At 38.0% G+C, this 72,089-nt stretch overlaps 2 protein-coding genes across 4 annotated transcripts in view; both read right to left on the bottom strand.

Moving 5' to 3' along the window:
• Positions 1-36,108: 36,108 nt before the first annotated feature.
• On the bottom strand, positions 36,109-52,036 carry MEPE (matrix extracellular phosphoglycoprotein). Its single transcript, XM_027597359.2, has 6 exons — positions 51,927-52,036; positions 50,773-50,839; positions 48,968-49,033; positions 44,607-44,660; positions 43,570-43,662; positions 36,109-37,581 (listed from the first exon to the last, which is right to left on the bottom strand). Exons 3-6 carry the CDS (start codon positions 49,019-49,021, stop codon positions 36,109-36,111), a joined length of 1,674 nt encoding a protein of 557 aa, XP_027453160.2. The 5' UTR covers positions 49,022-49,033; positions 50,773-50,839; positions 51,927-52,036.
• A 10,391-nt stretch (positions 52,037-62,427) lies between these two features.
• Positions 62,428-72,089, bottom strand: part of LOC113924083 (integrin binding sialoprotein) — a 13,320-nt gene continuing 3,658 nt past the window's right edge. For 2 of the 3 annotated variants that reach the window (XM_027597363.2, XM_027597365.2), the window contains exons 5-7: positions 69,464-69,523; positions 63,967-64,137; positions 62,428-63,415 (exon numbers count right to left, since the gene is read on the bottom strand). In XM_027597363.2, the coding sequence (XP_027453164.1) occupies positions 62,882-63,415; positions 63,967-64,137; positions 69,464-69,523 (765 nt within the window). In that variant the 3' untranslated portion in view covers positions 62,428-62,881. The remainder of the gene's footprint in view (positions 63,416-63,966; positions 64,138-69,463; positions 69,524-72,089) is intronic. The other variant, XM_027597366.2, reaches the window with a different exon arrangement.

The following is a 72,089-nucleotide window of genomic DNA, read 5'->3' as shown; positions in this document are numbered from 1 at the left end:
TTTGTTCATTTCTAAGTTAAATCAAAATTTTCTGTCACTTAATGTACATTACTTGATTTCATCCCAACAACCACATAAAATTTGGTATGAAGATATTCATTATATTGTTAATGAAATTGAGGTTCAGAAAGGCTAAATAATGGATGGAACCGGGATTTGAACCCAGGGATTTCTAATTCTTTTTTTTTTTTTTAAGATTTTATTTGTTTATCTGACAGAGAGAGACACACAGAGAGGGAGAGGGAACACAAGCAGGGGAAGCAGGAGAGGGAGAAGCAGGCTTCTAAGAGAACTAACGTTCCAGTCTTCTCCTCTTCTCTTCTTATGGATTTTCCCAAATGTGGCTGTGAGCCACTTCCTTACTTCCCCAAAGCATAAGTACCGCCAGGTTGTAGCACTTGGAAAGCTTTTCAAAAGTCTCATGAATTACAGGGGAAATTATAATGCAGAAAAGGAAGAAAACCATGAAACTCTGTATTAGATTAAATAGCAATAGATACAAGTCCAAGATATTTGTAACATTTACTAGCCTCATGCCTTTGCTGAGGGTCATCTATCTGTATGCCCCATGTGCAGCTGGTGGTGGGCCAGGTACCATTCATAGGGTGTGTTTCTATTCATGTGTTCCAGATTCACCATTCCCAAGGGAAATCAACTGTCCATGACCACCCTCAAGTTAACATTTGCCGAGTCACAGAGTCCACATGTGGGAGGTGTTCACCTTCCACATGAACACTTAGAGTTGTTTGACTCTCCATCCCCTCTCTTCTCCCTCACGCAGAATGCTTACATTTACTTTTGCATAACCAAAGACCCATGGACTTTTGTGCCAAACCCACACTTTCCCCAAAGAAGGTCTGTCACCCACCTAGAGCGACAGAAAACTACTGGTACATTTAAGCACTTCTCCTGCTTTCTTTAAAAGTATAGAAATATTCACAGATCTGTACCCCTGAAACAAATAATACATTATATGTTAATAAAAAAAAGAAAAAAAGTATAGAAATATTGAGGTCCAGCTCTGAGAACCTCAGTACCCAAACACAGTTTAAAGTCTGTTTTCCTTTGTTACTCCTTTAGGCAAGACTGACACCTTTGCTGTAAGACATTATGAAATATCCAGGTTATTTTTTATTTGCCTATGAACAGATGAGATGGCTTTCTAATATTTTTAAGTAAAAGAGCAAATTATGGTGTGGAATACAAAGTGCATAGGGAAAAATGTGCAAAATTTGTCATCAGTGGGTACTTTGTAAAGGTCTTGGAACTTGGCCACATTTGGAACACTGAAATTTTCCAGTTGACATGTCTCATAAGTGATCGCAATTAGATTTGTCTTCAGGATTTGTCAAGAACTAGTTCACGTAGCTGGTTTAGAACATAATACCCTCAATACAAACATTTGTATTTGATGCTTCTTGAATGGGTAAGCTTGATTCTGTTAAGTGACCATAGATTCGCCTTTGAAAATTTTATTATTTTTAAAAAATTTGATAGTACTATAATTATACTTCCTGGATTAAACCAATTGTTGGCTGTGTAACCTTCAGCAAATTACTTCATTTCTCTGCTTCTCAGTTTTCTTGTTTGCTAATTGACTGTACTAATAATAGCTGCCTCATAGAATTGTTGTAAGGATTATATGGAATGATAGGTGTAAGGTCTTCACCCAGTGCTTGGCACACAAGTGCTCACTCAGTGTTAATTATGATTATTAGTATTAGTAATACTAGGAGTAGTTGCACCTGATAGGGGCCATTAGTTGTTCACTCTCTCAAGAAGACTGTACCTTCTGGGTGACCAAAGGATGTCCCACCCAGCAGAGCTGGTATTTTGAGTCTCTGGAGTCAGAAAACCTGGCTTCAAATCTGCATTCTGCCACTTGCAGGCTTTGTGACTTTAAGCAAAATGCCCAGCCTCTCTAAGCCGCAGTTTCCTTGTCTGCAAAATGACAATAATGGCACCTACCTCATGGGTGTTGTGAGAATTAAATACCCATGTAAGGAACTTGGCATAATGCCTGGCAGAGAGTAAGCCCTCAAATGTTAGTTCCTTCTCAGTTCATATTCTTCATTTTTATCTTTCTTATATTATTATTCTTATTACCTGACCTTTATCCTATAAATAGTGTCAACATCCTGGAAGGATTTCCTCCTCCAGGGTGCACAGGGGCATCTCAAAATGTGAGGGCTGAGAAACACTTGCAGGTCAAGAAGTCAAGGAAAGGCTATCTAGTTAAAATTCTCAGAAAGGTATTTTGTTGCAACCAAAAATGACAAGTTTAGGCCAAAGAAAAATTCCTCAGGAAGGTAGTAGGGGAACTCTTCTAAATGCTCACACAAATAGTCAAGGATGTGGCTTATTGCCTCACCTGAAGGGTGGGTTTCCCTGCCCTCCAGGCTCCAGTCAGTTCTGAGTCATAACTGTGTCACCCCCTCTTCCCTGCCCAATGCCACTTCCTGAGGCTGGTGAAGATTTTCCTCCAACTCCTTAGGCTGTGATGACCTTGTTGTTTTATAGGGACACCAGAGGGAGTCTGGTATTGTGAAACATAGGGATTTGGCTTGGACCCTGATTTCAGCCTCAATTTGTCAGTTCACCTTAGGCAAGTCATTAACTTTTTGCCATTTTAGTTTCTTTAAGTGCAAAGTAGAAAGACTAATGTCTGCCCTTCGGAGCTCATAGGATCATTTCAAAGATTCCGTAACACAACATATGCAGAAGCCATTTAAAATTTTCAAATGTCTTTACACATTTAAAACATTATTTGCCTGTGTACTATGGTTTGGTGTGATGAAGAATGCAGGGACTTGGAGAGGGGAAGATCTCATTTCAGCTCCATACTTCTAATTTTGTGACTTGAGATAAATCCCTTACTTTCTTCAAGTCTCAATTTCCTCATGAACCCACTTTTGCGTGTTCTTTTTATTGTTTAATTATATATTCTAATATTTTGTTAAAGATTTTTGGATCTCTATTCATGAGGGATTATGACCTGTAGTTTTCCTTTTTTGTACTATCTTTGTCTGCTTTTGATATCAGGGTAATACCAGTTTTGTACAATGAATTAGGAAATGTTTTCTCTTCTACTTTCTGGAAGAGACTGTGTAGAATTGGTGTTAGTTTTTTTTTTAAATGTTGGGTAGAAATCTTCAGTGAAACCATAATTTTTGCTTCAATCATTAAACATTACTTAGAAATTATGAGGGGAGCATAAGTCAATTATATTTACCCATATTTTTGTTTACTGTACTCATTCTTCCTTCTTGATATCCCCAGATTTCTTCTTTTACTGTTCCCTTTCTGTTTAGAGATCTTTCTTCAGTCATTATTTTAGGGTATGTCTTCTGGTAACAAATCCTCTTAGTTTTCCTTCATGTGGGAGTACCTTGATTTCCTCTTTACACCTCAAGGATCTTTTCACTGGATATAGGAATCTGGGTTGACAGTTACTTTCTTTTAAGCCTTGAAAAATATTGTGTCCATCAATTCTGGTGAGAAATCATCTACCATTAGAGTTGTTTTTCCCATACAAAGAAATGATGGGTTTTTTCCTCTGGATGCTTTTAATATTTCCTCTTTGTCTTTTCTTTAGTTTCCAGAAGTTCTTTTTAAGTTTTTATTTTAATTCCAGTTGGTTAACAGATAGTGTAATATTAGAATCTGGTGTACAATGTGGTGATTCAGCACTTCCATACAAGACCCAGTGCTCATCACAAGTGCACCCCTTCATTCCCATCCCTGTTTCACCCATGCCCCACCCACCTCCCCCCCTCTCGGAATGCATTCTCTATAGTTCTCTATTTTTTTTTCTTTTTTTCAAGTAAGTGATGAATCACTAAATTCTACACCTGAAATTAATACTACACTGTATGATAACTGGTGAACTCTACATATACTTAATGGAATAGAGAAGTAGAGGGGAGTAATATGATGATCGAATGGAAATTAAGGGCACATTTGAAGGCCACCTGGTGTTGAGATTCACTTGAAAAATAAGCCAAGGGGCACCTGGGTGGCTCAGTCGTTAAGCGGCTGCCTTCGGCTCAGGTCATGATCCCGGGGCCCTGGGATTGAGCCCCGCATCGGGCTCTCTGCTCAGCAGGAAGCCTGATTCTCCCTCTCCCACTCCCCCTGCTTGTGTTCCCTCTCTCGTTGTGTCTCTCTCTGTCAAATAAATAAATGAAATCTTAAAAAAAAAAAAGAGAGAGAGAGAGAAAGAAGCCAAGAAACTGTGGAAACAAGGTTACTCCTAGTAACTGTGTAGAGAGGCACTATTTTCAGTCTCTTGATAAACTAGCCAGCCTGGGCTTTGACTGCTATAAAGATTTCATTAATAAGACTGGTCAGAAGCAATCCAATGTATTATGTATTTAAAAAGTGATTTCTTGCAGGGATATGTTTGAATAGCTAGGCAAAGAAAATAGTATGTTTTCTTTCCCTTGGTACAGGTTGGAGGGGGGTGGAGAATGCATAAAGTGGAAGAGGAAAAAGAGGATCCCCTAAGGAAGGATGTGGTGAGATGGTGCAACTGAAGAAATTCCATGTGAAGGAGATGACAAATTCTACATTGTCATTGTCTACAAGAGCATCCATTTGTCTGGGCCAAAGATTACACGTTTGTGTTGGAGTGCTATACATGCCCCTTTCTGAGTTCAAAAACATTTTTAAAGCTAAAGAGGACTGTTGGTTCCTTCCCTTAAATTATAGCTTTCATTTGCCTCATGAACCCACTTGTAAGTATGTTTTCCATACCATGTGGCTCCTCTTCTTACTCTTGTCTAAAATCACAGGCAGAAGACTTGGAAGCAAGCCTCTGGGTGTTCAATGAGCTTGTGGCCATTATGTAGGAGCCTTCAAATTTCCTAAAGCTATTCTCTTTAAAGGGATATTTCAAAAGAAACATTTACAAAGGAACGTTTCAAAACATCTTAATGAAAACCTTTTCGATTTTTGAATGTTTGATTGTGGAGAATTTCAAACATAGAAAATACACAGGGTAATGCAATGAACTTCCATGTACATCTCAACCAGCTTCAACAATTAACTTTTAGCCAATCTTATTTTTTCTATACCTCAGTCCACTTCTCTTCCCACCCAGACTATTTTGAAGCATATCTTGAAAATCATATAATTTCATTTTTAAATATTTCACTATGTATTTCTAAAAAAAAAAAAGACTAAAAAATAACCACAATACCACTATAGTACCTGAAAATAACAATACTTTTTTAATTTCATGAATTATCTAGTCAATATTAGGGGCACCTGGGTGGTTTAGTCAGTTAAGTGCCCATCTCTTGATTTCAGCTCAGGTTATGATCTCAGGATAGTGAGATCAAGTCCGGCGTCAAGCTCCAAGTCCTGTGTCAGGCTCCAAGCCCAGGGTGGAGACTGCTTGGGATGCTCTCCCTCTGTCCCTCCCCCTGCTTGAGTGCTCTCTCTCTCTCTCTCTCTAATAAACAAATAAAATCTTTAAAAAATCATCTCGTCAATATTAAAATTTCCCAGTTATCTTATATTTTATTTTTACAGTTTGTTTGAATCAGGATCCAAATGCTGCCCATACATCTCTGTAAGTCTGTTTCAATATGTTTGTTCTTTCTCTCTTCTCTCCCTCTATGTAGTTTGTTTTAAAAAATGGGTCATTTTTCTGATTTTTGCTGATTGCATCTTTGTGTTATTGTCTAATATGTTTCTGTATTTTCTGTGAATTGGTGATCAGATCTAGACTTTAAATCTTGGTCAGATACAGATTTGACTTTTTGATCAAAAGTATTTCATAGGTGGTTTTGTGTATTTTAATCAAGAGATAAATGCTATAGTGTCTTTTTTGAGGTTAACAGGGATTGATAAACATTGTTTAGATCTAGGGGCGCCTGGGTGGCTCAGTCGTTAAGCGTCTGCCTTCGGCTCGGGTCATGATCCCAGGGGCCTGGGATCGAGCCCCGCATCGGGCTCCCTTCTCGGCGGGAAGCCTGCTTCTCCCTCTCCCACTCCCCCTGCTTGTGTTCCCTCTCTCACTGTCTCTCTCTCTGTCAAATAAATAAATCTTTAAAAAAAAACATTGTCTAGATCTATTCATTAGGGTTGTAGGATGGTAATTATATTTATTTCATTGACTTTTGATCTCCCTTTGACAATAGAAAGACTTACATCCTATTCTTCCTTCTCCTAACAAGAACCAAGCCCTATTCATATTTCCTTAGTTACTAAGAAGTTCTCAGTTTTTTCACAAACCTTCAAATACAACTCAAATTAATGTTCATAGACTTTTACCAACAAGTTCCTTGACTCTTCTACATGGGTGTAGAATGAATGTCATGTATTCCTAGACTGTAAGAACCAAAGTAATATCTTCTTCTTAATAAAGTGGTGCATTAAAAAAATGTGGTGCATTGGGCACCTTGGTGGCTCAGTCGGTTAAGCGGCTGCCTTCGGCTCAGGTCATGATCCCAGGGTCCTGGGATCGAGCCCCACATCTGGCTCCCTGCTCAGCGGAGAGACGGCTTCTCCCTCTCTCTCTGCCTGCCTCACTGCCTACGTGTGCTCTCTATCTCTCTGTCAAATAAATAAAAAAAAAATCTTTTTTAAAAATGTGGTGCATTAATATTTTTAAGTCATAAGAAAAGTTTATGAATTAATCATTTCAACTAGTAAGTACCAAAACAACTTATAAGTTATTGGTTGCAGAGTTTGTTAGCTTTGTTTTTAAAGTATAATTTGGCAAGATCTCTCTAAATTAAAAATGCAGAAAACCCTATGAGCCAGTAATTCCACTTCTAGCAATTTATCCCAGAGATAATTTCCAAGGATATATGAACAAATTGCTCGTTAAAGTACTACTTACAATAAAAAAGCTGGGGGAAAAAACTCTATATTTCCTTTAGCAGAAGATTGATCAAATAATTTTATATTCATATGATGAACTACTATGCAATTTTTACAAAGTATTAAGTAAATCTCTGTGTATTGAAATAGAGACTTTATAACCTGTGAACTCAGCTTTTGTGGCTAGGCAGGGAATGGGATTCTGGTATAACGAACTGTACATGATTCTACAATTTAAAAAAATGAGAAAGCATTATTTTTTAAATAGAAATCAAATCTAATAAAGTAATCCATAGCTTTAGATCAGATGGGGAAAAAATAATTTGATGCAAATTCAATATTTCTGTGAGGACATTTAATTTACATGCCGGATCTTATGGTTGGCAATTGTTAAATCATGAGGGATACTTTCACTTTTCACCCTGAACATAACTAACCAATGATAGTGGACAGCAATTATGAACTTCAGCTCGTTTGATCAATGATCCATGTCAGTCGGAAGGAGCTCAGGATACTGGGTTAGGGCATGACATGTAAGTGATAGAGGGACCACTGAATTCTAGCTGGAGGATAATCAGAGATGAGATGGAGAGATTTGAGCCAGAGTTTGGTACACTGGGAAAGAGGGACAGATGAGATTAGCATTCCAGACCAAAGATGACAAAGATGTAAAGGTGTGTTGGGGCAAAGATGTGCAGAATACTTTGGTTGGAGTAAAGGGTTAACGTAAGGGAGAAATGCAGGTATGGTCAGAAAGATATATCTGGACCTTGAAGTCTGGGTTGGGGCTGTGGGCTTTATTCTACAGGCAACAAGAAGTCCCTGAAAATTTGCAGAGTTGATCTGTAGAGGCGAGGCTCACTGAACTTCATTCATAGAGTCAGGGAAGAGTGATAGCTAATCATATTTTATAAGGCTCCAGGCATGAAATCAGCCTTGAGGCCAGGTTTGAGCTAGAGAAGACCATGCCCTTTCAAACTCTCACCTAGAGCTTTTAACACCTGCCTGATAAGGGAAAACAGTGGGAGGGAGGCTGTCACCTTTTGCCTTTTGCTTATTGCACTAATTGGCCATTTTAATGAAACTCCATCCTGTCTCTCAGCACCTCGAGTCGTTGTAAATTTTTCCACTGGAGCAAGGAGAGATATCAGCTGACCGCTTTATTCATCAGAGTGACAGTGTTAGCTTTCCACCTTCCTAATGAAATTCTCCAGTCAGCTGTGAAAAGAGCAGGAAGCCAGCTATATTTAGCAAAGGAAAGCAACAAGTCTAAACAGTGTGCAGAGAAGGGGAAAAATAGAAGCACTAAGTCTTATGATTAGCGCAACCAACAGTGCTGCTTACAATTTTCCATATTTTGAAACTGGCAAAAGCAGTGTGTTTTGTTTTTTAAACCAAAGTGCAGCCTACAGGTTCCTTCACTATTGTGTCTAAATAAAATATTTTATTGATTCAAGGAGCTGGGTGCTTTTAGATTTCAAAAGAATGACAGAATAATGTACTTTTTGAAATAAGCCAACTAGTAAATATAATCATGCTCATATTCAGCACTTACTTTTTGATTAGAAACATTTCAAATCCAGGAACTGGCAGAAAAAGTATTTTAAATTTCCTATAAGACTTCTACTCTCCCATAATCCTGTATTAAATTTTGTCCAATTCTGTGAGTTCTAGCAACTTCACTTTAGCTAAGAGTTTTAGATTGTGTTCATAGGATTCAACGAGACTTGGAATATAAAATTTTTTTCATGCTTAGAATTTCAGATCCTTAGCACTTCTGATGTAATTTTCCATCAGCACTCTGGTATTTCCTGAGAGGCATGCATTCTTAGCTTAAACCTATAGAGTTGTGTTGGAATTCACTATTATGAGATCATTTCTACTCTATTTTAAAAGTTCTTTCTTTGAGCTGAAATCTTTCTTCTAATTTCCACTTACAAGGGCTGCCCTCTACATAAAATAGACAATGTCTACTCCTAATACATATTAGCTCTTAAAATTTTTGAAGTCACTGCCACTGGTCCTACGATGATCTTTTCTTTTAAAAAGAGAGCAAACACATCGCTTTCATTCTTCTTCATGCAATTGGCTTTCCAGCCCATCAAGATACAAGTATTATCTGACTAGAGGATATATTTAATGGAGTAAGATAATTCCTAGCCTTTTAACACATGTCCAACCTTTGGTTCATATTGAGTTTACAGTCAACTCATCTTCCTAGGTTTTAAATTAAAGAGCACAGTTGTGATAGCTGTGTGTTCAATTAGAGGAAAATATTTCTGCTATCTTCCTAGGGCATCTGCTGTGTGAATACAAGACCTGTTGCCCAGAGCGCCTGGTTGATTCTCTCATGTGGACTCACATTAGGCACATACAGAAAGTGTTTGCTTAAACCTTCAAAGGGTTGATGTTTTTTCTTCATCTGTGGTTGTACTCTGAGTCTCCAAAGTAAATAACTAAATTAAAAAGAAAATTGAAAGGCTCTTTATTTACTCCAAGGCCAACAAATTGTTAGTTGATTGGTTGATAGTTTGTCTAGCTATTAATATTTTTAAGTATGTTTCAGGGTAATTTTAGATATATACATACTATATTTAACTGCAAATTATCCTCCCCAGCATTGGGTTTGTTATTTTTCCAAATCATTTCCTCTTTTGTGGGCTGCTGTGGTTGTCAACTTCAGGAAGTCCCCTGAAAACCTGAACAAAAGAGGATACATTGAAAAATCAATATACTAATGCTTAGTCACTAGTCCCGTTGTCCTCATTACTCTTGTCAAGGCTCCAGATGTCACCAGGGGACAATTATTAATAGAAATCACCTTCTTGGATAACATAAAACACAAATCTTACTTTAAGACATTTCTACTCTTCACAAATTCCAGCCCAAAGTGAGACCAAAGTTTGGCAGAAACGATTGGAACAAATCTTGAACTTTTACTTAGAATAGATTTAAATTGTATTTGCGTACCATTGGTAATGCTAGTGTTCATTTTAATATGTAAACCTCTCACTTCCTCTGTAACATTTTTTCAGTGTTTACATAATTATAACTGGGTGTTCTGAGCTATCCAGCAGGAAAGACTGTGTCATATTTTAACATGTGTCTAACCTCAAATTCTAAATACACAACTACTATATTTAAAAAGGGAGGGAGTTGTGTGGATCCTAAATGGATGCCAGGGTGGCATCCACGGATGACAAAATATGTAATTCCTCTCCAATTTGTAAACAACAGAAGTCATGAGAATTTTCAAACATTTCATTGCTCTCTTATGTCCTAGGTCTAGTCAAGGGTTGAGTTCATAGCGAACCTAACATACCCAGTAATCCTTTAACTAACTCCTTCCAGCAGGGGTTTAGACAGATGGTGCTAGTCCTTTTCCACAAGGACAATTGGGGAGAGCAGTTGGTGTCAAGTCTTAAACTTCACTCTCCCCTAGCATCTTGACCCACAGTGGTCTTTCCCTCTCTTGTTCAATCAGCCATGCATTCCTCTGTGATGTCTCTCATTCTTTAACTCAATTTGCTAATGAAGTTTACATGTATTCATCTTAGTTGCCCAAGGACTTGTTAATTTCTTGAGCACTTGACTCTTTAATTCTCCACAGTTTTTAGTTGAGGTGTTCAATGAGTAATTATTGATTTTACTCTTTCTGGCATTATTTAGATCAGCTTTATTTTACTGTTTTATTATTATTATTATTTGTATAAAATGCCTTCATAAAAATGCATTTTTGGTATAATACAGTATCATATTCTTCCCTTAGGGTGTAATCTTGTTATACCTTTGAGCATAGCAATATAGGGTTTTGTAATCTTCAGAAACTGGTTTTCACTGTTTTCCTACATCAGTTTGGAATACCGCTTCCTGATTTATGAGGGCAAAGCAAGTGGAGAGTACTTGTTTTCATAAGACATTTGCACTCTAAGTGGCACTTCTCAAAAATACCATGATTCTATGACTTGGGGTTCTCATATTTATTTTAAGTTACTGTTTGGGAAAAGTTCCATATTACAGTAATGAAAGCTATCCTTTTTTAAGATAAATTTCAGCCATTGTTGGAGGTATTAACGCAAAGTTGCAAGTAATTTACCCTTTCCCTACTCCCTAATCTATTTTACATTATCATTTTCCTTTACATGTTATAAAAATCATTTGCAAAAAAAGCAACTGGATGAGAACTTTAATAGTACTTGAATCTCAGCTGTGGGCTAAGGCTACATGTAGTAGAAGAAAAACTTTATGAGGAGTTCCAACATAGTTGTAATAGCTGAGAAGACAAGATTTATGGGCACATAAAATTATTGAATGAAATTAAAGACATAAAATTATAGGACAGGGGCACCTGGGTGGCTCAATCAGTTGAGCATCTGACTCTTGGTTTTGGCTCAAGTCACGATCTCAGGATCCTGGGATCAAGCCCCATGTTGCTGTCCTTGCTCAGCAGGACGTCTGCTTGAGGATTCTCTCCCTCTTCCTCTGCCCCTCCCCCCATTCATGTGTGCTTTCTCTAAAATAAATAAATAAATCTTTAAAAAAATTATTGAACATAGTTAAGCACATAGTGAGTGAAATATAAGTATTATATTTTACATTTACATAACTCCTTTGTCCAAGTTTCTCAAAAGAATTCAAAGAGTGAATAACAAGAGCTAAAAATTATTAACATTTACTGTATGTCTTATGCTGAACAAAAGGCCTTGGATGCATTATTTAATCTCCCACAACAGTTTTTCTAGGTAAGTACTATTGTTACTTCTATCTTAAAGGAGAGAACACCAAAGCCTAGAGAGGCTAAATCATTTGTTCAATATCAAAGTGCCCAAGTTCGGACCCATTTCAGATTCTGACTCAAAACCCTGAGATGCCCTCAACCTCTAACCTCTGTTCTTCAAACTTCAGGTCACAGCCAACTCTAGGTCTTGAGAATGGATTTAGTGGGTCACAACTATGGTGTTAAGAAATAAAATAGAAATTAGCAGGGTACATCCCACATAACATTGTTTTGTGAAACTTGTGTGTGTGTGTGTGTGTGTGTGTGTGTGTGTTTGGAAGTGGATTGGGTCATGATGTGAAATGTAATGCTTACTATGTGTTGGAGGCAAAAATAAGTTTGAAAAGTACAGCCACCACACTGCTGTCTCTCATAGAAATCTTAATTAGGCATATGGAGAAGATAGAAATAGGGATTATTTTTTTTAGCTGAGGGATGAGGCGGTTGAGGACCAGAAGTCAGGCAGGACTACTTCTTAAAATGAGAAATATATGGAATTGGGAATTCACGTTGGCTTCATTGAGTGACAGCAAAATGCAACGTACTGCGCTAGATAGTATAATGGCTACAAAGCTATTAATGATGCTCCTTCTTCCTTCACAAGCTTCCAGTCTAGAAGACTAGGTAATATTATCAGGGAGAGCGGTGATGGGTAAGAGAGTCATCCTGAGCAGTGTGAAGAGGCAGAGTAGGGGTCACCTCAGTGATTTATTCTTTTATGATTTTAGGGATAGTTAGAGAATACTTTTGTTCCAAATCATCTCCCTGCCTGCTTTCTATGGTGTCTGAACTACCAGCAAAACTTAATGCCTGTGGGGGAGATAGTTTCCTTTTCGAGGGAAATGCGGAATGATTTCCAGAGGAGCAGTATATCGACTTTGAGGGATTAGTCTATAACATGCAAAAATTACCCCAAGGATAGCTAGGAGGTGAGATTCCAAATGCCTAGGCATTTATTGGGTGCAGGAGTAAGAATGATTTTGTTTTTATTTATTTGACAGAGAGAGAGAGAGAGAGACAGCGAGAAAGGGAACACAAGCAGGGGCAGAGGGAGAGGGAGAAGCAGGCTTCCCGCCGAGCAGGGAGCCCGATGCGGGGCTCGATCCCAGGACCCTGAGATCATGACCCGAGCCGAAGGCAGACGCTTAACGACTGAGCCACCCAGGGACCCAAGATTGATTTTTGAATGAAGTATCACAGAAGCTAAGAAGGGAGGCCAGATTATACAGTTTTGCTTAGGACAGGCATGGGCTAGACTGGTACACCCAAGTGACTGAAAAATAGGCGGAAAGGGAGTCGAATTGGGATTCTCACAGAAGAAACTGCAGTCGGCTGGCACTGCTGGCCCACCAGTTCCCGCTCCCCTTTGCTGTCCCATCTGTGTTGTAGCCATGCAGTCTCAGCTGAGATGATGTTGATATCGCTCCCAAGAGGGAGGATTGGTTCTTGGAGGGGTGATAAAAAATCATGCTTTATGCGCAAAGCCTCCCCTATAGACATTTATTTTACATATACATATATATGTGGATGTGTGGATCATATGTATACATGCACACACACACACACATATATATAAAAGCACAGATATTATTGTATTATATATACATGTATACAACATGTAAGCAAATTTATGGTATATCTGTGACTTTAAAATTTCATGGGAGGGAGTTAAGAAAAAGTATGTCTAGAAAGTCTCCTTGGGGGCGGCAATACTAAAAAGAAGGTTGAGAAACACTAATGTAGACCAGAGTAATTAGGAAGGCAGAAAACAGGAGAAAGTATGAATGAGGAGAGTTTGTGCATTAAAAGTTCAGATTTACTACGTATAGAAGAAAATGAGAAGAGATAGAATAAAAGGGTCTAGTAAGTCAGTGGGCTTCAGGGAAAACATTCAGAGGAGTGTGGCAAGAACAACTGGGGGTGTGGGGGGGCAGCTGTGAGAGAGAAGAAACGAATGAAAGAGAAATGGGAAAAGGGAATTTTAAAAATAATCTGGATTATGAATTGAATTCCCTTTGATGCTGGTCTAAAGAAGCAAGTAAGGATTAGAATTACACCTACCTAGTTTTGACTTTTGAACTTCAGTGGTGTCATCAAGAAAATCAATTCTCTGAGACGAATAATCTGCTTTTTTTCAATCTTGTGTAAAATGCTACAGAGATGTGGCTATCATAGGCTCTCTAGCACCCTTCCAACAATACAATTCCTTAAGCTCGTATTATTTACAAGCCACGACAATTGATTGTGTTTTTTTTGAAAGCAGCACCTGAAGAGACTGGGCCTCATGAACCCTGGACTTTGTTTGGGTTATGGCGTTCATTTGATTACCCCAGAATCCCTTTAGGCTGCATGGTCTGGAGGCAGTGTGTTCCTTCCAGCTGCTTCAAAGGCATTAAATTGTGTTTTGTGCAACCTTAAACACCTATCTGCGTGAATGCCACCAGTCCAGGAAGTCCAAAGATCTAGTATCTACAAAGGAACCAGGCATCCTAAGTGTTTTCTTGGCCTTAGGAAGGAGTTATGTCTTCTAATGGTAAAGAAATGATTCTTCAGAGATCTTGCTGCAAATCAATGTTATTCTTGGGAAATGAGTAGAATTCCACCTTGTTCCATTTACTATCTTAAAACAATAGGATCCTCCCTCAATGAACAGTAGTACAGGCCATTTCCCACTGTCAGTGATGGACTCAAAATCATTCATTGTATTGTGAATAAAATCTTTTGCTTGTCAGGGAAGGTTTACCGCATTGAACTATAGTGTGAGGATGTGTGTTAAGCAGTTACAGTACAAATACCCAGTTGGACTTCTCAAAAATAATGCCAAAGATCAGAAAGTCATGGGGGTTTTGCATTAAATTAGGAGCACAGATGTTCCAATTCATTTAATAAGGAATGCCTTACCAATGATGAATATCTGAATCACCTGAATCAATTATACCAGTTAAAGGAGCAAAATATGGCTAGAATTAAATGCAACTGAGTGCTTCCTTACTACCGTTAAAACACTTGTAGTAAGAACATTTAATATGAGATCTACGCTTTTAGACAAATTTTAAGCGTACAATATAGTGTTGATAACTATAGGCACGATGTTGTAGGCAGATCTCTAGAACTTACCTTGCATCACTCAAACTTTATATCCATCAAAGAGCAACTGCCCATTGCCCCCAGCCCCGGCCTCTGGCAAACCACCATTCTACTTTGTTCCTATGAGTCTTTTACTATGTTAGGTACCTCATGTCAGTGAACTCCTTACTACCCTTAAGGTGGCATGAGTGTGGTAAATGAGATATAAGAGGGAAAATTGAGCAATATACTGGTCAAGGGCAGGCAGGCATTTCCCAGATGTAGCTTGGAAACATTCCAAATTTGTAGTTAAAGATAAATAATGCTTTTTGTAAATTCCTTGTTCCCAGTTGCGAGCTGTCTGATGTGATCATGACCTTGTCAGCAAATTCTATTTTCATTGTGACTGGAAAATCTTTTACCTCATGCTCACTTTGGGGAAATTTTTGTCCGTACTGTTCTAATTTCTTCCTTCACTAATCTGCCTTCTTCTCTTTTGTCTGAGAAACTTCATGGAAAGTTCAACTCATTGGTCTAAGAGTTTCTTCCTCAAGGTCATTCTAAAATGTTATCGTATTATACAAATTTTATTTTAGCAATTGCTATCTCCCTCACACAAAAATTCTTGTTCTTTATTGCTTAGACCTAAGTTGTGAGGTGATAGAGCTGGCACAACCTGAGGTCAGTACTAGTATTAGTATGAGTGAAGTAGTGACAGAAGACTTCTGTGGAAGTAGATAGAATACCTGATATTTTAAAAATGGATTTTATGATATCCTCACTTTCTCCTATTACTATTATGTGCTTAGTATCAGTTAAAGTTTGTTTTGTTTTGAAACTCTTTCAAGAATTTCAGAAAATATTTCCAAATGATTTAAGTAAATCTGTGATGTATCATAAATGGACCTGGAAACTGATGGATTTATATAGTGTATATATAGAAATATAGTAACCTCACTCTTAATACTCTTACCATTGGCATATACCAGATTTGAGTAACACTGTAAATTATCCTGTACTGTAGTAGCTAGGAACATGCATCAAGGTTAATATTTATATACATTTATTTATTTATTTATTTATTTATTTATTTAAGTAAAGAAAGAGCAAGGGGTGTCTGGGGAGAGGGGCAGAGGGAGGATCTTAAGCAGGCTCAGTGCCCATCACTGAGCCCAATGAGGGGCTGGGTCTCACAACCCTGAGATCATGACCTGAGCTGAAATCAAGAGTTGGATGCTTAACTGACTGAACCACCCAGGCGCCCCAAGATTTACGTTTAAAATTGGCTGTGGGGCGCCCGGGTGGTTCAGTCAATTAAGTGACTGCCTTTGGCTCAGGTCATGATCTCAGGGTCCTGGGATCGAGCCCGGAGCCCTGCATCCAGCTCTCTGTTAGGCAGGGAGCCTGCTTCTCCCTCTCCCTCTGCCGCTCCCCCTGCTTGTGTTCACTCTCTCTCTCTCTCTCTCTCTCTGTGTGTGTCAAATAAATAAATAAAATATTTAAAAAAATTACTGGCCAGAGGATAAACTTACAAGCTTTCTGTTTAAAAATATATAAATAAATAGGCTGCATTTGGAGAGGAGGGGAGAAGGGAACATTTATATATAGTTTCTACACATTTTTCTCCAGTTATGATATATAGCTAAACTCTATTCAATATGTAATTAGTCCCATGCTTAGTGCCATAATAAAGAATATAGGAGATACAAAAGAACTAAGTGTTCCCCCCTCCCCAGGGAGAAAATTATCCTTGAAAAGATAAGACAACGTTCACAGGAAACTGCACTGTAGCTGGGAATTAAAGAAACTCAGAGCTGGTATGCCGCTTTAAATCACACATGTGCATTTTCGCAGAAACCTAGAACATGATGAGAATATAAATTAACCTTAAGTTGTTTAATAACCCATACTTTTGTGGTTGTCTATTGAATTAGACATGGCAGCCACAGGAAGTCTAGAAAATGAGGTCGGACAAACAAAGAGTGGGTAGGGGTGATGCTAGGTTTGTCCCTAGCATTCTGTTCCCATGAAATTTTGTATTAGGTGGCCTTTAGGATGTTTGCTGAAACCTACCCACAGGGGAAATGTTGCTGTTTTATTGGAACTTGAGGTAAAATAAACTTCCATGTCCTTGACCTCCTGGCCTGCCTTAGTAAGCCAGCCTGGAAAGTGTTATCTCCAGGTAGTTCCCTGCCTCTCAGCCCACTGTAGAGGTCCTGTTTTTGTTGCCCTAACTTGTACACCTCTTCTTGACCTCCCGAATCTTCTTATTCTTTTACTACAAGGAAACAAAGATAAAAATACATGAAGTTTTATATCTGAAAGGGGAGGTAAAGACAAAGTCTGTAACTTTTCTATGCATCAGTGGAAACCGGTTAGAATCTGAACAGCAGGGACCTCTGCAGGGCTGGCTCCTTGGGCAGGTTGGCTCTGTGGGTGAGTGGCCTGTGCTGCCACATACATGCCATACTCAGAAGGGACCCACACTTGGACTAGTGCTCTGCTGATGATGCTATCTTTAAATTAATGATTGTCTTTGAACTTGTGTTCTGTAAGTGAAGTCTGGTGAACAGGGAGCATGTGCTTGAGCAGCTTTATAATTTAATACTTTTAACAACACCTTCCCCCTGCCCTCTGAATAAGAGGCCCTGCATTTTCATTTGTACTGGGCTTTGCAAATTATGTGACTGCTCTTGACTCTTTGGGGAACTCTATAGTAGTTTTTTTTTATTCTGCTAATAACAGCCTGCCATATGAGAGTTTTCTTCTATAAGTGGTTATGTTCACCTATTAAACTTATATCATAACATTTTGTTGCAAACCTTCTTGAGACTACTCTGTAGAGTCAGTTTATGAGAATCATTGGCCTAGTCTGTTTAGGCTGCTATAACAAAAGTACCATAGAGTGAATGGCTAAACAACAAATATTTATTTATCACAGTTCTGGAGGGTGGGAAATCCAAGGTCAAGGCACCAGCAGATTCAGTGTCTGGTGACAGCCTGCTTCCTGGTTTTTAGACAACCCTCTTCCTATAACTTCACATGGGGGAAGGGGCCAGGCAGTTCTCTGGGCTCTCATTTACAAAGGCACGAAGTCCTATTCATGAGGGCTCCATCCTCATGACCAAATCACCCCCCAAAGGCCTCATCTCCAAATACCATCTTACTGAGGTTAGGTTTCAACATATGAATCTGGAGGCACACATTCAGTTTACAGGAAATCATGAAAAGGTGTTAACTATCATTAGGATCAGTATAAGTAATCCTAAAATCAAGACTACTTAAAAAAATGAAGATATGCTAGTCAAAAGTAGCTGTCATGGATACTGAGGGTATTTCTAAAGATTTTCAGAAACGTAGCATATGGCTTCCTAAGAGGACTATTTCAAGGAGATTTCACTTGGATGTGTAAATACTGATAATTTAAAAAAAGTCAGACTTATTAGTATAATTATTAGTCATGATTGCAAAAAAAAATTATCTGTAGAACAAAAGTAAGCTGAAACCTTGCTATCTGATCTGATTTCACATCTTAAAAAGAGGCAAGTTTTCTATAGACCCGTTTTGGGTAAATGATCTAGTTCAAGAATGTGAAACACCTAGCAACTAACACAATCAACTCAGGATAACCTCAACTACAGAGAAAAAGATCCATATTTAGCTAACTCAAAATTGTACATACATGTAACCTCTAATTACAAGGACACAATATGCTTAAGTAGCAGGATGAGCTTTTGAGAAGTCAATTTAAATGCCCACCTATAATGTTGGGTACTTACCAAGAAAGAATAAAGCTTATCTGTGCCATGCTAGCTACACCACAACTGCTTCCCCCACCCCCCCAAAAAAGAGAAGATAAGAGTTTCCTTTTTTTAAAAAAGATTTTTATTTATTTACTTGAGAGAGAGAGAGGTGAGGGGCAGAGGGAGCAGCAGGCTCCCCACTGAGCAGGGAGCCCGATGGGGGCTCAATGTGGGGCTTGATCCTGGGACTCCAGGATCATGACCTGAGCTGAAGGCAGGCGCTTAGCCGACTGAGCCACCCAGGCTCCCCTGAGAAGATAGGAGTTTCTAAGGTTCAGTATTTTCTTGAATCTCATTGTGCTGAAGGAATATCTGATAAGGCTGCAAAAATGCAAGCTTCCTGTGTGAACCGACAGAGACCCTGGTTCTTTTGATCTGCAGTGAGACCCAGGAATCAGTACTATTAATTCCTGGAAATATTTTCTTCATTTGCCTAAGTTTCTTCTGACCTCCCTGGCTGCTGCTTCTTGGCATTTTGGGCTGGTTCCTCCCCAGTTTTCCTACCTTTAAACTTGAGTGTGACCAAAGGTCCCAACCCATTCTGCTTTTCTTTCTATTTTTACTCACTCTTAATGATCTCATCCACTCTTATGACTTCCAAACTGTCCATATGCTGATGACTTCCAAATTTATCTCTTGCCTGATTTTTCCATAAGTTTTAGAGATTGGGCGTCCATCTGCTGCAATGACATTGCCTTTTGGGTGTCTCATAGGTATTGTCTTCATTTCAGCTGTACCAGAAAGGATGCAGGCACTAGCAGATTTTTTTTTTCCCCTGTTGTTATATATTTGTTGTTCTGTTTTTATTTTGGAGCAGGGGAGATAAAGGTAAGGAAATGGGTAAACGAGACAGAGAAATGAAGAAATCCAATAAAGGATTCGTTATCAAACCAGCTACCCTCTGGGCAAATGGAGTGCTGGAAGAATTCTGGGGACCAGTGTAAGACACAAGCCTCACTTATTCCAGCTGAAGGGGGAGGGAACTGGGGTATTTATACCCCAAATCCTGTCAGTTACTGGTTGACAGCTGCTCCCGGAGGATCTGAATTCCCTAGCACATCCAGCCACCTTCGGTGGAAAGCAGACTCCTGTGGCTAAAGAGCGTCCTCAGGCAAAGATGTACATTTCTGGAAGAGGAAGTTGGGCAGGTGTGCAGTGGACTGGACAAGAGGACAGATGAGGGACATAAACCACTTCTGCCACAGACACTTCAAACTCAACCTGTCTTCTGATACGCACTACTTCTAAACCCTCCCTTCCAACAGAATTGCCCAGCTCAGAAGTGCAGCTCCTTTTTTCCGTTGCTCTGGCTGAAGACCTTGGCGTCATCTTCCGTCTTTTCTGTCTTTCGTCCTCCAGATCCCATCAACCAGCAAATTCTGTCCACTCTACTTTCAGAACACACCCTGAACCCAAATCCTTCACTCCACGGCTACTCCAAGCCACCACCACCTCTGGTCTGGGTTGTCCCGATGGCTTCCTAAGTTGTCGCCCTGCTTCTACCTTTTCGCCCATCTCTACTGGACAGCCAAGAGGTCCTTGTAAAACGGAGGTCTGGATGATGGAGCTTCACTGCTCAAACACTCTGATGGCTTTCCATTCCACTCAGTGAAAGTCAAAGTACTTCCCATGACTGATACAGTGGTGTGTATTGGCACTTTCCCGCCCCAAATTTGTTGTATCTCTGACCTCCTCTCTTACTCTGACTACTCTCTTTTCACTAGCCATGTAAGGCATACTTGATGTTCCCCAAACATGCTAGGCAGGCACAATCCTGCCTTTGTATCTGCTGTTCCCTCAGCCAGCAGTGTTCTTTCACCTGATATCATCTTGGCTTGCTTCCCGACTGCCTTCATTTTTTAGTCAAAAGTTACTTTTTCACTGAGAATTTTCCTTGCCCCCCTATGTAAAATGTTAGCCCTTCCCACACATTCCTAACCTTCCTTCCCCTAGTCTTTTTCCTTAGTATTTGGCACTATATGGCATACTATATATTTTATTTTATTATTATTTTTTTATTTGATTTGTTTTATTTGTGGCCTGTATCTACCCTAGATCTTAAGCTCCTAAAAGCAGAATTTTTCGCATACCCTCAATGCTTGGTATCTTTTTGGCTCACAATAGGTATTTGTTGAATAAATGAATAAAATTCACACTACTCTACTTTTTTTAATTAAAAAATTAATTGAAGTATAATAACATACAGTTTTATGATAGTTTGAGGTGCATAATATAATGATCCAACATTTCTGTACATGACTCAGTGCTCAACGCAGTAAGTATACTCTTCATCCCCTTTACCTATTTTACCTGCCCCCTCACCTACTTCCTGTCTGGTAACCACTAGTCTGTTCCCTGTATGTAAGAGTCTGGTTTTTTTGGTTTTTGTTTTTGTTTTTTAAAGATTTTATTTATTATTTTGACAGAGAGGGACACAGCGAGAGAGGGAACACAAGCAGGGGGAGTGGGAGAGGGAGAGGCAGGCTCCCTGCCGAGCAGGGAGCCCGATGCGGGCCTCGATCCCCGGGATCATGACCCGAGCCGAAGGCAGACGCCAACGACTGAGCCACCCAGGTGCCCCCCATTTTGCATTTCTATCAGCAATATATGAGAGTTCCTACTGCTCCACGTCCTGGCCAGCATTTGGTATTATTAATGTTCCAAATTTAGGCCATTCTAATAAGGTGCATAGCGGTATCTCATTGTTTTAATTTGCATTTCCTGATGCTCTGTGGTTTGGAACACGCTTGTATGTCACTTGTATATCTGCCTTGGTGAAGTGTCTGTTAAGATCTTTGACCCATTTTTTAATTATGTCATTTGTTTTCTTATGTTGAATTTTAAGAGTTCTTTACTTATTTTGGATAACAGTCCTTTATTAGATGTGTCTTTTTGTAAATATTTTTCCCAGTCTGTGTCTTGTCTTTTAACTCTCTTGACAGTTTTTGCAGAGCACAGGTTTTTAATGTGAATGAAGTCCAGCTTATCAATTACTCCTTTCATGTATCATGCCTTTGCTGCTGTATCGAAAAAGTAATCACCCTACCCAAGGTTATCTGGGTTTTCTCTTCTGTTATCTTTTAGGAGTTTTATAGTTTTGCATTTTACATGTAAGTCTCTGATTTATTTTGAGTTAATTTTTGTTAAGGGTGTAAACCTGTGTCTAGATTCAATTTTTTATATATGGGTATCCAGGTTTTCCAGCATTGTTTGTTGAAGAGACTATCTTTGCTCCATTGTTTTGTCTTTATTCCTTTTCAAAGCTCACTTGACTATGTTTATGCGGGTCTATTTCTGGGCTCTCTATTCTCTTCTACTGACCTATTTGTTTATTTTTTTATTTTGTTGCCATACCACACTGTCTTGATTACTGTACCTTTACAGTAAATTTTGAAGTCAGGTGGTGTCAGTCCTCCACTTCGTTCTTTCTCCTTCAATGTTGTGTTTGTTTTTCTGGGTCTTTTGCCTCCCCATATAAGTTTTAAGATCGGTTTGTTAATACCCATAAAATAACTGACTGATTTTGACTGACATTGCATTGACTCCGTAGATCAAGTTGGGAAGAACTGACATCTTGAGAAGATTAAGTCTTCCTGTTTATGAACATGGAATATTTCTCCATCTATTTAGTTATTCTTTGATTTTGTTCATCAGAGTTTTGTAGTTTTCCTCATATAGATCTGTACATATTTTGTTAGGTTAATACCCAAGTATTTAATTGAGGGGGAGTACTAATGTAAATTGTATTAGCATTTTTAATTTCAAATTCCATTTGTTCATTGTTACTATATAGGAAAGCAGTTGATTTCCTGTATATTAACTTGTATCCTGCAACCTTGCTATCATTGCTTAGTAGTTTCAGCAGTTTGTTTTTGTTTTAATTTTTGGTTGATTCTTTAGGGTTTCTATACAAATGATCATGGCATCTGTGAGCAAAAAAGTTTTCTTTCTTTCTTTCCAGTATGTGTGTGTGTGTGTATATATATATGTGTATATATATATATATATATATATATATATATCTTTTCCTCCTTTTTTACTTTATTGCATTAGTAAGGACTTCCCATATGATGTTGAAAAAAAGTGGTGAAAGAGGATATTATGACTTTTTAGTCTACAGTATCACCATTTTTTGCATAGCTTTGCCACTATTCTGATTTTGCCATTCTATTTTTTTTCCATTCTAATTTTAATAGTATTACTGGTCATATGGATTTAAAAAATACCAAAGAGCACAGGGGAGCCAACATTAGCATCAGCAGGGCACTGTCCTAGCCTCTGCCTTGTTCAAAATTCTTACAAATAACTGAAATGAATGTTAAAAGACAATAATATTGGTTAAGCGACTGCCTTTGGCTCAGGTCATGATCCTGGAGTCCCGGTTTCGAGTCCCACGTCGGGCTCCCTGCTCAGCAGGGAGTCTGCTTCTCTCTCTGACCCTCTTCCCTTTCGTGTTCTCCGTCTCTCATTCTCTCTTTCTCAAATAAATAAATAAAATCTTTAAAAAAAATAATATATTTGTGTAGGGGCCAAGAGCAGGTGGCCCCAAGATGGGCCACTTTGGCATGAAGATTATTTTGAGTTAAAATGTAATCAAAACCCAGCAGATTCAGGAAAAGCTCTTTACTTCCTCTTCAACTGCCTAAAAAGAATTGAGATATATAGGACCTACTCCAGGAAGAGAGCTATCACAATAGATAACCAAATTATGTTATGAACTAGGCATGGTAGACAGGGAGGAACCTAGCTACACCTGGTTGATCAAAGTCCTCTGTGTGCCATTGTTTCTCAGTGGCCCAGCAAACATTTGTTTACCAAACATTTACTCTTTTTCATCTTCCTGCAAATTGCATTCCTTCCCTTTGAAGTCCCAGATCCCTCCCCCATACCTCATGTTACCAGACTGTCTTTGGAATTTCCATGTCTGTGTGGATTCCCCATATATACAAAATTAAATTCGACTTTTTGCTGTCAATATGATTCTTAGTCCAGCTAGAAGGACCTTTGAAGGGGACAGGAAATTCTTGCTCCTTGACATTTGCATCTCAAAAAACTGGCAGCGATAGTTGATATACAGGATCATAAAATCAAGATTCAAAAGATGTTGATTAAACAATATCATAAATATTACTCTATGCATTTTGATTCAGAAAGTAAATTATATAATATAGTATAAGGAGCAGTGCTGGTCTGGTATTGGTTCTTATGGAGCAAGCAACAAGCAAACAACAAATGGAAGGAGGGTAGTGTTTATGTGATTAGAAATTTAGAAAACAAAGGAAACCAGTATTAATTCAGCTTGCATTTTGGGCCAAGCACTGGCATAGCATCTTGTAGATGCTACAGAATCTATATTAATAGGAGGGAGTGGCCAGAATAAGGGAGGTAATTGTCACATTGTATGCTAAGATGTGTGGATGATACGTGGGCATTGTGCCCAACTAATTGGAGGTGACAAGCATGGTGACGGGTCACATGAAAGGTCATTGAAAAGTGTTTAATTTGATGAGGAGAAGGGTAGAGAACATGAAAAATGCCACGTGGTAAAAGAATAAATCACTCTGCCTAGAACCAGGAGTGCAAGGTAGTGAGTTCCCTGTTACTGTAAGTATTTAAGCAATGGCAAAATGACCAGCTATCAGGGATAAAAGAAAGTGATCCTGCTTTAGGTGAGCACTGGGACTAGATGACCTCTGAGGTCATTCCTTCCAAGAATCTATGCACCTTTATAGGCTGAGTTAGGAAGAGAATGGCAAAGTGTTAATCAGGGGCTTTAACCTCACAAAACAGAGCACAGCTGGTGTTTGTCGTTAGTGAGATCCAGACATTGGTAAGAAATAAAAGAGATATTTTTCATTAAGATAAACTCCAGCTATTACCTTAGGAAGCAGGAAATTCAGGGTTTTATAGGAGAGATGTGTGCAAATGAAAGCTGGATTAAAAATTTCCAGGGGGATTATTATTCCAACAAAAGAGGCCTTGTGTTTTGATTATGGAATTCAAAAATAATGGGATATGCGCATTATAAAAGAGAGGCACCTGCTTGTATATTTTAAAAAATAACTTCCTATAGGGAGATGTCTGCAAATGTAAACATGAATAAGAAGAAAAAAGACTCAAGTGTTCTGCTTAATTTTGCATCAGTGCTTAAAAAAAAAAAAGTGAGTAAGGTTGCCATCTAGTGATTGTTTTCTGGTTTTCAACTTAGGAGGCTCTTGGTTCTCAAACCTGGCTGTGCATTAGTATGGCCTGGAAGTTTTCCCCAACTATGGATTCCTGACACCCACCTGAGACTGGAATCAGAATCTTTGGAGACAGGGCTCCAGAGGTTCTGCTTTATTTTAAAGATCTTCAGATGATTACTCTGGACCTAGTCTACCACCAGTGTTTGGAATTAACTGCCCTGGGAACATACTGTGTATGGGATGAAGTGTTGCAGAGGCAAATTTATGTAAAGTGCAATATTGACCTACTTGCTCTAAAAACTGGGTTTTAGGCATATGCAAGTTGGTGCTATATCTTTGTATCTCTGATACTGAAATAGGCTTGGCACAGCTAGAATTTACCCTCCTGCTAATATCCGGAGATACACAATCGAAGGTGTTTACTGTAACACTGGTTTTAATAATGATTGACTAAAAACTACACACATGTTCATCAATAGGGTTTGGCTAAAAAAAAAAAAAAATGACAGTAAATACAAGCATTGAAATCACCGTTTAAAAAGAATGAGGTAGGGGCGCCTGGGTGGCTCAGATGGTTAAGCATCTGCCTTCGGCTCAGGTCATGATCCCAGGGTCCTGCGATCAAGCCCCACATCAGGCTCCTGGCTCAACGAGGAGCCTGCTTCTCCCTCTCCCTCTGCCTCTCTCCCTGCTCATGCTTTCTCTCTCTCTCTCTCTCTCTCTCTCTCTCTCTCTCTGTATCTCTGTGTCTCAAATGAATAAATAAAATCTTTAAAAAAAAATTAAAAAATAAAAAGAATGAGGTAGTTCTATATATGCTGACACCCTAGATGTATTATGCAAGAAAAGCTGCTGTATTTTTAGCAAAGGGGTGATTCTGAGTCAACGGTCTGGAGTCAGTCTTAGAAACACTGCATTAGTGAGTAGACAGAGTATTGTTTGTGACATAAGGCCATGGACGGGACCTAAGGGTTTTCATTTTTAACATATTCCTGAAGTGATTCTAATACAACCAAAGTTTGAAATCACCAGCAGGGGCATCTTCCCAGTGACCCTCAAATCAGCTTCCTAGGTCTCCTCTAGGTCTGTGGCCTGTCCAGATCTTCCTCTGTATTAATCTGGTATTGTGGGAGTGCTTTCAGTCTAAACTGAAGAGATAGAATGCCCATGAAAATATGATTTAAAGTCAACTTACAGGAGACTCTTCAAACGTGGAATCTTAGACAAGCTCTTGTGAAACAGAACTTGTTCCCAGTGTGTAGACGTGGCTTCCCTCATTCACCACAATGTGGAAAGTAATCTGGTGGCTTTAGAGCTATGGCAAGCCATCAGGTCACGTACAAATCAGTCATTCTAACAGGATATGACTGCAACCTATGTCTCTGTAAAAGAGACAGAAAGTGTAATAAGGAAACAAAGAATGAACCAAAGAAGCAAAAGTTTAAAGTGCGAAAAGAGCAAAAGGTCACAATGGGCTGATCTGAGATGTGTTTGCTACTTTACGTTTCCCAAATGTTTGGGTTCTAGGAGACTATTCCCTTTTAATAGAATTTTCAGTTAGCAGAATTTGTAAGCAATAACCCATTAGTCTATAGTGTTCTCCTACAGAGCTGGATTTCATGACCTGTTTAGTGCTGGAGTTCTCTCTTCACAGAGACCCAGATTGTTGGAAAGAATGAGCCCCTTCTAGGGAGGCCCCTCAATGGGGCAAACATGTTTTAGGTGGGAGACTGAGGAATCATTGAAGATAGAGAAATCTGGGTGCGAAAGCCCCCCTCAGGCCTCCCCGAGCCTCCCTATAGCCAGTGGAAATGAGTCTCCACTCTGACTCTCCAACTTATGGTCTTACAGGGATGATGTAGTTTTGAGTAGATGAGATTTTATTATTTTACCTTTAGCTTACTCTTGCTTGTTCGACTATCACTTACTAAAAGCATGTGAGAGTAAGCCTTAAATCAGTTTGCATGTGTTTCTTTGTCAAAATAATGTTTATAGTTTTTCTAGTCATAAAAGAAAAGAAAAATTCAGGGTGCCTGGGTGGCTCAGTTGGTTAAGCGTCTGACTCTTGATTTCAGGTCACACTCTCAGGGTCTTGGGATTGAGCCCTGCATCGGGATATGTGCTCAGTGTGGAGTCTGCTTGAGATTCTCTCCCTCTCCCTCGGCCCCTCTCCCTGCTTGCACATGTGCACGCATGCACTCTGTCTAGCTCTCAAATAAAACCTTAAAAAAAAGAAAAGAGGGGTGCCTGGTGGCTCAGTCATTAGGTGTCTGCCTTCGGCTCAGGTCATGATCCCAGAGTCCTGGGATTGAGCCCCATATCAGGCTCCCTGCTCAGCAGAGAGCCTGCTTCTCCCTCTCCTACTCCCCCTGCTTGTGTTCCCTCTCTCACTGTGTCTCTCTCTCTCAAATAAATTAACAAAATCCTTAAAAAAAAAAGAAAAGAAAAATTCAATACATAAGTTTACAAAGAATATAGAAAAATGTAAAGGAAAAATTACAGATGCATCAACGTATTTTCCCTCCAGTCCTTTTTGCAGGCATACATTTATATACATTTTAAGAAAACTGGTATTAACTCATTTCTTTTTATCATTAAGTATAATATTTGATTGTATTGATGTGCCATAGTTTCTGTATTCATTCACCTATTGAGGGACATCTTCGTTGCTTCCAGCCTTTGGCAACTGTGAATAAAGCTACTATAAGCATTAATGTAAAAAGAAAAGAAAAGAGAACTGGTATCAGACTTTATATTCTGTTTGGTATCCTGTTCTGTTAACTTAATGTATCCTTTTACCACAGATTTAAATATTTTAAGCCATTAAAAAATTTCATTATATAACTGTAACACAATTTGTTCAATTTACTTATGAAGGATATTTAGTGTTTTCTGGATTTTTCTCCATTATAAACTCTTTTTTGGTTTTTAAAATTAAATCTGAATGCCACTGGTATTTCACTGTTATTCATAAAATTGTTTGTTTTTAAAATACACATTCTTTATCATATTTAGGAGTATACCACTTCCTGGTATTCCTTGTTTACTAATAATCCGAAAATCAGAAATTGGTGTTGAGTATTTGAGAATGGCATTTTGCATTTTTCCAGTTTCTCAGTCCAAAAATTTAAAGTCGCTTGTGCCCTTTTTCTTTCTTTTAAAACCTCAAATCCAGTCATCAGTGAATTGTGTCTACTGGATCACACACACAGAATCTGACCACTTCTCACCACCTCCCTCATCTAGATTATTAGGACAGCCTTCAGACTTTACCCTGCTTCTACCTTTACCAGACTACATTCTGTTCTCCACCACAGTAGCCAGAGTTATCCTTTTAAGGTAAGTCTGGCCATCCACTTTTTGTCCACAATCTCTAACTTGATTTCTATCTCATTCTTTAATCTACAAGGCTCTGTCTTTTATGTTCCCATTGCTTTGACTTGCTCTCTTACCACTGCCCATTTGCACATCCACTCAAACCATGTTTGCTTTCCTCAGTACACCAGGCAGGATACTGCCTCAGGGCCTTTATACTTGCTCTTAATTTTGCCTGGAAGCTTCTTTCCTTCATATCTACATAGTGAGCTCCCCCCTCTTCCTCGATTCTGCTTGAATGTCACCTCAATGCAGCCTTCTCAGACCATTCAGTTTAAAATAGCAATTCCTATCACCCTTCCCTGTTTTATTTTTTCTATAACATTTATCACCATCTAACATACTTTTTTTTTTTTCTTTCTGTATACTGCTTGTCTTTCTTTCATTGGAATGTGAGTTCTGTGAGGGCATTCTCAGCACCAATGACAGTATCTGGCACATTGTAGGTAGTCAACAGATCTGAACTGAACTCAACTCTACTCAAATATTTGTTGAATGAATAATAACATCATTATTTTTTGATGGGAGTGGAGCTATTGATGTGATACATAATAGAATTATATTTTAGAATATTAAACATTAATATTTTAATATTATAATATTAAATATTTATACTATTATTTTTTTATTTTTTAAAGATTTCATTTATTTTTATTTGAGAGAGAGTGAGAGAAAGAGAGCATGTTCAGGGGAGAGGGGACAGGGGAGAGGGAGAAGTAGACTCCCCACTGAGCAGGGAGACAGATGCAGGACTCGATCCCAGGACAGTGGCATCACCACCTGAGCCGAAGGCAGACACTTAACTGACTGAGCCACCCAAGCGCTCTATAATATTATTTAAAGAAGTACTTTTGTACTTCCAGGATAAATTTTTTTTGGTTATGCTGAATGACTCCTTAAGGGCCCTTGATGTAATGAGCACTGGGTGTTATATGCAACTGATGAATCACTAAATTCTACCTCTGAAACTAATTTTTAAAAAAAGTACTTTTGCTACATCAAAATAAAAAGCTTTTGCATAGCAAAAAAAACCATCAACAAAACAAAAAGACAACCTACTGAATGGGACAACATATTTGCAAATGGTATACTCAATAAGGTATATTCAATGATATATCCAAAATATATAAAGAACTTATACAACTCAATACCAAAAAACAAACAATCCAATTAAAAAATGGGCAGAGGACCTGAATAGACACTTTCCCAGAGAAGACATAAGATGACAGACACACGAGAATATGCTAATCATCAGGGAAGTACAAATCAAAACCACAATGAGGTATCATCTTACACCAGTTAGAATGGCTACAATCAAAATGGCAAGAAATAACAAGTGTTGGCAAGTATGTAGAGAAAAAGGAACCCTCACACACTGTTTGTAGCAATATAAATTGGTACAGCCACTATGGAAAATAGTATCGAGGTTCCTCAAAAAATGAAAAATAGAAATACTATATGATTCAATAATTCCACCACTGGGCATTTACCCAAAGAAAATGAAAACACTAATTGGAAAAGGTATAGGCACCCTATGTTTATTGCAGCACTATTATAATAGCCAAGACGTGGAAGCAACCTAAATGTTCGTCAATAGATGAATGGGTAAGGAAGATGTGGTGCATCTATATCCATACACAAACACACACACGGAGTTGCATATTACACAACCATCAAAAAAGGGTGAGATCATACCATTTGAGACAACATGAATAGACCTACAGGGTATTATATTAAGTCAAATAAGTTAGACTGAAAAAAACAAATACCAAATGATTCCACTCACCCATAAGTGGAATGTACAAAGAAAAAAAAAACCCAAATGAATAAACAAACAACAATCAGAATCAAACTTATAAATAAGAGAACAAACTGTTGGTTGCCAGAGAAGAGGGGGGTGGAGGGAGCGCAAAATGGGTGGAGGGGAGTAGAAGATACAGGCTTCCAGTTATGGAATGAACAAGTCATGGGAATAAAGGCACAGCGTAAGGAAAATAGTCAATGATATCGTAATAGCAGTGTAACAGGACAGATGGTAGGTACACTGGTGGTGAGCATGGCATAATGTATAAACTTGTCAAATCACTAAGTTGTACATCTGAAACTGATGTAACGTGTGTCAACCATACTCATTTAAAAAGGTAAAGCAAATTTTTAAGTACTTTTGCAATTCAATTTGCTTGGATTTTTCCAATTTGTGTTCATAAGTGATGTCTGTCTTATAGTTTTCTTATTTTGATCATTTTTTACGGGGTTGATATCAAGCTCATCTTAGCTTTATATAATGAAGGGGGCAGCTTTCCATCTTTTTCATTACTTCCAAAACAGTGCACAGTGCATGTATCATGCCAGTTATCTATTCATTGAAAGTATGAGAGACTATACTAGCAAAACCATTTGGCAATGGGGATATTTTGAGAAGTAATTCTTTGAAAACATTTTCCAATTTCTTTCCTGGTTAATGACATATTCGGGTTTTAAGATTTTTCAGGATTTGTATGTTCCCAGAAAGGACTACTTCACAGAAATGTTCTAACTTATATTCATAAAATTGTTTTCATTTTTCTCTTATATTTTACCCAGTGTTTTATTCTTATTTTCCTTAGCAGTTTTCTTTACATTTTTAATCTTTTGTCTCTCTGAGATCTTTCAGAGGCTTCTCTTACTGTTTTAAATAAAAATTGTAAAATTAAAGCTGTTTAAATTCTGTTGTTAATCTATTAATCTAACAATAGTAAAAATCTATTTAATATTAAATATAGCAATAACCATATTTCTAAATAAGGAGCACATATGCTATTCTACACTATGCTCATGAATTTATAAAGTATTATCCATTCAATAAAACGGTCCACTTGCCGCTCTTCCTGTCCTTCTTTTGTAAAGTTAAAACCACATAGGTTCTTGTAGATTTTCTTGCAGTTATTGTGTTAATCCACTCATCATTTTTAGTTTTTTCTCATCTGGGTTTCTGGCCTTGAGATTACATTGGAGTTTTGTTTTCCTTCTTTTCCAGAATTCTCCAGTAAGTTTTTTGTAAGCCTTTATTCCCCACTTACCCTTCTGTTCCCAGTCCCCTTTCCATGACTTTTATCCAGACCCATCTATTTCTTCTCCTTTTCCTTTGGGCTGTCTAATATTATATGTTTTTTAAAAAGATTTATTTATTTATTATTTGAGAGAGAGAGAGAGCGTGCAGGAGGAGGGACAGAGGAAGAGGGAGAGAATCTCCATCAGATTCCGAGCTGAGTGTGGAGCCTGATGAAGGGCTCAAGTCTCACAACCCTGAGATCATGATCTGAGCCGAAATCAAGAGTTGGACACTTAATTGACTGAGCCACCCAGGTGCCCCTAATATTATATTTTAACACCTGTGATTCCAGGTCTCAATATCTTGACTGGCAGAGTTGACCTTATTGGAAGTTGTTTTTGAAATGTGGGCTTCTCTGAAAGCATCATAGTGTCTTTGCAACTGTTGCCATCTTGAGTACCTACTTAGTTCAAAGCAGGTCCTAATATACTGAGTGAAGAGACAATGTTATGTTTCTTCTAGACTATAGCAATGGTCCTTAGGTATTCTTACAGCTAGTCTTCTGCCTTCCAATTCCCCCTACGCCTCTCACCCACCACCACTTCCCCACCCTATGGTTGGAGTGATCTTTCTTAAGCTCTAAAATACATACAGTACATTTAAGGTAATTGACTATCAGGCCCTCATTTGCCTGTTGGAACTGACTGCCTGAAGCCCCTCTGCATGTATAATACCTTAAGGAAAATGAACTTTACTATGTGTTTGCACTTACCTTCAGCTAGAGTTCAACTCTTTCCTCAGAACTCCTGTAATCTCTTTATTTATATTTCTATTATTGATTTTACCACAGTCGCCTTGTATCTTTTTTTTTTTAAAGATTTTATTTATTTGAGAGAGAGAGAATGAGAGATAGAGAGCATGAGAGGGAAGAGCGTCAGAGGGAGAAGCAGACTCCCCGCTGAGCAGGGAGCCCGATGTGGGACTCGATCCCGGGACTCCAGGATCATGACCTGAGCCGAAGGCAGTCGCTTAACCAACTGAGCCACCCAGGCGCCCCCTCGCCTTGTATCTTTTGTACACCTTTCTCCTTGACTAAATAATAGTCTCGATAAGGGCCAGGAGCATCTCTTCTCTCCTCTGATCCCCATGGAATTTTGTAAAACGTAGTCATTTGGTAAACGTTTTACGACAGAGCTGAACGTTATGCCAAACAGAGTCAGATATATTGTCCCAACTAGCTAGATTGCTAAAAGCAGATGAACTCTAGCTGCAAAATCAAGGTAGGTATTTATAAGCAGAGAAATCTAGGAGGGTGAGGTTGGAGGGAGTAGCCAGCATTGAAATAAATGCCAGAGCCTGGAGGAATTTTTTCTTTTTGGGCACAAGGTGGCAGAATATGTGCATTTCAATCATTGCCTAAAAGGAAGCTTTGTGAAGCTGGAATTTTCTGCCCTGTTTTGGAAATCTATGTTTGTTTAAAAAAAAAAGTGAAGCCGTGCAGCTTGCTGACTGAAATCTGTGTTTGGACACAGCACAGACCCACGGCCTGACTGCGGGTTGTGCTTCCGGATATCTGGTCCTTCAGTTTTGGACTCAGCCCTGAATGTCTGAATCCCTTGGCAAGGCATCGAAGATGTTGAAACATTTCCAGTTTCCCTTAAATGGATGAAAGTCTGAACATTGTCAGTGTTTTAAGCAAATGTGCACGAATACTCAAGCTTGGTGAGAAAAAAGAACATCTGGCCAGAGAATTGAAATGTACGATTTCTCCACTAGATAGCAGACTAAGACTGACGGCCTTTGGAAGTCCTGCCTGCAAACCCAAAGAAAACGTTTGTTTTCTCTATCAGTTCAGTTTTTTTTTCTTTACAACGCCAAGTGTTTTTCACACGATCAGACCATTTACATGTAAAAGTCTTATATAATCTGGGATGTAAATAGCAGGTTGGTTTCAATTCATTTTTCTGCAATTTAAATTCTGATATAGTTTTCTTCATTTCGTTAATTGCCTCAAGTTGTGTGTGTGTGTGTGTGTGTGTGTGTGTGTGTGTGTGTGTACGTGTGCACCAAAATTGTCTTTATCTTTAAAAAAGCGAAGTACTAGAAAGAGTTTATTCTGGAATTCTAATGGTGACTAATTTATTAGGTGATATGTTAACTCTTTTCATTAACACTTATTACTGTTATACCTAAAAGATGGAGACTGAGGGAAAGAAGATGTTCCTCGTTTTCAGGTTCTGTTTTCAGGTTCTCTCTTGCTGTGTGTGTGTGCGTGTGCATGCACACACGTGTATATGGACACACACACTCGCTATGCCTGTGTGTCTGTATAGATGCTCCCATCCGTATGTGTAATGCATACTCTGTATTATGTACATCTATCTATTCTGTATTATGTATATCTGTATGCAGCACAGTGAGTGTTTGAGAGCAAAGAGCCTGGCTGCCTGGATCAAATCTTAGCTTACTAGTTGGGACACTTACTAACAGTTCTGTGGCCCAGTTTCCTCAGCTGTAAAATGGGATAGTAATGGTACCCATATAATTGGATGGTGTGCAGTTTAAAGGTTGTAACAGAGCACGGCACATGTTAGCCATTATTATTTGGGTGTATGTGGAGAATCTGATTGTTTCCATAGCTTATATTGCAACTTTTATTTAGCAAAAAAAAGTACCTTCTGTCAACCTGATGTACAGTTTAGATTTTTTGAAGGCACCATGATGTTGTATTGATATTGATGTTTTTAATTTGTTATATACATTATTCAACCCAATAATCTAGGTGCCGTCCAGAATATACCAGTCATTATTTCTGCTGTCTAGAAACTTATATCTTAGAGAGACAAGAGAAGTAATAGGCAACCTGCTCTACCTTCTACCTCTTTCTTCTTCTCTTGGCCCTTCTCATTTAGAAGAATGCAAGAAATAGAGAGGTATGTGAATTAGTAATTCAACACAACTATAAAAAAAAAAGAACAGTTAACACATAGAGAATTGTTTTATTCACAGAACAAGCATTCTGGGGGCAGGAGACTGATGGAGCTGGTTTAGTGGTATCTCTGTAATTATTTTGTCTTTTTGTGTTAGAAAACCTATATTTCTACTGTGTGTCTCTTTTACTCTCACACTTCTACCACATTCACAATACCTCTGACACAAGATATGTGGGTTTTCCCCTCACACTAAGCACTTTTGTGACACCAGCTGCGTGTCCTACAATTTATCTTAATTTTGACACTATCTACCCAGAGATAGCATCAGACCCCACAGGTTAAGGCTTCAGTTCCATAAGACTGCCCCCCTCCCCAATTCAGATGCCAATTGTATGTCCAGGTTGTCACCTGTGATTCTGACCTATTGGCTATAAATCAGAGTTTCCCACAAACCCTGCCTTGGATTCGATTAATCTGCTGGAGGAGCTCACAGCATTCAAGAAAAGTTTATTTCCTGTTTGCCAGCTTATTGTAAAAGGATATGATAAAGGATACCGATGAACATCCAGATGGAGGAGATGTGAAGGGTAAGGTATGTGGGAAGAGGCTCGGAGATTCCATGCCCTATCCAGGTAGGCTATCTCCTGTCACCTCCACGTGTTTGCCAACCTGAGAGCTCTCTGAACACCAGACGTTTGAGGTGTTTGTGGAGGCTTCATCACAGAGGCATAATTAACTATTAACTCCAATTTCAGCCCCTCCTCCCTCTCTGGAGAATGGGGAGATAGGGCTGAAAATTTCAAGCTTTTAATCTGGCCTATCTCATGATCAGCCCCCATCTAGGAGCCCACCAAGAGTCACCTCATTAGAACAAAAGACCCAGCAAATTCCAAGGCAGTTAGGAGCTCTGTGTCAGGAACTAGGGTCAAAGACCAAATATTAGAACAAAAGATGTTCCTAGTGCTCTTATCACTTAGGAAATTATAAGCGTTTTCAGAGTTCTATGCCAGGAACCAGGGGCAGAGACCAATATGTATATTTTCTGTTACCGCTCACCTTTTCTTCATGGTTACAAAATGACTGCTGCACCCTGGAGCATCATGTTAATGTCGAGCAAAGGAGACTAGGGTAAGAAAGGAGGAAGCATGGTACTAGCTCTAAAAGCTTTTCTTATCAAGAAGAGCAAAAGCCTTCCAGAATTTCACTCCCCTCCCTTACCAGGCAGCTTGGGTCTAATTTCCAGAACAGTGTCCTAAGGCCATTAGCTGGAAAAGCATCTGTATGAAAGATTGGGGAAAAGAAAGGAACTGGAAGTGATTTGGGATCAGCCAACGAATACTCTCTGCCAAAGTAAGTTTGGTTTTGTCTTTGCATTTGTGCTTCTCCTTCTCAAATGATCGCCGTTCCTCCCTTCACCCCATTCCCTTCTTTGTCTAGAAGGAGGCAGAACTAATAAAAGTAATAACATGGAAATTTGATTTCAGGAATTAAAACTTGCCTTATAGGAAGTTATAAATGTGCAACACAGGAAGGGAGCGTAGAAAGATAGGAAGCAGGATATCTCCATTAGAAAACAGGGAGGTCAGAAGAAGGAGGAAACGTCGGCTGAAGCACAGCGGGATGAGGGAATGCGGTTAAGCTCTATTCAACAGATTAACTTCCTCACACCGCCTGGGCCAGAGGCAGAACTCATCTTGTTGCCTCTGAAATAAAGCACCACGGACAACCGACTTTCTAAGAGATTATTTAATTACAGATTATCATATGAGCGATATTGTTGCTTTTCATATCTATAAAGCAAACAACAAACGCAGGCTTTTGTGACGCTCACAAACTAGTTTTAAATGACATCTATTCAAATGTTACCTATTCCACATAACCTTAATTAATTTTTCTTCTTGAAAAAAAGCATGATGACTTTGAATAGAACCTCATACTGTGACCATTACGAGAGCAACAAATCTCCCCAGGAGGCCGGATTTCTTGGCTTACTCCATTCTCTGATCTGCCCTTTCTCATCTGGTCTGCTCTCAGGTGCTCTCCTTTTCTGTTAGGTTACAAATGACTAGATATCTGAAGCTTTATCCCGCTGGGAATTTCTAGTGGGCTAATCACCATTGCTCTCACTGGAACTGCCACTGTCAGATGATTCACTGCTGTCATACTTCCTAGGGGGGCTAAACCTTCTCCTGGAGTGGGGTTTTCTGTAACCCCAGGAGCCTTTCCTTTGTGGCACACCCTTATTCCGTGTAGAATTGTGTCTGTGGGGTACATAATGATTTTTTCTGCTCTGTGTTATTATAGTCTCCTCATTATTGAGGCCATTATGGGAACCTATTTCATTTTTAATTTCATTATCAAGATCATGAGAAGGAGAGAGCCGGCCCCGACTTTTGCCCTCACTGGGAAATCTTTGTTTTTCAGTTGAGATTACTTGATTCTGGTTAGAAGACTCCGTATCTTTTCGGCTACTACCTTTGCCATTTTTTGGAATTTCATTATAATTAGCACTTTCAGCAACATCACTACTGCCTTCTTTCTTTTTCTCTTTTGAGGGTGGATGAGGGTAATGAAATTCTACTTTCCCTTGGTGAGCATTTTGGCTGTTGACATCTACTCTGTTTCCTTCTTTTCCAGGGAGATCCTTAAAGTTGGTGCTACCTATGATATCGTTGCTGCCCTCCACTAGACTCACATCAGCAGTGCTTGCCCCTTTTCTATTTTCATCCCTGGTTCCAACGGTACTTCTGCCACCTTCTTCTTTTTCTGGGATCTCATTATAACCTGGCCCTCTCGCATCAGGACCAATAGTATCAGTTTCACTTGGGCCGGAAAACTCTGTTTGAACATCTGCACCTTTTAGGTCAGGACCAATAGGTTCTCCCTTACCAGAAATGTCCTTAAAAGGTTGACCATCTCCACTGAAAGGAGAGATATCATTGTCGCCCCTTTCTTGAAGATCTGGGTAACCACTGCCTTCAAAATCACTGGGGATTTTTTTGACTTTGGGGAGCTGTTTTGGATAGCCAATGTTGTGTTGGGTATGGTAGGTGCTTTTGCTTTTAACTGGACTCTTCTGGGCTTGGGGATCTCTTTGATAACTCTTCCTATCTTTTGAGGGGACTTTAACATAGTTCACCCTTGCTGGAATTTTGCTTAGAACGTTCCTGGGTTTCATCGCTTTGTTTTCTTCTGCCAAGAGTTCAGTCAGAGTCCTTGGCTCCATTACATGTTGCATATTATTTCTGATGAGAGCTGTACCATATTCTTCTTGGTCACGTAGTTTGTTGATAGCATTGTCTCCATCCTCAGCCCCATTATTCCCAGTGGATTCAGGATAAATGGACATCTTTAGGTCACTGTGGGCATTTCCTTTGTTATTAATACAATCATCTTCATTTGTTGTCTGTCTGTTTTCAAAAAGAGTTTGGGTTTTGCTACTTTGGTTATTTTCATTGGCTCCAAGACTGGATGGGTTTTTCTCTCTTTCCTGGGCAATGTTTTCTCTAGGTGCTGGCTCTTGATTTCTTCTCTTACCAGGATTTTGAAGAGCAATATTGTCTTTGTTTTTTTCTTCCTGCTAAAGTGTAATTTTCAACATAAAGTATTATTTTATGTTAAATTTTAAAAAATCAATAATTCCCAAGCAATTTAAAAACAATTACCCACCAGATGCTTAAGAGAAAGACTATTAACTCAATAGAGGTTTGTTGGTAGAGATAATTTTGGAATGGTCAAAGCAAGTGTCATGGATAAAGAATGAAGAAGGTTTGAAGGATGGGTAAGGTCCAGATATGTGATAGGAAAGTAGTGAGGATATTTTAAGAAAAAGTGGCGTATTCAAATGCCTGGAAACAGGAAACATTTGAAAGATAATAGGAATAAAACTTTGTGTTTTGAACAGAGAAATCCTAACGAAGTGAATGAGAAATCAATTTGGAAATGTAGATTAGGGCTCAATTTTGAAGGAGGACCTGAATTTAAGGAGCATATGATTCAAGAGTGGTCCTTCCTAAACATAGAAACATAATTGCTAAAATAAACGAAATTGAAATCATGGTTAAAATCTCAACGACAACATTATTTGTTGTTGAGACAAAGACAAATATTTGGACTAAAAGTGGAAAGTTCACTATTAAAATTTTTGTGAATACCACACCAAACAATAAGATGTTTAAATGCAAATTGATAATAGTAATATTTTTAGCAAAAAAAAAAAATGCTGTCCTCTTCTCGCATAAGTCATGGCAAGTGAAATGGAGTTCATATTTTAAAAAATAATTATTCTCTCTCTCCCTTTCTGTGTGTGTATGTGTGTGTGTGTTCTTGCCCTGGTCTTCAGAGGTATTCATCTGCCTAGAGGAAAATTTTTTCTTTTCATTTCTTCTTTTTGTCCCCTGTTTTCAGAAAATGGACAAATAGATTAATCTAGGTAATACTCAGCTTCTGACATTCAAACAAAGGATTTGCAGCAAGTGTTGCAAACCCAGCTATTGTCAGAAAAAGGATTCACTAATTTTCTTTTCTTCCCTGTTTGTCATGTAATAAACCAAATTTGATAGTTTAGATCAATAGTTCCCAAATTTAGCATTTATCAAAACCATTTATCAGAAGGCTTGATAAAATAAAAATTGTTCGAACCAATGGCCAGAGTTTCTGATCCAGTAGATCTGGGATGGGGCTCTAGCGTTTGCATTTAATAACATTTCCCAGCTGATGTTGATAGCTGCTGGTCTGTAGACTATATTTGAGAACTACAGTTCTAGGTCATAAAGTTTAAGTAATGGAGATCTAGATAAAGAAAGTCCTCGAGTGATAATGGGATGCAAAAGAGAAAGTGAAGAAGGAAAGTAAAGTGTTTATACATGTATCTCAGTTTGTCCTTTTGGCGGGGGGTGGGGGTTAGTCTGTAAAGAGGCTGCTTCATAGGCTGTACTTTACCAACCTGAGGTGCAGCCAAGTTGCAATAAGCTTGGCAGAACAATGTGGTCAAAAAGAAAAAGGGGCTGGCAGCAACTTTGCCCATGCCACTCACAGTATTTCTGTGCCACAGGCTAGATATGAAAGTGTCTGAGAGTCTGGTCAGGAACTTTCCAGAGGGTATCACTGTGGAGGGTTGTGAGGTGGCTCTTAAAGGAGCCACGTAGATGGAACATATACACTATGGACAAATGTGAGTCATATTCAAACACAGAGGGGTCTAAATTGTCTATGAGAGCCAAGAGAGACTGAAGCACCACTGGACCCCAACCAAGACTGTACTGGGCTGATCCTAAGCTATGGTAGCCAGAGGTTTCATCTTAGGATACAAGCAGGGTGGATAGCCTGCAAGTGGTCAAGCAACATTGCCCATGCATGTCTGAGGATCCCACATCTTCCCCTCCACTGTGGTGGAAGCCATGTTTGTACATGTGGTATATCGTATGTAGTGGATGGTATAAGCCATACCCCATTGCCTCATATGCCTGTATGCCATCTTAGAGAGAGAGGAGGGAGAGGATCTGAGTGTTTTTACCCAAAAGAGACTAAAGGACTTACTTAAAGAACTGTTACAATGAGTTGATAAACTTAAGTTTAAACAGACTGAATTTAAATTAATTTCTGCACACTCTCTCTTCCCTCCCATTAACCCACGGGTAGGAGCGCTTGAGCAACAGAGCAATTATAGACAAAATAAATAACATACTTTCTCTCCACTTCCAAATTGTAGGGTGAGATAAAATTGACAACACCATGACATAGGCCTGGTCAGTAATATGAACTGGTGAGTAATACGAAATGAAAATAAGAGCTATCAATTGAGGGACGGGGACATGTAGGAAATTGGGCTGTGTGCCACATGCACTGAGCAATGCCTGATGACTCATGGAATGATAGAGGCAGTAGTCCTGCGGGGGCAGAGAAGGGGGTGTGGGGTGGTGGGGCAGGGACCTCACATCTAACTGGGGTTCTCACAGACATACAGAGGGCTGGAGAGCTGTAGACCTGAAACTCGAGGGCAAAGAATTTGGTTTTATTTTGCAAAGGATGAAGAGCTAGTGAAGGTTTATGAGCAAGGGATCAACAAAATAAAAATCGACAGTTTGGGAAGAATAGTGGTAAGAAAGAACAGTCAGGAGGATGTTGCAGTGTCCAAGACTGAGATGTAATCACTTGGGTTTGGATTATGCCAGAGAAAAACATTACAAAGGAAAAAAAAACCTTCTATTGGTGTACAAATAGGAGATGATTAATAACTAAAATGGACTGGAATATTGATCTGCAAAAATGAAGACAAGGGAAAAAGAACGACTTTAATATTGGACAGATTGATGCTGTGAGGATGTAGCACCTGAGCTTGAAAAACAATACCTACTTACAGACAGGGTTAGGTATCACAGCCTCCCGGGGTCACCCAGGACGAGTCCTTCCCAGTTTCATGAACTATGGTCAGCTGTTCCCTCCTTGAACACTTTACGGGTTGATTGCTTGTTATGTTTTATGTGAGATCTTTTCATTTATAATCTAATTTTCATTATGTTCTATTTTTTTAAGTTTTTTTTTAAACCTGCACCTAGTAACTGAGGCAACAATTATTAAGGTTATTTCCTCTTTCATTTGCAACCTAATATTTGGAAAAGTTAAGATTTCCCCTAAACTCACTGGATGCTTTCTCTTCTCCAAGTTGACACTTGCAGTTCTCTTTTATTAGGTCACTATGTTCGGGGCTGTCGTCTGACTACAGATCTCCTTTAGCCTGTGGGGTCCCAGATGGCCCCAGACTGTGATGTGGCCTGGGCAGTCCTGAGCACACAGCATCTGGTAGCTTTCTTGCCCTGGCCACAGCCCTGTTTTTACTAATACAGCTTAATTTTCTCCTGTCTTTTTTGGCCACCGCTTCAGTCTGTTGGCTTCTATTGAGCATGTGGACATTTTCTTGGATGTATTAATTAAATATGTGCAAATACAGGAGCACTCTCAGATGGAGGAAAAAAGTGTAGACAGCTGGAAGCTTGCACTCACAGGGCAAGTGTGTAGGGAAGGTAAAGGAGATGGAAAGCCCACATTCAGGGAAGCCAGGATAATGGGGAATCCCATTTAGCCGAACAGCAGGCTGGAGGTGCCAAATGGTCTTTCTTGATCCCTCAGCCAAGTGCTCGTTGAAAGTAGGTGTACTACGGAAAGAGCACGGGTATTTAGAGTCAGTTGCCCAACTCTGCCGTTGATGAGCTGTGTGATCTTAGAAACCTTATCTTACTTCTCTGTGGCTCAACTTTCTTTGTCATAAAATAAGAAAAATGATAGCTACCTTTCAGGATTGTTGGGAGAATTAAATGGTTTTATGAAATGTTATAAAGTGTGTAAAGTATCTAGAACAGTGTCTGTGTATCTAGAACAATGTCTATATAAATGATGGTAAATATCATTTCATACAGAACTTTATCAAATGGCTGTTTGCTTTCCTACCTGTTGTGCGTGATAGGAGTGATAGTCGTTTGATTATTGGATGCACAGCTATTTTCCCAGGCTTTGTTCCTCCCTAACCGTTGTGGTGGCAGATAGGGACGGACTAGTTCTGGACCCTTCTATCCATGTACTACCTGAGTGTCACCCTCTGGGAGGGTTCTGTGAGCTTGTGGCCCCTCTGACTATGCTATCCGAAATGTATTTTGCTTGGACTTCCTTTTTCTCTCTTTCTTTCGTCTGCAAATAAGTATACCATTTTACTTGGAGGACTGCTTGCTTTCATACATGTATCTTACTATTGGAAGCAATGGGGAAATTGTGAATCAGCTCATACTGGAACCTCAAGATTAAGAATAATTTATGGAAATGCCTTCTACTCTTAGGAAACTGGCTAATAGCATGTAAAAGTTACATCTGTAGCATCTTTAAGATATAACTTGAAATTATTTATTTGTGGGAGTTATGATATTCCCTGATCTTTTATATTGGCAGGAATATTCTGAAAATAGGTAAGATTTTCCTGTGGGGAAAACTATAACAGAAACAAACTTTACAGTGAATTATTTCTGAATAAAAAGCATTTTAAACATTTGACTTATTTTAAGTCATTGAGTCTTGGAAAGTTTTACATGGACATTTATATTTTCCTTTGAAATCAAATTCATTTGCTCATCGTGAATATAGCCTTTTGAGTTAAGCAGCTGTGTTAGCAAATCAGTAGATCGGGATAATCCCTTTTAATTTTGTTTCTTTCCCTACTCTGCAGTGGGAGATTTTGCTTTCTTTCTGGTGTTTCGACTGCTTTAAAAACAGTAGCTTGTATACTAATGAATTGTGTGCATTTCATTAAAGACTGAATAGAGTTCTTTTATAGATGAAAACATGAAACACCTTTTAAACTGTGGAATGTGATGGTCAGTCATTTTTGTATCTGTTATTTTAAATGATTTCTGGTTGCATCACTGATTGCATGGTGGTCCTTGTATCAGTTGGCTGGGCTGATTTCCTATGCTCTGCCTTTCTATCTCCATGCCCTAATTCATATTATTCTTTTCGCGGGGAATGGCCTCTCTCATCCACTTGTTTGCTCAAATTGTATTCATCCTTCAAGGCCCAGCTCAATTATTTCCATTATGTAGCTTTCCCTAAACAGCAGACTAGAAACTAATTTTTTTCTACTCTAAGCCCCTAAAATCCTATTTTGGGGGGTACTACTCCCACAGCACTTTGCACATTTCTGTCTTGAGTTTTATAATGACTTTTATAAGTCATTTTTTTTTCTAACTCTAAGTTCCTGGAAAGAAAGAATTAAGTTTTCTCAATCATTTTATCTCACATAGTATCTTGCACAATAGGAAGAGCTCAACATATATTTATTACAACAAATAAGTTTTAACTTTCTCAATGTAACAAATTAGTTAACAGGCAGTTAGTCTTAGAGATGCCATCTAAAGAATAATGAGCAGAACAAAATAACATTCTGAAGAGAACTACCACTTTCATGGGAAATGAAGCCAGATTTGGAAAAAAAAAAAGTAAATAGTTCTTTTGCTGATGGCATTTTAAGCTGTTTCCAGCTCTTTGGCCAATGAATCTGCAAAAAGGGGCTGAATGAAAAGAATTATTGTCCTATTTCAGGGACAAGGCCCTTATTCTTTCTCTTCCAAGCATTCTGACCCAGATGGAGTCATCAGTGGAACGAATTTAAGGGACACTAAAACATGTCACTCTTTAGGCTAAAATGATTTCTCCTATTAGTCTTCAAATCCTTACCATTATGATAGAATATGTTCAGAAACCCTCCTTATAAAAGATCAAATGTTACTCAGAAGCAATAAGAAAAAGACCCGGGCATCAGGGGTCCACCAGTATCACACCTGCTGGGGCAGGTCCTGAGGCAGGGCAGGACTGGGGCCAGGCTGTGGGGTGGCCCATCTTTGTCAGAGTTCTATAGCAGAGATGTTTAAGGAGCCAGGGGCGCTGGGAAAAGGACAAAGGCACCCACCACCGACAGAAACCCAGAGTCATCAAAAGTAAAGTTGTCTCCTCCTCTACAGTTTCCCTTAGGGTTAGTCCAGAGTTTGGCTCTTGATAAGGATCTTCGCTCAGAAATTCAGCTTACCTTTAGGTCAGTTTGATTTTTCCTCCCAGATGAGGTGTAAACATACTTAAAAATATAATACCCATGTTTCTCATGGTGGCCTTTGTACGTTATCTACAAAAACATAACATTGTATTAAGATGTGTTTATATCTTATTATGTTGTCTGGCTCTCTTTTTGATTGTAGAAGATATTCTTTAACTTAAGGGAAGTCAAATTCTGCCTCTGTCAAATGGTGGTGCTTCTTATAACCACAGGAGAGCGCCTGTCAGCCAGCTCCTAAAGATAAACCTTGCTCCTTTCTTTTCTACATGTCTGTGAATCTGTTTTCTCTAAGGATGGCTATCAATGGCCTTCTCTCCCAGGGTGTATTAATTTTATTACCAATTTCAGTGGAAATGGAGCACGTGGAAATATTTTCAGGTGGGAGGGGCTGTAAGGATTAGCAGAAATGCAGATTTTACAATATTCATGTCTGATGTCAAGTTGGAAAGACTCACAGTGTGAACATTCAGACTCTAACATTTGCCCTTCTTGCCTTTGTAATTTTCAGCTGAGATAAAGAACAGAAGATTGTTAGGTTCTAGAACAGAATTTTCTGAGACTGCCAGGAGATACCATGGTAGGCTGCAATTTGGTGACATGAAAAGCTGAGGATACTTGTTTAGCTTTCTGCACGCATATGGAAAACTAACTCCATGTAAACAGAATTCCACATTAAGATTGGTTAACTCCCTTCCCTTTGTTTGCTCCCTTATTTGTTATTTTGTTCTCCTGTACCTGTGTGGGAAAATAGTTCGCTAATAATACGCCAGGATTTTTACTCACTTCTCCCTCTGAAGAATGAAATCACAGTGAAGAGATACAAATCCCCATTCAGAATGTTTCTTTTTTCTATCAAAAGTGTCTGAATTAAGTGCCAAAATTATGTTGTGTAATTTTGCAATTCCATTCTAAGCGCACAGGAATATTTTAACAGTTAAAAATTTCCTCTCATGAGTTTTTTTTTTCTTTGCTGAGTTGAAATAGATTTATTTGAGAGGAATAATTCTGTTTACCCTCTGTTCTTCCACACAGTCTTCCTTAGTTTTCTCAGTCTGTGGCTGAAATGCCTGGAAGGAAACAAGAAATAAAACTTCACCAAACATTCATTCTTTCGTCCATTTCTGCCAACAATAAATGTCTCATATATTTTTTCTCTTACTGGGTTGTATTATGCAATGTGAAAAATCATTCCAACCAAAGAAGATGGCTACATTACATTAATATTTGTTTTAGTCTTACAAAAAAGGGTGCCAGAATTCTTCCACCAGAGGGAGACAATGCCATCCCCATTAGAACCATACTCAAGCACAGGAGAATTGGTCAGGTTGGGGAGGGGTGTCACTCCAGACGTGGAAGCGTGGATGTTGCTGTTATCAACTGAAAAATAAGTTTTCACTGGCACACTGGGAGTTGTGTAGTATCAGTGAACCAAAATCAGAGTCCAGTGATGTGGAGTATATGTGTGCACGGATTGCATAAGTTTAGTGATTGCTATGCGAGCAAAGAGATGCTGCTGCTGGTGGTCCAGCAAAAGTAAAACCATAGCCCTGTACATAGGGGGTAGGACCACATCCAAGGATGGGACTTTGTTGTTGCCAGTCACCTGAGCAGAGATTTCTGTCTGGGAAAGGAAAATGGAGTGGCCTACGGATCAGGACAAATATTTTCTTGTGATCTGACATAGACATGTCCAAAGATCTTGAGAGTACCTGGAGTGAGAGGTAGCTATTGAGGTAGAGAAAGGCCAGAAACTAGGAAGGAATAGATCCAGGCAGTGTGTTCCAGGCTTTTGGACTAAAATTTTGGTGTCACAGGAGAGCATGCAGAAGAAAACCTGAGAATTTTGGAGCAAGCTTGCTGTGGAAGAGCAGACATAACAATTCTTTTATTCCCAGTATTTTAATTTTCTTATTAATTTTTGAAACTCCTAGGTTATCTCAGATTTGGGAAAAGGAACCAATGGGTGGGACTGGTTTGTGTTTAAATGCATGTGCTAAAGTGGAAACAGGCATCATGGTGGTATATCAGTCGTAGAAGAGACAGAACCCCTCAAGGGAAAGATGAAATAAAAAAGTCTTATCCACCCAGACAGTATTCTTCCTGAATAAACCTTAACGTTCTGTATTTTTCTACAATAAAATACAGGCAATTACACTTTCAGATATTGTACTTCTGTTCTCTCAGGAATGACCTCTACAAACTACATTTCCCGAGCAACTTTGCCATCTGGCTTCAGTCTGGGTTTGGCCTCCGGGAGGCCTAGCCTGAGATTGGAAGGTAGAAGGAGAGAGGGGCCAAGGTATGTCTTTTCCTGCTTTCTCTGTTTGGGGCTGCATCTCTGGGATTGGACACATCTCTTTTGTGGTCCTGCCTCTGCTGGGGCCCCTCCTCCCACTCAGGGCACTGAGAACACCACCTCCTTCCTTGTTTCTTCAGCCCAAGGGGTGGTAGTAATTTTAATTTTGGGGTTGCCTCACTACCCATGATTTGCTTTCTGTTTGTCCTATACTTTATAACTATTCTCCAAATAAAATCCTTCTACTGAACTCCCTGTCGTGAGAGTTTTATTTTTATTTTATTTTCCTGACTGGACCCTGACTGATAAATTTGTCTCAGAAATAAACTCAAAACTTTAGTAAAAGTGCCCTATTGGCTTGGCTCCAAGGCCTAACATTCCATTACATCCTAGAAACAAAATAGTTTGTTAATAACACCTTATATTTACATAGCACTTTACAGTTTGTAAACTGCCTTTGTATACCTAATCTCATCTGATTCCCCTGTGAGATAGGCAGTAGAAGAAATAAAATTACCTACACGTAAACAGCCGGTAGTAGTTGTAGAAGTAAAGGAGATATTTTAACCAAATCCTTTGTCTCAAAGTCCCAAGTTTAAAATAATAAATTTTTAATTGGTCTGCTCTCTGCCAGAAAACCATATTTAATAATAAGAGGAAATGTTTCTGAAGTTTACATTAAGTACCTTCAAGGCATATTTTATAATTCCATCCATTATTGACTTTTTTTAACACTGTTTTTTTATTCTCTTATGCATGTAAATTTAGATCACTGCCTCATTTCTCAAAACTATCAAAACAGTGAAAATAATTCTGCGTATGGGGCTGTAGGAAAGAGAAAACATAAAAATGAGATGGGTAGATACTAAGCAAGAGAAAAAAACGGTGGTTTGGGGTATTCAGCATCTTCTCATAGAACACACACACCCATGAATTAAAAGCATACTTGGCAGTATAGAGCACCTTAAAAAAGTTTGCAATAATAAGTCATGAACTTATAACAAAGTAACTTATAATAAAGTCTTTGTAGTCTAACTGCATGTTGATGAATATTAATTGAGTTGCATGGCCCCATATCCATCTTTTGTTTTCTTCCACTTTCAAATTTTGTTTTTGAAGGAAACCAGAATGTCACCTCCAAAATACGTTTCTTTGACATAAAAATTATCTTGAACTGAAGGCAATTTAGTCATAAATGCAGAAAAAGTTCCCCCTTTTCTGCCTACAGGCAGGAAACAAAGTCTCCTGTTACTGGGGACCAGTTCTCATCAGTTCGGAGAAGACATGGGAGGAATCCACAAATTTTGTTAAACTAACCCTAATCTTCCTCATTAAGGAATTTAAGGACTATCTAGACCTAGTTGGATTAACTTCAGCCCAAATCCCTTTGTCTTATCAATTTTTCACAAATTTATTGTTTCTTTGTCTGAAAGGTATAAAAGCTTCCTGCTTTGGTCACCTTTTTGGGTCTTCATTCTCTTATGACAGCTCCCATGCACACGTAGACATTTAGTAACATTGGCATGCTTTTCTCCTGTTAATCTGTCTAATCAGTTTAATTTTCTGACAGAGCCATGAACCCAAAGAAGGTTGAGGAAAACTTTTTTTCTCCTACAGTTTGAATTTCGATTATAATTCCAAAACGGATATAAGTGACTCAATATATTCTAATTTCTGATACCATAATCAATTAATAAATAATTTAGGTAATTGCTCAAATGGAATCTATCTGGGAGAAAACATCACATTTAGCCACTCATAATTCCAAATTTTGTCTCTATGCCCTTGCTGAGCCTTTTTCATTTGAAATATGCATCCCTCCCTTCTCCCCCAACACCCACTTTGCAGTGTGGCCCACGCTTGAGTGTGGCCCTATGATGGAGAAGGCATTGTCTCCTTCTAAGGAGGAATGCCGGCACCTTCTCTTGACCTGTGGTCACCGGATTGATATTGACATAACATTTACTGGAAAATGGTCAGAAGATGCCACTCCAGCTGTTCCTTGGAATGTGTTGCTCAAAATAGCTTCATTCTCAGCTGGTGGGGGATTGAGCTGGGTCAGCAGAACCAATCAACTCCTGTCATGCCTAAGCACATGCCTCTGTGGTTGTGATTGAGCTGAGTTGTGTGATTTGGGCCTGGCAGATGTCTATTTTAACCAGTATGGCCCACCACAGGACTGTCGAAGGATATGCGCTAAGAGGGGCCATGCTTTCTCCAACTTCTTCTGTCCTCACTGGATGGCATGGTTCATGCTCATCACTGGGTTACCCAGCTGGTCACTCACTGGCTCAGGACCTATATTTAAGTGCTTTTGGCAACGGAATGACTACTTGTTTCATGCTCTCCAACTGAAATTGTTGTTCTGAAAAGCTAGGATGCTTTTCAGACATTATCTAATTAGCACTGTGTCTGCACTGCAGAAAATATTGGTAACACTCAGCATTTTCACAAGATAATTTAGTCACATCTTGAGTACTCATCTGGGTGAATCAGAGGGAAGAAAAGACACAAGAAGAAATTGCACCTCAATTTATGTTAAGCTTAGGGGTCCTTCTTCCCATCTTTAGCCTTGCTGATGAAGAGAAAATCATTAGCAGGATTTCAGTGTGTGTGTGGGGGTGGGTATTTACAAGAATTACAGAAAAGGTCTGGTTTCTTTCCATTGCCACTGTATTTACAAAATCTATTTGGTCAGCCTTAAAACAGTCAAGTCAAATTTTTTTCAGTTTTTAGTAAAATATTGAGAAGTTCTTTAGATGTGTTATAATTTGGGTCTCAGAGCATTAACTCATTAACATTAGCTGATTTGAAACACTGTGGCTGGCTATTAGTTTTCTCAAAAATACTCTTTTTGGCATTTCCTAAAAGGCCACATGTTGACATCTTATAATTCAGCACACGTTTCTTGAGGTACTCCTTGATGATAGACATTTGTGTCAAGTGATGGATGCTTTCTTTTTGTTTGGTACTTTATTGCAGCTGAGGTAGGTAAGGGTTACTAATTAAAAAAAATTGCTTAGAAAAATAAAGAGACAAAAGATAATATGATGCATAACTGAATTTGTAAATGCTTACTGGTGCTGCCCAGGTCACGCTGAAAAGAAGTAGTCCCAAACAGACAATTTGCATCTTTGAGACTCTCTGCAAAAAGATAATAATATTTTACCCTAAAGCATTGCCAATTACAAACTGTAGTCCTAAGAATAAATAAAACACAAAAGTATATATAAACATCTTTCTTCCACTAGTCCATTTTCTTGTTTAAAAAGAAAACGTTTATATCCAAGTGTAGAGACTTTACCCCAAGAGCCTTCATATGTCTAATTATTCTAATGTAAAAGTGAAAATTGTCCAATATTATTAAAACAATGAAATCAGTTGATAGAAATGACTTTTATAGATACATTTACTTGCTCTATTGTCAGCTGAAACTTTTCCCTTTTGTTTTTAGAGATCATTTCATTTGATTATTTGTATAATTCATAATAATATGATGTTAGTGTAACAACTCATAACAGACTCTTTACATGGGTGCCAGCAAAGCAGGCTTTACTGTGAGGAATAAAATCTTGTCTGCTACCAGGATGGCCCCCTAATATATGTCCTTAAATTCATCCACAATTTATCTGAGCTAGTAGCCATCTGTGGGCTGAAGAGTGAAACAATTTATGTAATCCTTATATTAATATCTAAAATTTATTGAATACTAAAATGAGCCAACCACTGTTCTAAAAATTTTACATAGTCAATTATTGAGCCTCACAACACCCTATGAGATAGAGGGTATTACCACTCCTGTTTTAGAATAGGAATTAGACAGAAAGTCAAATAACTTGCCCTAGAATTCCCAGGTATTGAGAGAGGCAGAACTGGGATTCGTATCTAAACAATGTAACTACAGAGCCAGTAGTCTTAAAGAAGACTCTATACTATTTTGAGTAAGTTTTTATTCTTTCATCTTATTACAAAAAATCTACATGTAGTTGATTTAAAGGCAAATAATATTTTATATTGAGCTCAACAAAATTAAGTTTAAACATTAACATTTAGTTATGGATAAAGGCACATGTTTATACTTCGGTGAATATACTAAGAGGATCTAGTGAGCTCATTTAAGTCAAGTAGCCATTATTGAAAAAAATGTCAATATAACTGTGAATTACTAAGCTGTTGGTTTTGATGAATATTAAGTATTTTTCTGACTACCACACAGACACATAGCAACCAAAATGAGAATAAAATATTTATACCACTCTTTGAGATTATTTGGGGAAAACACTTTTGATGGGAATAATAGTCTAAATACTGTTGCAATCTTTAAACATTTCAAGGTAAAAATTTTTATTTGAAGAAATAATGTAACTGTTAAATATATTCTAAAACTCTAGGCTATTCTCATCTAAACAATATAATTTTCAGGATCTTAATACTAACTATAATTTAGCCATCCAAGTATTTTAGAAAGCAGGACAATACAAGTCATCAAATGCCTTAATGTTGATCAGTAGAAATATCTGCACAGATAAGGTTTAAAACTATGAATATGATCACATTATCCTTATTCTGGTTTGTAAGTGAAGATGTAGAGTAAAATTAGAGCCTTTGGATTATGGTGGATCTTGATAATGCTAACACCTAAATCAAAGAGGAAGTTGCTACCAAGCTTTCAATTTTAGTTGATAATTTCCAGAACTTGGTAACATATTTTATATTTTATAAAGTAAAGCACTAAATATTACACAGTTGTGCTGAGTAGAGAATACTTTCAATATACATTTATTTTCAAAAGCGATCTCCCTAACTGGATGGCATATATCTTGAAAATGTAAACTACATTATAAAGCTATTTGCTATCAAGAATATCAAGAGAGCCAAATTACCTGATATCTTTTACCTTCAGAATACCTGGCTTCTTCCACAGGATTAGCAGTCTCCGGGCAAATTTTGCTGAAATTTAAAGTTTGTTAGAGTTCCCAATGGCCAATCAGCATAGACTCACTTAGCACTAGCAAACAATTTGTTACCAGTGCCCACAGATAACCATAGGGGGCAAAGTAATTTTAATCTAAAAATGTTTTTGTGGTGAAAAGCTGCTATCAAATGTTCCAGAAAGTAGGATAAACAGAAAATATAAATATCTCGGTTTGGTGTATGATGTTGCCAGATAATTAAAATTGATTTCAGAACTATTAATTAGGACTCTCTGAATAACTAACAAGTTTGTAAGTGGAAAACATTTTAGCTATCCTTTTGTGTAGAAAGTTTATAATTTCAGTTTTCTCTGTATTAAATTCAGCAACATTTAACAAAAATGTATTGGGTACCTATTATGTGAGAGACACTGGGGAAATAGCGGTAAGCAAAAAGACAGAAAAAAAAAATCCCAGTACTCATGGAGTGTATAATCTGGTGGGGAGACTGATAATAAACAAAATAAATAAGTGAAATATATTGTGTAGATAGTGACACAGACTAAGCCTAAGAAGAAAACTATTACAAGGAGAGGGCATGACAAGAACTGGGGGTGGGGACGTGGGGATACTGAAATGTAATACTAGATAGGGAGTCCTGGGAAAACCTCACCGAGAAAGTGACTTTTGAGCCCTGTAAATACATGGCATCTAGGGGAAGAGCATTCTAGGTAGAAGGAAGAGGGAGAGGAGAGCCCCAGGGACAAGAACCTGCTGACGTGTTCCAGAAACAGAGAAGAAGGCATTTTGACTGGAAAGACCGAATGAAGTAAATAGCAGGAAATGAGGTCAAAAAGGTAGTAGATGGCAGATGACATAGGGCCTATAGATCATTGCAAGGCTCTTGACTTTACCCTGAGTGAGAAGGAACCCTTGGAGGTTTTAGGCAGAGCAGTAACTGCAGAGTAACTGAGATAGGAAAAGGCAGACATGGGCTAGGAAGCTCTCGAGGTAATCCAGGCAAATGATGATTAGGAATCAGAGTGATGGCAGAAGGGATTGGGGGAACTGGTCAGGTTCCGGATATATTTTAAAAGTAAAGCCAATAGGATTTGCTGACATACCGGATGTGGAGTGTGAGAGAAAATCAAGAATCAAGGGTGACTCCAAAGTTTTTTGCTCTGAGCAACCGGAAGAATGAAGTTGCCTTTTATGGATATGGGGGAAACTGCAGAAGAAGTGGTTTTGGGAGAAACATTGAGAGTTTGGGTTTGGAAATGAATGTTACAGAACGGTCAATTTAGGACATTGACTTCCTCAGTGAAACAAGAGAACATCCATATTAGAATAAGCTTTCCTGGGGCAATCGCCTGCTCTCTCCTCTTTTGCCCAGTCTGTGTGCCAAAATAATGATTGCAATAGTTCAGGTTAAGATATTACACTGCCTGGAGGGATAATTTACATTAGAACTATATGTGAAGCATCAATGTACAATAATGTAAGAACTATTTAACCCAATGGTTAAATGGTAAGAATTATCTTTGGTTAAACACAATTTTAACAAACTATAAATGACATACAATGAGATTTAAATGTAAATTCCCAATTCTCCTAACTTCCAAAACAGACAAAAACCAAAATAAAACAAACAAAACAGCCCTTGGGCAGCTTTAGCTGAGAGAATGGCATCTTTTTTGTTTAGGCTGAATCCCTATTTTTGCTTTGTCCAAATTCTGCAGATCCTTTTTGAGTATCTGGAGCTGGTTTTTAAAACACTTGCCAGGATTAGAGTTTGAGCTGTTGGGCTGGAAGTACTGTTGATTCACCGTTCAACCCTGGATTTTAGAATGTTTGAGTGTTGTCATTGACAATGGGAAGGAACATTTAAATCTAGTAGCTTTGGAGTCAAACAGACCTGAGTTCAAATACTGACTCTACTACTTGTTTGTTGTGGTCAGTTGCCTAAGCAACTAAATGGAATCTCTTTGAGCCTCCATTTCTTCATCTGAAAATGAGGAGCATAGTAATAAGTTAAACTTTCATTGAATGATTACTTTGCTGTGAGCATTTTCCTTAAAAACATTTTCACCCCATAAGGAATTGGCTGTAAGACAATTTTGTCATAAAAGATAAAAAAAATAACTGGTTGACAGTTTGGCTTAACAGTTTGATTTCTCCATTGACACAGTACTCCCATTTTTATATTATATAAACCTTACCCTCATAATGGTCTATACAATAGTGCAGAGTTTTGAACCTACATTTCCCATAGAACTTAACAGACCACCACTGAACATGTGACAATATGCCAAGAACAAACAACAGTGTAGAAGGCTTTCACAAGGGGACACAAAGCTCAGTTACAAATATGCGTCCTAGTATTTGGAAACTGATACTTTGTCTTTTTTTATTTTAAGATTTATTTATTTATTTGAAAGAGAGAGAGAGCAGGAGCGCATGCACATGGGCGAACACAGAGGGGAGGGTGGAGGGAGAGGGAGAGAGAGAGAATCTCAGCCAGACTCCTTCCTGAGCATGGAGCTGGTGGTGGTGGGGAGTGCTCCATCTCACACCCTGAGAACATGACCTGCGCCAAAATCAAGACTCAGATGCTTCATATGATATGTTGCATTGAAGTGCTGGTTTTTAAATCACTAGTTTCTGATGTTAAAAAAATCTGAGTATTTTCTGAAAAAAATTTTTTGTGAATGCCATTTTCTCATTTAGAAAAATAAAAAATTAAAAAAATAAAATCTTTAAGGGAACACAATTATCAGTATTGTGATTACACTTATGATTTACTTAAATCAATTTTTTTATAGTTGATTGGGTGCTTATTGAGTGTTCTATGTTTAGTATTACAAACATGTATCTATCAGTTTTGTTACAGCAGTACTTCATAATACACCACTCCAAACTCAAACTCAAAAAAAGACTAGGATGCTTACTGACTGAGCCACCCAGCTCCCCCTTAAACTTCTCTTAATGAAGGAAGAAATTTTAGTGAAAAAAGAAAAAGTGTAATGCCAATGAGGAGATGAATCATCAAGCAAAGAAAAAAATAGAATACTATGCATGACTAGGAAGACAAGGGCTTAGATATAATCTACAAAATAAAATCAGTTATTTGTGCAGTTTTACCCCAAATCTGCACTATACATTTTGAATGTACTCAATACTTTGTATTTCGCAGCAGTGTTTTTCTAATTTTGTTATTCATTTTTCAGGTTTCATTATGCCCCCTTTAACGAACGCCCCTTTTATTTTTCGTGATTGTATCTTTTACGGCAAAGTTGCTTTACGGTCAGTTAGTGATGCGAGGGAAATGCTTGTGGTGGATCCGCTTGTCGCGGAGATCTTCGGGGTGAAACTGCCTAGAACCTGTAAGGTATCTCTCCTTTATGGGAAAGTGTTTACTTCACTGATGGGAAAGTGTTTACTTCTATCCAGATGTATCTATGTTTAATAAGAGAAAATTCATTGAATTTTAAGAGAAAAAAATTGCTTAGCTCCTAGTCCTATAGCAAGGAGTAAACTGGCAGTAGCTAAATATATATGCTCCCAAAGTTAAAATGAATTCAAAGCTTCAAAAAAAAAAAAAAATCAACTTGGGCCTTAAATTTAGAACCTACAATTGACAAAAGAAAAAAAAAAGCGTATTCTGGTTTTAAGGTTGCAGAGAAGAAACTGCGGCGGGGGTGGGGGGTGGGGACAACCAAGAGCCATCATTTGCTAAAGTTCTCTGAGGTAGAGGTGTTAATTCTACCCTCTTGACTTGCCCCCTCAGTTAAGCTTGAACTACGAAAACTCAATGTTTTCTAAATGTTTTGTGTCATAAACAGTTTTGCCATAATATTTGTTAGGAATGAATAACCAAAGATAAAGAACAGTGTTCTCTAAAAAAAAAAAAAAAAAAAAAAAAAAAAAAAGATTATCCTCACGCCATCCCTGTTTAACTGGAAAACAAAACAAAACCAGGAAGCAGTAGAGACTAAGGCAAGAAATGGACACTTGGATTTTCTTCTGGTTTTTGTCTGACAGTTTAAGAATGGACACCTCCACAGATTATGTACCTAGCCTGGCTTTCCTGGGTCACACTGACCCAGGGTTGGTCCTCAAAGAGATTTTAAGATGAAGGTAGTCCATGGAACATGTTGCATTTTGTGGTGGCTTTTTCATTCCTTACCCTTCACTTGAGTGAGAGCAACCATATAAAATGTTAGTTAACTAGGAACCTATACTATCAGTTCCAGCTATTGGACCCTCATCCAGGGGTAAGATTTTAGTTGTTTGGTTTTGTGTTCCCATCTGTTTCTGGAATGTTACACCCATCTTCCCTGGACTTGTGCTCTAGGCCCAATTGCTTTGAGAGATATTTTTAAAAAAATATTACAGGCAATGATTTTATCTTCTGGGATCTTGGTCCCCAACTTATTTTTAACACTGTTCTGCAGCACATTTCTCTGTATCATCTTAGGCAGTTAGAGGTAAACATATTATACGGGGGGGGGGAGAGAAATTATATATAGTATATAATATATATAGTAATTCTTTTTTTTCTAATTTACGAACACAACACATGTACATTTCCCCTTCAGACTCAGTGGGGAGTCATTACAGTGTTGTGATTAGAAAATAGGGGCCTTTGTTGAGTAATTTCCTTTTTACCATATAGATAGACCTTTAAAGATTTGTCAAGGCTTTAAGCTTTTCATAGAAGTATTTACTCCCCCTTGATCTTCAGAATGGAGTCCAGAATTGGTGTGCTGGGAGTCTTACCCTGTGTTTAGCGGAAGAAAATGTTTCTGTTTTAAATATGTTCATTCATGTGTGTATCAATATTCATCCTAAATTTTTTTAAAAAGGTCACTCTCTCTAAAACATCACTTGGAACCAACTTTCTCTTCTACCCTAAAACTATTTTTATTTTTATTTTTTATCTTTTTCTCTCAGAATTTGAGATTTTCAACAGAAGTACATAAAAATTTCATCCAGATATGGAACCATGGAGGGTCGTAGAGCAGCATGAAGATAGCTGTGTTCATTTCTCTAGGCTATTTGTTTACTCATTCAGCTATTACTAGCAAAGAGAAGACATGTCAACATAATTTACTTTTATTTTTATATTAGAAAGATGTCTTATTACACCTTAAAATGTAACTCAGAGGATGTAGTTAAAACATAATTATAATGATACCAGTCCTTTCCTTTAGGACATGGTGACATCGCTGGAAGTGGCTGTAAAACTTTGTTCTGTTACCTCAAGGGGGGGAATATCTCTCATTCTCAAAATAGTGTTTTTCAGAGGTTGCTGTTTTGTTTTTCAGGACTGAGAATCTTCTCCTTAGGAGACAGGATATGACAACATTTACCAGCTAGTTATTCATTGCATTGGGCTCATACTAATATTTTCTTACCAAATTGTAGCGTGTGTAGTCTTCTCAGTTTCTAGTGTTTTTTTTTTTTTTTTAAGATTTTATTTACTTGACAGAGAGAGAGCGCACAAGCAGGGGGCAGGCAGGCAGGCAGAGGGAGAGGGGAAGCAGGCCCCCCGCAGAGCAGGGAGGCCGATGCGGGACTCAATCACAGGACCCTGGGATCATGACCTGAGCCGAAGGCAGACGCTTAACCAACTGAGCCACCAGGCGCCCTCAGTTTCTATTTTTTAGTGTTAGTATTTTATTTTAGCTCTTCTCTCATGACTTTCTTAATTCTCATGAACCCAGATTTTCTCTATGCTTGTCAGCTCCTGTTCCAGTTATCTATTGCTATGAAACAAACCACCTCAAAACTTAATGTTTTAAAACACCAATATAGGGGCGCCTGGGTGGCTCAGTCAGTTAAGCATCTACCTTTGGCTCAGGTCATGATCCCAGGGTCCTGTGATCGAGTCCCGCATCGGGCTCCCTGCTCTGGGGGGAGCCTGCTTTTCCCTCTCCCTCTTGTGCCACTCCCCCTTCTTGTGCTCTCTATCTCTCTCTGTCAAATAAATAAATAACATCTTTAAAAAATACCAATATATTATTTTCTCTCAAGGTTCTGTAGTGTGATTTGGCTTAGCTATGAGGTCCTCACTTGGGTTCTCTTGTTTAGAACATTCAGAGAGAACAAAGTGCAAAGTCTTATCCAAAGTTATCCAAAGACTTGACTGAAGTCTGATGGTGCCTTGGTGCTTCTCCATATGACCTCTCTCTCTGGTAGAACAAGCTAGACTTCTTACATGGTGGCTCAGTACTTTAGAATACGCAGTGGGCTAAAAGCTTATTAACTGGATTTGTTGGATTAAGAATAAAAATTCCCATGCAAATTACTTTCTGTTATATTCTGTTCTTTCTCAGGCGGTCTCCTCTGTCTTATATTTCGTGAGTTCCAGGGTCTTGACCAGACAGCAGAAGTTGTTAGGCCAGTTTTGTGAGCTAAGCCTGGAATTGTTATGGAGTCATTGTCATTGTATTGGTCAAAGCCATCAGATCCAAAGTTGTGCAGAAGTAGTTTCCATGCCTTGATGTAGAGAAGTGACAATGTCACATTGCTGAAGAGCTTGTAGAATGGGGGATATCATTGGAACCGTTTTTGGGAGAATACAGTGTGCCTGAGTCAATTTCTGATAACAGTGCAGGTGTTGAGCATTCAAAATGCATTCAATTCAGAATGTTTGGTATACCTGTATTAGTGAGGATTCTCCAGAGAAACAGGACCAGTAAGAGATATGTATATATATATCCATATGTATGTGAGCCCATATGTACACACACACACACACACATACATATATTTCCATATAGGCTCACATGATTATGGAGGCTAAGTCCCATAGCTTGCCATCTGCAACCTGGAGACCTAGGAAAGCCAGTGATGTAAATCCAGTCTGAGTCAGAAGGCCTGAAAACCGGGGGAACAGATGGCATAAAACCCACTCTAAGGGCAGGAGCAAACAGATGTCCTGGTTCAAGCAGCCAGGTAGGAAGCAAAAGCTGCAAATTCCTTCTTCTTCTACCTTTTGTTCTATTCTGGTCCTCAATGGGTTGGATGATGGCTCTCCATTGAGGAGGACAATCTACCAAGTCCACATATTCAAATACTAATCTCACTAAGTATTAGAAATAATGGACACCCCTGTTTACTCAGAATTAACCATCACTGTACTGGATTTGATGACAACCCATTCCATACAGCATAAGTAATGGTTTATGTTGTGCAGTTGATTTTACATTACTATACTATTGTACAACTAGAATCAATATCCAGCTTTTCCTACCTGGCTAAGGGGTGAGACATAGCAGATAATCTGTCACAAAATTTCAAAAGATAGTGTAGTGAAAAAAATCATCTTTACATATTATTTATCAAGGTAATACTTCTTGATGTATTTAGATTCAGGACATGTCAGAAGCATTTTATTAAGTAGCTGCGCAAAGGAGACAATTCAGATTGCTGTATCAAGCGCCAGAAATTTTACTGAATTTTTAAAGTAGAGTTTGAAATAAAGGGCCAAACTTCAAGTTAAAAAAAAAAGTGAATTCATTAATAGTTTGTTTATAGCCTAAGTTATTAACAGCAGCTAAATTTTAAAATTAAACAGTTCTTCGTGGTTATCACTTTATATAATCATCTAAAATAGGAGCCAGCAATCTATGGGCTGTGGACCAAATCTGTTCCATCACCACAAATAAAGTTTTATTGGAACACAGCCATGTCTGTTTGTTCACATACATCTATGTCTGCTATTGCTACAATGACAGATTCGAGTAGTTGTGACAGAAACCATATGGACTGCATAGCCAAAAATGCTTACTAACTGGTCCTTTAAAAAGTTTACTGACTTCTGCTTTACAGAAAAGTTTGGTGACCCCTGACTAAAATAGTGGAGGTTAAATTTGTATTTTAAAAAGAGAAAAGACAAGTTCTGTACACACCGTTGCAGGTCTTATCTTTTTGGGACTCTAGGGGTCATAAATTCAAGGGGGGAAACCTGAGAAAGACCAGAGTAATTTGCATGGGAAACCAACAAATCCAATTAATGAGTTCTTAACCCACTGAATAGTTTAAAGATACAAGGGCAGAAAGTATTTACAACTATTTGCACTAGGATAAACATGAGTCTGAGTGATTGCTTCCTGGTTTCCCTTTAACTAGTATTGATTCTTTTTTTAAAGTGAGACTCATATTGCCTGACATTAGATTATCCTTTTCAAAAAAGTGTTTTTACATTTTTCTGCTTTTCTCCCAATTTGATTATTTCTTCTCTTGGTCGTTCAGAGGGATTCACTTTGCCTAGAGATAGACTGGGTTTGTTTTTTGTTTTTTTAATAAAAGGAATCCAAATGGAAAGAAAGTTAAAGTTTGGCTTTTCATTTCAGAAATAGGCTCTTGAAGCTCCTAGAAACAATCATTTTGAAAGCAAAGCTTTAGTTTTGTGAAGTGAAAATTTTGCTAAGAGAAAGAAAGGATAGTAGAAAACCAATGGGGTTCGTCATGAAAGAAACAGGGTATAGAATATGTCACGATAGTAAATTGAAAAGGGGGGCGGGGTGATATTTAGTGTTCCCCACTGATTAAATATGGGTTACCTGACTGCCAGCCAGAGAGGATATTGATTGTGGCATCATGTTGAAGGAGGTAAGAAGGGCTTGAAATGAGGGGATGGGACCAAGAGTGACCACAGGGGGAGGGACAGAGTCATCTCTAAGATGCAGCTGCCCTGTGGCCACTCTGATAGCCACAGACCATCCACCCCCACAGTGTGGCCTGTGCTGAGAAGACTTTTAGTGTACCATTGCCTGGTGAGGCCCCACATGTCTGCTGGGGATCATCTTGTAGAAGTAATCCTTCTCATGCCCTATGACCTTTCTTAGTTTATCCAAACTCCCCTGTGTGACCAGCCTTCTTTACATGATCCAAGAAACTCATAAGCCTCCCAGACTTTGGGATCTGGAAGAGGTGTGTAGGCGAAGAACTCTACCACCACTTCCTCACAACCTGCCATGTCTCTGTATGGACCACATGGGTGAAGGTTGACTGCAGTCTGACCTGAGGCTTGGCCAAGTACCCTATACCACCTCCTGGAGAAAGGAGTGATAAGCAGCCTGGTACAGAAATTCTAGAGGCAGTTCCTCTCCTACCTCTCCATCTTCTGGGAGTTGGTCGCAAGGCTATTTCTCATCCATCTCCCTGGTTTCAGTTGAGCATAGGACTTTCCACCTCTCCCCCTTTAAGTCTCCACTGCAGATTTCTTTGTCTCTCTACTTAGCCGTATGTGAGAGCTAGCTCCTTCACAGTGGAATGACCTACTTACTTCTGCTGTCCTCTGGCCCCTTCGGCTCAGTGGCATCTTGTGGGACCAGGAACTGACACCATGCTGATCCTGCTTTTGCTCTCTGTGAAAGTAATAAACTGTTTGACTCCATTTGAGCTCGCTGTCTCCCTACTGGCTGAATCAGTGGAGTTATGACATGCAAACCTAGCAGCTGCAGTTGCAATCCTCATGGCCCTGTCACGAATCACACTGCCTTTTGGGGAATGCTTGACAAAGTTTTGTCCTATTTCAACAGCAGCATGAAAGGATATTTTCCTTGTTTACTAACAGTCTCTGTTCTCAAAGAGATCCTTCTTTGATCACCTGAGCATGACATGAAACCTATAAAATTATATCTTCTTATTAATACCAAAGGGCAAAGAAGTAAAAACATAGTTAGGGTTGCTATATGTGCTCTCATCCAAAGTTTCCTCTTCTGATTCCCAATTAAATTCACTTATCTTAACAGGGTGACTTTTCTCTATAAGAAAGAAGCTGTGAGAGATATATGGGGTGTGGACTTTGGAGCAGATTCCTTTCCCCCACTTAACAGCTGCATCATCTCAGGCAAGTTACTAAATGTCTCTGTAACTCATTTCCTTACCTGTAAAATGTAGTAGACTTTCAAGTAATTGTTGAGAATGAGGTAATATATGTAAAATGCTTAGACTGGACCTGGCACACAGTAAATGTGTAATAAACATTAGCTACTATATTAATGAAAATAGTGGTTCTCAAACTTTAAGGTGCACAAGAATCACCCGTCCACTCCCAGTTTCTCATTGAGTAGGTCTTGGGTGGTGCTCCAGAATTTGCATTTCTGATGCTGCTGCTGATCTGACGACTGTTCCCAAGGCCTCAATCTCGTCAAAAGCTTTTGTTTACAAAGCGGCAGTAGGGCAAGAAAAAAATGTTCCGTGAGTTCCCAAAGGACCAGGTAATTATATAACAATCGATGCACCCAGGTGTTAAGATTGAGAAAGGAAGGGGAGTGGAGAGGAAAGAGATGATGATTCTTAGCACCTCATAAACATGTTGGGCTCTGAACAGCAACTACTGTGTACGCTCCACATGTAGGAGATGAGGTGATGGGGACTAGAGGAGGATATTAATTTACTCTCAATAATACCATTATTCCAGCCCATCTAACTCGAGAGTTCATGCACTTTGCACGGTATGTAAAAACATATGCCAAAATATGAGAAGACCCTTGCTTTGAAAATATTCTTTAGGGCCCAAGTCATAAAACCTGGCTGGTTCTAAGAAAATTGTGATATAGGACAAAGCTTATTTTTCAGCAGTGTTCTCATCGTTAAAGATTTCCTGCTCACTTATGGCTCAACATCCATTACTGATAAATATACACTAATGAATATAGCATAATGGTAAAGAACACAGATTCTAAAACCAGTCTGCCTTTGTTTTACCCTCAGCTTTGCCACTTGTGACCTTGTGCAAGCTGTATATCTCTTTGTGCCTGACTCAGTTCCTTCATCAATAAAATGGGGGATGACAAAAATACCTACCCAATAGAATTTTGTGAGGATTAAATGAGTTAGTAATCAATGATATCATTAGAATAATTGGGAGAATGTGAATATGATCTGCATATTACAAAATACTATCATAGCAGTGTTTAATTTCTTTAGAATGAGAATGAGAATGGTATTGTGGCTATTTAGGAGAATTTCTTGTTTTTATACTAAATATTGAAGTATTTAGGAGTGAAGCATCCTGATGTCATGATGTCTGCAACCACTCTTTAATGCTGTGCATGTGTGTGGATATGTGAATGTGTGTGTATGTGTAAGAGTTTTCTACTCCATCCTACACCCTACCCCACCTAAAACCAAATCAAAAAGGAGTAGGGTTGCCAGATACAAAATAGGATATTCCATTAAATTTGGATTTTAGAGAAATAATGAATGATTTATTTAGTATAAGTATGTCCCTAATAAATCACAGAGGCCAAATAGTGCATGGAGCATACTTACACTAGAAGTTTTTCGTTGTTTATCTGAAATTTAAATTTAACTAGGCATCCTATATTTTTGTTAAATCTGGCAACTCTAATAAAAGCCATTTATTCTCCTGATGTATATGGTTGACTGTGCCACAAGTGTGTCAAAATCTTAGTTATGTTGATTTATCCATGACAGAATACTTATGAGTTCTTCTGAGTTTTAAACCATAGTGGAAATAAGCTTTTATCCTTCAGCTTTGTTGTCCCCCACTGGATTCATCTTTTTCAATTCTGAATCTTTCTCTTTTTAAAAATTATAACATATTTGAAAGATTGCATTTTTATTTGTGATAAAACCCATAGATAAAATATGCATAAAGGTCACATAAAAATACATGAAGAGGATAATTAAACATAATATACAGTGTTGGATAGGTAGTGTGATTAAAGAACTACACATATTTTGTATATAGTGTCATTAAAGTTAACTCTTAGAAGCACTTCTTGCATGAAGAGTTTTAGCAGTACAAACATGTTAAGAATACTATTTCTAAAACTGCAACCTCAAAACATGTAATTGAACTCAATCTCATGGATTGGTGTAAGTGGCCCTGATTTACAATAACCTTTCAATAACCTACCAGGGAAAAGCAACAAGAAACCCATTCCTTGCAGAAGCAATTACAGAGAATTATTTTGGAACAGTAGCACCGTTCCACACTGTGATATGCACACTGTCACATTTCACCTTCCTGAGTTGAACTTCGGAAGTGTGGCCGCGTGGAATGCCAGCGCAGAGGCGTTCGCCGCAGGCCGGCCCTTCACTGGCGGCGGTCGGAGTAATCTTGACCATCGTAGCCGTCGTAGCTGTGCCCTTTGTAGTAGCTGTACTCATCCTCATAGGCTCGGTAATTATCCCCGCGAGGTGCCCCATTTTCATTTTCATAGACTTCATACCCACTGTCGTATTCATTAGTGCCTGTTTGTTCGTACTCTCCCTCATACCCGGTGGGGGTGGCTTCCCCAGATGGTCGGGTGGTAGTCCCGTAGAGCTCTGGTGGTGGAGTCGTGGGTTCAAACCCACCATCTAGAGAGGTTGTTGTCTTCGAGCCACCACTGTCCTGCTTTCCAGCCACTGTGGTTCCTTCTGCGTGGGCTTCAGTGACACTTTCTTCTTCACCTTCTTCTCCATTGTCTCCATCACTGCTGCCATTGCCATTTTCTGCCTCTGTGCTGTTGCTGCTGGTGCCATTTATGCCTTGCCCGTTTTCATCCACTTCTGCTTCATTTTCTTCATCTTCCTCTTCTTCATCACTCTCCTCCTCTTTTGTAGCCTTGTGTCCTCTATCCCCAGCCTGTAAGGAAAAGTTTGAAAGAATCCAGATCTAGGTGTGAAAATGTAAAAACCTAAGACCGTTCCTTCATTCAACACAGGCTGTACCTAAGGCCTTGTTCTAGATGTATTTTTGAATTGAAGCCAGCTTAATTTACAAAAGAATTGGTGGGTGTTTTAAAAATTCAGGATTAGTACCTTTGTCATTGGGTTTTGATGGAGAAAAATGTACTTGATAAATAAGCCTTCTCTGTGGGAGATGCTTCCTCTAGCTTTGCTATTCATTTAGTCTGTCTTAGAGTCCTCTTCCCTGAAATACAGTGGCATCTTTCAGGACCTTTTATCCATTGCCAAGATGCTTGTCCTTAGTCTTCTGCTGTAATGTAGGAAGTCAGTGTAATAGCATGGCCTGGGAAGAGATCTTTCCTTATTTGTAAACAGGGAAATTGAATCTGCTCTTGCTTTTTCAATGAGTTAATGAAGGTAATATAAAACACTCTGTTTGGTGTCAAGATAACCTTAGATTTCAGTGAAGAAATGAAATCAGATTTAACATTTTTGAGGAATGATTACCTTCTTGAGAAGTTGCATTGCAGCTAGACCTATATACCCTGTTGCAGGTGTGGTCTCCTCTCCATAGCCAGGTGTGGTGGAAAGGGTGGTGTTCTCAGCCTCAGATTCTTCATCTTCGTTTTCATCAGAATTTGCATTCTCCTCATTGTTTTCTTCTTCATTTGAATTCTCCTGGTGAAAATATCCAGAGCAAGGAAAGTTATTTTAGCTGGAAGAGAACTCAAAATCTGTTGGAGTCATGAGCCACAATTGAGAAAAACATTGTATTCCTCAGCCAGCTCATCACCTAATGCTAACAGTTTTGCTTCCTCTTATGCCATTTGCACTTCTCACTTCTTAAAACTCAACTCAGGGTTACCTCATTCAATTTATCTCACCATATTCTGTTTTTAGACATTTCCATATTCTATTTAATCAATAAAACATGCTTTTGTAATAATTTCAGCATATCTATGTGGTATTTTATCCTAGATGTCTTAGGGTCTTAAAGTCTTATGTACAATTACAACATGGTAGTAAGTGGATTCTTACATTTGCTGACAAATCAGCTGAGAACTTATACCTATTTTTAAAAATTTCTTATGGTAGCCTTGTAAGGTAGGATTATTATTCTCTTTAGAAAAGGAAGGTGAGCTCAGAAAAGCTAAATAACTTGCTTAAGTTGTTTTTATTTTTTTTTAAGATTTTATTTATTTATTTGACAGAGAGAGACACAGTGAGAGAGGGAACACAAGCAGGGGGAGTGGGAAAGGAAGAAGCAGAGCTCCCACCGCGCGGGGAGCCTGATGTGGGGCTCAATCCCAGGACCCTGGGATCATGACCTGGGCCAAAAGCAGACGCTTAGTGACCGAGCCACCCAGGCACCCCTTAAGGTCTTATATGTGATGAAGCTGTATTTTCTAATTTAAAAAGCTGAGCCATTTGTAATGCACTATGATGTTTTTGATGAGGAAGAGGATTTATATGAATGTTCACACTATGCCTAGGATATCTTTTCCAAAAGGAATTTTTATAGAAATGCCTCTCTTCAAACAAATTGTTTGCATGTCTTATTTACTGGCAAAAAGAAATGAATATTTTTTCATATGCTTTCAAGTGTATTTAGACAAAAAACATATTTAATTCAAAAGTCATCTGCCAACATATAAGCTAGTTCTGTATTGTATGCAGTATTCAGAAAACTTTAGGCATTTGACACAAAATCAGTTTTACCGTGCAATGAAGAAACTAAACACTCCAAGAAATTTTTAGTGGTATATAAAGTTATTGCATGAAGATGTTTTAAAAAAATTAACACTCCTCAAATGAATGGTTATTATAATTTTATTAATATTACTCTAATCTTTAACATTTTATTCTTGGCCTTTACTCTATGTTGTTAGGCAGTTGTGTGTTAATGGAGTTAGTCTGATGTGATTCATAGCTAATATTAAAAGTCAAGACTTCAAAACATGCATGGATAAAGAAGATGTAATACATTTACATATACATATATAATGGAATATTATTCAGCCACGAAAAAGAATGAAATCTTGCCATTTGCAATGATGTGGATGGAGCTAGAGAGTATTATGCTAAGTGAAATAAGTCAGAGAAAGACAGATACCATATGATTTCGTTCATATGTGGAATTTAAGAAATAAACAAGCAAAGGGAAAAAAAGAAAGAGGCAAACTGAGAAACAAACTCTTAACTATAGAGAACGAACTGATGGTTACAAGAGGGGTGGTGGGTGGGAGGATGGGCTATGTAGGTGATGGGGATTAAGGAGGGCGCTTGTGATGAGCACTGGGTGTTGGATGGAAGTGTTGAATCACTATATTGTACACCTGAAACAAATATTACCTTGTATATTAATTAATTGGAATTTAAATAAAAACTTAATCCACAGATTCCAAAACAAAATGTTAGAAGAAAAAAATAAGTTATGTAAAGAAAAAAAATTAAAAAATAAAACAAGCACAACCCAGATTTAGCCTGCCTTATTACTAAAACAAAGTGACCTAAAGAAGAATATGTTTATTTCATCAAATTTGTAAATTCCACTGTTTCAGTAAACTCTTGGGACTATTAGAATCCACCCCAAAACAGTCTCTAAGCTAATTGTGTCAAATAACCCACAAACACAACGCTGTTTATTTAGTCTCATTTATGCTTTATTCCAACAGACTAAACCTTTCAGGGGAGAAGGAGGAAAGATTCTTAGAATAGAACATACAATTTGGGTCCTGTACTGTCATATTACACATGAAAAACCTGAGGTCCAATAAGATAAATAACTTGCATCAGGTCAAATAGACGGTAGTTCATTAGTGGCCAAATCATGATTAAAAATCCAAACTCTCAACTCATGAACTTCTGTATTTTCTCCTACAAAGCCCTTTCTTTATTAGGTACTTTATTTAAGGATATCCTGTTGCAGTGAATTAAAAAGGAAAACAGATCGGTCTGTCGATCGGTATTAAGCATCAGATATCTTTTTGAATAGAAAAATTAGCAATAATTTTTTTAAAAGTATTATTAACCCATTAGAATGGCTAAAGTGACTGAAAGAAACAAGTGTTGGTGAGAATGTGGAGCAACTGATACACTGATAGGGGGAGATCACAGTATATCTGCTTTGGTTGCCTCCACGCAGATTGAACATATGCATACCTTTTGACTTAGAAGTTTTACTTCTAAGTAAAATGGCCTCCAGAAATAAATGCATATGTTCACCAGAAGGAATACTAGAATGTTCACAATAGCAGTCTTTGTTATAGCCCAAACTTGGAAACTACCCAAATGCCAATCAACAGAAGAGTAATGCATTGTGGTACATTCACATCATAAGATACTGACAATGAGAATGAATGATACATAGTTGTAGAACGATATGGATCAACCGTTGAAGTTGAGAGTGGAAGAGGCCACACACAAAAGACTATATGATGTGTGATTCCATTTATACAGTACACAAAAATAGGCAAAACCAATATCTGTTAGGACTTAAAATAGCAGTTGCCCTTGGTGGCTTTGGTTAATGAATGAAATGGAGCACAATGTATGTGCTGCTTTTTGATATGGTGCTGGTTACACTTGTGTGTTCAGTTTCTGAAGTTTCAGTGACCTCTATACTAATAATTTAAATTATTATCATTTAAAAAGCTTTTTTAAAATTTATTATATAAATTAAATTATTTTAATTTATATATTTATATAACATTTTTATATATAAAAATAATTTATATATATTTATATATAATTTTTATATAATTACGTTTATATAATTAATTTATTTATATTTAGATAATTTAATTAATAAGGTAATAAAAATTTTAAATGATATTTATATAATTAGTAAGGTATATTTATATAATTATTATATTTATATACTTGTATAATTTTTATATATTTATATAATTATATAATTTATATATTTATATAATTGACATATTTATATATTTATATAATTCATTTTTATATGATATATTTATATAATTAATTTATATAATTAATAAGGTAATATATAATTTATATTTATATAATTTATTTATATTCATATAATTAGGTATATAATTTATATATTTATATAATTAATTTATGTATTTACATAATTATATATTTATATAGTTATATAATTAAGGTAATAAAGTTTTATATTTATATAAAATATATTTATATAATTTATTTATATAATTATTTATATAATTTTAAGGTAATAAAAATTTTAAATGATAATTTAAATGATTTAAATTTAAATGATAATTGTGTATATTATATTTAAATAAAAGTTTTTTTTAAAGTGAGGCTGAATAGTTTAGGAGTGGAAAAAAATGATCACCCAATAGAAAGCATTCCTAAGCACCCTCTCGTTTGAATACAATTCTAGGGGACTCTATGTATTTAACCTGAATTGCCAATGAAATTTTAGGGAAGAAATGGGGAAAAAGGAAGTTCTAGAATCTCTTCAGGAGAGAAGCCTCCAGGTTTATTTATCCACTTTGCTGTGGTCACTTTTAATGAATGATGTTTGGAGTATTTATTCTCTGAAGTTTTCAAAACCAAACCACCAGGTATTTGTTGGATACCATATATTGTATGAGAAACTGTGCTAGGCAATGTGAGGAGGTATAAGGATGGTACAGCACTGTTTCTCCCCAAACCAGAGATGAAGCCTATGGTCTCTAGTCCTCTGGGTCATGAGAAGTTTGCAGATAAGTTTTGGGAGGATGATTAATGTTCAGAGATTGTCGGCAACATTTTGAGTGTGTATGATTTCATCATAGTTTTAAAGGAGTCCTCATCTTCCTCCATTCCCAACCACCATCATAATAAACGAAGAACCATTGCCAAAAGGTATGTAATCTAATGGGGAAATCCAGCTGGCAAGGCAATTTTGCGATCACTGTACAGCAAACAGTTGTAGTTAAATGGATTACCTCAGCTTAGTTGTGTAAGATTACTAAGTGGAACTCTGGTTGAAATTCTGTGGGATTTAGTAGGTGACATTTTTCCTGGTACTGGCTTGATATTCTTATAAGGTCTTCCTTAAGCTATTAGGGTAAATTATAGTACTGGAAATGATACTTTTATGGTTAAAAAAAAAGTCAAACTAATTATTTGTCACTTTTAAAGTTCCCATACCATTTTATTTTCAAGATAGCAGATGTTTCTACATGATCCATTTTTGACTGTTGCTGCCCATTCATAAATAGCACTTAAGAATACCTGAATTTAGAAGGTCCCCAAAGCAGTGGATTGCTATAATTGACTATCCAGGAAAAGGTACCTAATTAGTATATTGAGCAAGAGTGTCAGTTATAAACATGTTAGCACAATTTCCAAGATATACAGATGAATTTTAGCCGTGAACTACACTAATTTGTAGTCCTCTAGAGGACTATGCTGTACTACGTGTAGAATCTGTAGTACTATATAGTGCTATATATATTTATACATCTTGAGTATTTGCATTTCTATAAGAACATAAATTTTATTGTTAGACAAAAAAAGACATGAAATTCTCATTTAAAACAACAACCCTACTTTGTGGGTCAAGAAAGACCAATGAATCAAAATAACATTGTAGAGGATATAAGATTAGCTTTTCATATACTACCCACTTAGTAAATTGAGTTTAAATTCAGTCCTTAAAACAAGTATTGCACTGCGTTTAGGGACTTGTCTTTTATCATCATGTTCTGTCCATCTAAGTATAAATAATACTCTCTTTTCTTTTTATCAGAATTTACACTTCTTCCACTTACTATGGAGACATTTTTGGTTTTGTGTACTGCTTACAGGTCACTTTAACGTCAAACTGCAATAGTATTTTAAACAGGTCATTTTAGTTGGTTCTAATTTCAATAACATTCCTCTTGTCCAAAATAGAAGACTGTGGGTAGTTGGTAAACTGGCAATGGCTGTTTGCTAAGTCCAGGCTACAGTAGACTAGTTTCCTATTTGTTTTTATGCTGCCTGGTTTATTATGAAAAATCCTGCAGAAATTCCTTACCTCTTCCTCCTCTTCTGAGCTGTCACCATTTCCATCTTCTTCAGATGAGTCACTACTGCTCTAAAAAATATATATATATATGTGTGTGAATTTGTAAGTATATGAATATCTGTGTACGTATATATGTACACATACGTTCAACACCAAAGGAAATTTTCTGATTGAATTAAGATAAGATATGTACAAATATTTACCCTAATTAGGGTAATAGACTAATACTAATTAGTATTACCATCTTGATTGATTTATTTACTTAGAACAGTTCTCATATAAATCTGAGAAAAAGATATAAGATTGGGAATATATAAAATGAGGTTAGAAAAAGGCATTTTGTAGTGATCAAGATATGAAATGAGATACTCCATTTTCAACACCAAAAACACAGGAAATATGTTGAAACATTTTGTATGTAAAAAACTAGAGCAGTGAATCACAGAATTGCTTAACTCTGCAAGAACAAGAGGATTATCTGGTTCAATTTATTTTACAGAGAAGGAATCAAGCCCAGAGCAGCTGTGACTTCTCCAACCAGTTCAAGGCAAATGAACTAACACATAGATCATATTATTTTGTTTTCTTTATAAAATATAAAATGATTAGGCTTATTGTGAAATAAAAGTTGTTACTGGATGATTCTTTTAAAGAATGAGCTCCTGGGGCGTCTGGGTGGCTCAGTTGGTTAAGCAACTGCCTTAGGCTCAGGTCATGATCCTGGAGTCCCGGGATCGAGTCTCGCATCGGGCTCCCTGCTCGGCGGGGAGTCTGCTTCTCCCTCTGACCCTCCCCCCTCTCATGCTCTCTCTCTCTGTCTCATTCTCTCTCTCAAGTAAATAAATAAAATCTTTAAAAAAAAAATAATGAGCTCCTGGTGAATTTAAATTAGAATTTAACTTGAAATTAGATTTACATATAATTTTTAGTATCTTTCAGTCTAATTAAAGCTACTTCATAAAATAAGCCTCTCTCTATATATAAATGAGATTTTATATATATGAGGTAAAAATTATATAAGAGCAAAATTAATTCACTTACTCATTTAGGAGAGTTATAGAGTACCATCCCTCTAAAGAGTTCAATATTGAATGAGAATATATTAAACCGAGGAGTCTGTATATAAAAATATAAGTTAACAAGCTTTGCTACTTTTTAAAAGGAAATATAAGTCTAAACACTTGTTATCAGAGACTTTGAGACAGTAGAGGAGATTTTTCATCTTTCTCCCAATGACAAATTGAATTTTCCTTCTCTTTCTGCAACCACCCCTAATAGCACCAGGTAGATAAATGGATACCTGACTTAAGATGCTGTTATTTTCTGCCCTGCAAATCTTAGCTTAGATTCTGATGACCTAGTTAGGTACTGTGGGTCTTAGAAAATAGAGCTTGAGAAGAATCTCAGGGTTAGAGATCAGATATAAGGAAACACTCATATTCCAGTCTTACTCAAGGCTGTCCCTGTGGGACTCATTCTTCAGTGGCCATGCCATCCACCCAAGAAAAGGGAATGCTTGTCCCCTTGAGCCAAGAATAACCTTGGGTGGAAAAGAGAATAATTATACCTGCTCTTCCACTGCCATGACCTTAATGGTTGTGCTTTCCCTAGCCCAGAGGGTGAATAAAGCATGGTATTACATGTAAACTATTTCTATTTGTTAGTAAGAGAGGACAGCATATTTTTGCAACGTCTTTTGTCTCAGTGGGAATGTTTGAATCTTTTTACAAGGTTCCTCACCCTTAGCTTTCTTGCTGTCCCAACCACATCACTCTTCAATTAGTGTCTGCTGTGAGAACAGTTTTAAAGCTTCATGAAATGCCCTAAAGCCTTGACATTTTCTTTTTTCCTTTCTTTCACTTATGCCAATTTGTAACTAAGACATATTATTCTTCCAGAAGTCAAATACACACACACACACACACACACACACACACACACGTATGTATATATGTTTTACCATTACTCCTTTCAACTTCTGTCACTCCCATTTATTCAATCCCAAAATATGTGTTTCAGGCATTGTTTTGAGAATGAGGGTGGTAGCAAGAGATGAAGTTGGAAACATGGACAGTTTCCCTGTGTCAAGCGCCGTGATAGCTGAGATCAGTACAATAAAGGAAATATAAAGATTCTGCCCTCAAAGAATTCACATACAATTCAAATAACATATGATTCCTTAAAGAAGCAATTTCCTCAATTAAAAATGCTTAGGGTATTAAGCTTATTTATGCTTCTATTTCTATAGCCAAGCACAGAGATAAGCTATAGGTAGACTGTTGATAGCTTTATAATTGATAGGACATATTTCATGGAAGTTGGTGTTTTAGAAATGATTATATGTAAGGGTGCCTGGGTGGCTCTGTTGGTTAAGTGGCTAATTCTTGATTTCCGCCTGGGTCATGATCTCAGGGTTATGGAATCGAGCCCCACGTTGGGCTCCATGTTCAGCGGGAATCTGCTTGAGGATTCTTTTTCTCCCTCTCCCCCTGCCCCTCCCCCGACTTGTGCGCGCTTTCTCTAAAATAAATAGATAAATCTTAAAAAAAAAAAAGAAAAAAGTAATTATATGTAAACACAGATTTGTTTAATAAAACATAAAGTTCAAAGCCAGTACAGCTTAATGAATTTTGGG

The sequence above is a fragment of the Zalophus californianus genome, chromosome 2 (genome assembly GCF_009762305.2).
Source record: "Zalophus californianus isolate mZalCal1 chromosome 2, mZalCal1.pri.v2, whole genome shotgun sequence".
NCBI lineage: Eukaryota > Metazoa > Chordata > Mammalia > Carnivora > Otariidae > Zalophus > Zalophus californianus.
Note: the sequence above shows the minus strand (reverse complement) of the source record. Positions and strands in the feature narration are given on the sequence as shown.

Coding starts and splice junctions, on each gene's coding strand:
- MEPE (XM_027597359.2), bottom strand. CDS start 49,021: ATGCAAATTGTCTGTTTGGGACTACTTCTTTTCAGCGTGACCTGGGCA. Junction 43,663..44,606: donor ACTGTGTGGAAGAACAGAGG/GTAAACAGAATT, acceptor ATGTTTTTGTAG/ATAACGTACAAAGGCCACCA. Junction 37,582..43,569: donor AAAATCAAACTGACCTAAAG/GTAAGCTGAATT, acceptor ATTACACTTTAG/CAGGAAGAAAAAAACAAAGA.